Genomic DNA, 72,089 nt, shown 5'->3' on the forward strand with positions numbered 1-72,089 from the left:
TGTCAAGGAGCTACACCATGTGTGTTTCTAGTAATTTTTTACCACATCTTGTCAAGAAAGTCCTTTTGGGCCTTGCAGCACTGTCTGCTACTCAGCAGAGGAGCCCACCCATGAACCTAGCTATGCTGCCTGCTTATGTAAGAACTGTGTGCTACTCAGCAGAAGAGCCCAGCTGTGAAGCCAGCTACAGCACCTGTGGTTTGGACACTTCATTTTTGCACATTCTTTCTGGAATGCCGGTTAGGTCTAATTCCGGAATTCCGGTTGACCTGCACTTACTGAGAAATCCTGGTTCGTGTGGAAGAATTGGAATCCCGGATCCCCATCCCTAACGGGGTTCAGCGGGTTATCCACACGTGTAAGCGACACACCCTGGTCCTTTCAGTGTAGCACGCGTGCAGCCCCGGACATGTAATGGCATGACAGACCTGTTATTGCTCGATCTCGCGTGCTAGAGCCTTGCATGTCCCTCTGGGGGCATGCCGGAGTCTCGTTCACTAACGGAATTAAGCTGACAAATCGCTAGCAAAACTAAAAACAGCCATGCACCACCACCCACAGAATCGAGAAAGCTTGCAATCTGTCCATCTTTTCCGTTGCTGGCATGGTTGAAGTTTCCCGTGTGGAGTCCCATTAAGCCGCAGGCTCCACTCCTTGTGGTGGTGCCCTTCTGGACATTCCTTTCAGCTTTGCAAGGTGGACCTCTTTGCCACCAAAGAAAACAGGAAGGAAAAAACTTTCTGTTCCCTAAATCCCAGGGAAAATCCACTGGCCGTGGACGCCCTCCTAATAAAATGGGACTTCTCGCTGGCTTATGCTTTTCCACCTTTGAACCTTCTACCTCTGGTAGTGAGGAAGATCAGGGAAGACAGGGCAAGAGTCATATTGATTGCCCCCTTCTGGCCCAGAAGGACCTGGTTTGCATGGTTGAGGACCATGGCAGTAAGCGATCCCTGGGTACTGCCGAACCTTCCAGATCTCCTCTGCCAGGGGCCAGTCAACCACCCACAAGTAGCGGGACTCCGTTTGATGGCATGGTGTTTGAGAGGACACTATTGAGGGATAGAGGTTTCTCAAAAAATGTAATCGATACACTCCTAAAAAGTAGGAAACAAACCACCACAGGTATCTATGCTAGAACCTGGAGGCGATTCCTGTCCACCTTTGAGTTTAATATCAGGGATGGAATACCCGTAAAACAGATTCTAGAATTCTTCCAGAGGGGTCTCGAGTTGGGCCTTTCCACTAGTACATTGAAAGTACAGGTTTCAGCTTTAGGGGCCCTATTTGCATGCGACATTGTCGGTAACCATTGGGTGGCGAGATTCATTAAGGCAGTTGCCAGATCGAGACCCATACTCAAAGATAGGTGTATACCTTGGGACTTAAATTTAGTCCTGACAGCCATGACAGAAAAACCGTTTGAACCTCTGGATTCTGCTTCACTAAAAATGATATCACTTAAGACAGCCTTTTTGGTAGCAATAACATCTGCATGTAGAATAGGCGACGTACAGGCACTTTCCAGATTGCCCCCTTACACAGAATTCTTACAGGATAAAGTAATCCTAAGGCCAGATCCGGCATACCTTCCCAAGGTAGCATCTCATTTTCATAGGACACAAGAAATAGTTCTGCCTTCCTTCCTCCCTAATCCAACCAATCCTAAAGAACAAAAACTTAATGCTCTAGATGTTAAGAGATGCCTACTTAAATATTTAGCAGCCACGGATCCTTGGAGGAAGGAGAACGCATTATTTTTATCCTTCCAAGGTCCCAGGAAAGGGTGTAGAGTGTCAAAGCGCACGTTAGCGAGGTGGATTAGGGAGGCTATCTCTCTTACCTACACAGCAGGTGGCGGTCCGGCTCCACAGAACCTGAGGGCGCATTCCACTCGTGCCATGGCATCATCCTGGGCAGAGAGATCGGGAGTATCAATTGACCAGATATGTAAGGCGGCCACCTGGTCATCTCCTTCCACCTTTTTTAACCACTATCGGTTAGACATGGGTGCCTCCTCAGATCTCACCTTCGGGCTAAGGGTGCTGCAGGCTGTAGTCCCTCCCTAAATTAGCTTACATCTCTGTAATTCTCTCGTGGTGCTGTCATGGGAGTCCGAATAAAGTATTAAGTTACGTAACGGTATTTTTCGGAAGCCCATGACAGCACCCTTGTTCAAGTATAAGGGTGCACCCATTTAGAGGATTGTTTTTGCGAGTTCACCTTATGTGGGAGATGGTTTAAAGAATTGTAAATAGGATAGATAGGTTGTATATATTGTGTATATGCGGTGTACTAACCATGGTAGCCTCTCAAGCTCTGTAATCCAACTGATGCGTGGGAGAGGTGCCGCTCTTTTTGTATCTGTAGGTTTCCTGTTCCCGAAAGGCGGATTCCCTCTCTCGTGGTGCTGTCATGGGCTTCCGAAAAATACAGTTACCGGTACGTAACTTAATACTTTCAGCCTGCTAAATTGAGGTGTAATCTATAGTGGGCCTGAGATAATAGTTCAGCCTCCTAAAATCTCTAGGGAGCTTCCAATTCTCCCCAATACTATATAAACCTTGCACCTTGTTTTACAGTACCATATAGCTGGTGGTATTTTGGGTACATTTTCCCAAAAATGAGGACGTATGGTGGAAGAGGCCATGGAAGAGGTTGGGGGTTGCCAGCTGGTACTGATGGTGGTGGTGGTGGTGGTGCATCAGCTGGTAGTGGCAAAAGCACAATAACATCTAAGGCAGGAGGTGTTGAGCCAGCATCATTGTCTGGCTCCACAAGGCCTCGAAGGCTCCCTTTTCTGTGAGTAGGTAAACCGCTTTTAAAGCCGGAGCTTCAGGAACAAGTTTTGGCTTACATTGCTGACACAGCCTCCAGCTCTATCGCCTCCTCTTCTGAAGTTTCAAAAAATAAAAGCACTGCGTCGTCAGTGGAGGCTCCTGGTCAGGAACAACACCTTTCCTTGTGTCCTTCACCCCTACCAAAAGTGAAGGATGCGGCAGGCCACACTACGGATTACTCCATGGAGCTCGTTTCACATACCATGCATGGGTTATCAAGTCAAATCGTGAAATCCCCAGTCCAAGATCAATCTGAAATGGAGTGCACTGATGCACAGCCACTGCTAGATTTTTCTGTTGGTACATTCACTCAGTCAGAGCACTACATTGTCCTCGCAGTGTACTGAGCCACAATCTGACCCTGATGAAACTCAGGTGCCCCTTCCCACATACTATAACACCTTACACGGTGACACAGAGGGAGGTGCACATGAAATTGAAGAGGAGGTGATGGATAACCCAGTTGTTGACCCAGATTGGCATCCATTGGGGGAAGAGCATGCCGCTGCCAATAGCTCAGAAGAGGAGGAGCATCCGCAGCAGGCATAGACATCGCAACAGCTGTTATCTGGCAGGCCCGTAGCAGTCCAAAAATGGGTTACAAAAACCAAAAGAGTTGCAGGTAAGCTTGGCCAGACGGTCAAATTAGCACAGTGTGCAAGGCATCAAAATGTCTTCCATAGTAGGAAGAGTGCAGTGTGGCACTTTTTTGAACAAAATCCTAATGATCAGGCAAAGGTTATCTGTAAGAAGTGCGCAAAGACCTTTAGCCGAGTGAAAAATCAGAGAAATTTGAATACCAGTTGCATGCTTAGACATTTAACCACCATGCACTTGCAAGCGGGGACGGACGACCAAACCTCACGTACCACATGTGCACCTGCTCCGAATGAAGGTAGTCAGCAACGCTACATCGCTTTCCCCACTGTAAGCCCACTGGTTAGCACACCACCAGCAACAAATGTTGAGGTGTCGTCACAAGGCCAAAGCAGTCAGGGAATCACAATGTTATTGCTGCGAAAGACTGAATCTAGGCCATCAGCAAGACCACCAACACCATCACCACCACCAACCCTCTCTCAGTCCGCCATGTCCACTGCTAGTTCCACCATGTGCAGCTCTCAAGTCCAGCTCACCATACCAGAGACTCTGAGTAGGACAAGAAAGTACTCATCCTCTCATCCGCGTACACTGTGTTTGAACGCCCCCCATATTGCCAAACTAATCTCATTAGAGATGATGCCTTACCAGTTGGTTGAAAGCGAAGTTTTCCACGAGCTCATGGCCTACGCAGTACCACGCTATGACCTACCCAGTCGGCACTTCTTTTCTCGAAAAGCCATCCCAGCCCTCCACCTGCATGTGAAAGACCTCATTGTCCATGCACTCAAGCAATCAGTGAGTGGAAAGGTGCACCTCACAACAGATCCATTGTCCAGTAGGCATGGCAAGGGCCATTACATGTCCATCACTGTGCACTGGGTTAATGTGGTGGATACAGGGTCCATAGGGGACAGCGGTGGTGGGACAGTGCTGCCTACCCAACTTTATAGGAAACAGTTGGCTGTAGGCATTCGACCCTCCTCCTCCAGAAGCGAAAGCTCTTCCACAGAGTGCAGTCGCACTAGCACTCCATCTGCAGCTGCCAGTGTTGCACACGAGGTGTCCCACTATTGAACAGGTAGTGGTAAGCGTCAGCAGGCTGTGTTGAAGATGATGTGTTTGGGCGACAACAGACACACCGCGGAGGTACTGGCCGACTACTTGCAGTGACAAACTGAGTCATGGCTGGGCAGTCTACATCTTGAGGCAGGCAAGGTAGTTAGTGATAACGGCCGGAATTTTGTGGCAGCCATAGCCCTTTCAAAACTCAGACACATACCTTGCCTGGCTCACACCTTGAACCTGATGGTGCTCTGCTTCCACAATAATTATCCGGAGTTAACAGCCCTGCTACATAAGGTGCGAAGACTGTGCTCGCACATCCGCTGGTTGCCGGTACACTCCAGTCGTATGCTGAAGCTGCAGCGATTGCTCCACCTTCCCATGCACCGCCTAATTATCGACGTTGCAGCAAGGTGGAACTCCACCCTGCACATGGTTGAGAGGCTGTGCGAACAGAGGCAGGATGAAATGCATTTCTGTGAGGATACACGGGCATGCAGTTTGAGGACAGACATGGAGTTGTCCGGTGTGCAGTGGTCGAAGCTGAAAGACCTCTGTAAAGTCCTTCAGTGTTTTGAGGAATGCACATGGCTGGTAAGCGCAGACAACGCCATCATAAGCATGAGCATCCCACTTATGCGTCTGCTCATGCAAAGTTTGACGCACATTAAGGAGCAGGCTTCTGCAGCCGAGGAGGAAGAGGAGGAGGAAAGCCATGATAACAGTCAGCCATTGTCTGCTCTGGGAACTCTCCTGGATAAGGTGGAGGAGGAGGATGAGGATGGGGATGATTATTTAGGGGAGGAGGATGCTTCTCAAGGAGCAAGAGAAAATGTTGGTGTGGCAAGGTCAGGTACAGGGTTTGTGCGTGACTGGAGAGATGTGGATTTGCCAGAAAGTGCTCCTCCACCCAGCACTCGCAGTGTATCCTTGACACCTGGAACATTGGCCCACATGTGTGATTATGCCTTGCAGATCATAAAAAGGGACTCCCGCATTGCCAAAATGATGAACGATGACGACTACTGGTTGGCCAGCATCCTGGATCCACGCTATAAAGGCAAATTCCAAAACATCATGCCACAGGAGAACCTAGAGCTAATATTGGTTAACAAACAAGCAACTCTGGTATACCATTTGTTTGAGGCATTCCCAGCACACAGCAGCGGTGATGGTTCTCACACGAGCCGTAGGAGGCAACATGGAAGATGTGTTTGTGGTGCACACATCCGAAGTGGCGTTTTTAGACAGGGGTTTCATGACCGTGCTGTGGACTGATTTTTCAAGTACATCTCACACGACTGGTAATACTGCATCGATTGAAAGTGGCATGAGACAGCAGTTGTCAACTATGGTTACAACTACTTCTCCCATATTGATGTTCTCCCTCACAGGTCATTCCCCTTTGCCTATTGGGTCTGTAAACTGGACACCTGACCTGAATTGGCACAATATGCCATACAGGAGCTCGCTTGCCCTGCTGCTAGTGTGCTATCCGAAAGAGTCTTCAGTACTGCTGAATCAATCCTGACAGAGAAAAGGACCCATCTGTTGACCCAAAATGTTGATGATCTAACCTTCATTAAAATGTACCATGCATGGGTTTCAAAGGATTTTGTCCCACCTTCCCCTGCTGACACATAGGTTGCCATAAAAATGGCTCGCTTTTGTCCTCCTCTTCCTCGGACTTCTCCAATTTCTCCATTTGCAGCTGCTGAATGTCCAACATCAACATATGCAATTTTTAAACCTCCCTAACTGGGCTGCCTCCCCCCCAGGGCCGGGGTCACCATCTGGCGCACGCACCCGTGCGAGTGTCGTTGCCCTGGACAGGTGGGTGGGCCCACTCTTGGGCGACGGCACTGGCATAGGGTCCCTCATAGTACAATCCAGTGTCTCTGATGGTGGGGGTGCACACCCGCCGTCAGACACACCGGCGTACTATGAGGGGCCCTGTGTCAGTACCGCCGCCCACGAGTGGGCCCCCTGCTTGCTCAGGGCCCCAGTACTTGCAATACTTAACTCTCCCTGCTCCATCGCTGTGTAGTCTGGGCTGTTAAATCCTAAACTGGGACTGCCACTACAAATTTGATGAACAGATTGATGATGGTTAAGACGTAGCTATGCCCTGTCCTGCTGGTCTCTATCTTCAGATGATCAATGGCTTCCATTTGGTATGGATGTCGACACGCAATGAGATGCAGTGGTGGTTTATCATCAGCTTTCACAGTTTTCCTACTCACAGATGTGTGACATTCCTTCCCACATTTTTAAATGTGTCCTCTCATGCCAATCCAATAGAATCGCCTACGGCCTGTGGCTTCTGTCTTTTGCTCTCCAAAGTTACTTGACAGATCATGATAGTCAATGAGGACCATGTCTACATCTCTCCCTGTGATCACAATTTGATGGATATGAGTAACGGTGATGGGATCCACGGTACTGCGATACAGCAACCTTTTCTTCACAAAGAACTGTTTTCGCTGTCTCCACAGACAAAGTAATTGAGGGTCAGCATCACCTCTGAGAATTCTCCCGGGAGTTTTTCCTGTGATTAGTAATTCTAAAATTTCTGCAATCACTCTACTTTCCGTTTGTCCTTGTATCCATCTCGTTTCCTCTTGCGGAGAGTCTGGACTGTCTTACTGAGACTGAAATTTATATGAAGATTTAAAAATACCCCAACAGTGTATACTGGTGTACGCTTCGAATACATTACCCTTTTTCTACTTTTTAGATTCTTGTCTAATCCATACTGAGGCTGTGAGTGTCTTTGTCGGACTCCGGAAATAAACACAGAGATTTTTAATGTTTAAACTATGCTATATATACCTGTTATCCGGTGATGTGATACAGTACCCTTTCTCAACTTTCTACAATCTTGTCGAATCCATACTGGGCCTGAGACCGTCTGAGTATGCCTCCTGACTAGAGATGATCGGTGTTCGAGTCGAACTGTTTGCTGAGTTCAAATTCGAGCTGTTTTGGCCGGTATTTGAGCTGTTCGTCGAACTCGAACACTTTGCTTTAAATTCAGCTGTTCGAGGTTCCGTTCGAGAATGGTTTGTTCACCAAAAGCGTAACTTTATTTTCACATTAATAATGGTTTTCAATGTTAATTGACAGTTTCATGGCATAGTAGCGGTGTCTGGTAGCCAGCGGTGTAGTACACCTGTCAAGGAGCTACACCGTGTGTGTTTCTAGTAATTTTTTACCACATCTTGTCAAGAAAGTCCTTTTGGGCCTTGCAGCACTGTCTGCTACTCAGCAGAGGAGCCAACCCGTGAACCTAGCTATGCTGCCTGCTTATGTAAGAACTGTGTGCTACTCAGCAGAGGAGCCCAGCTGTGAAGCCAGCTACAGCACCTGTGGTTTGGACACTTCATTTTTGCACATTCTTTCTGGAATGCCGGTTAGGTCTAATTCCGGAATTCCGGTTGACCTGCACTTACTGAGAAATCGTGGTTCGTGTGGAAGAATTGGAATCCCAGATCCCCATCCCTAATGGAGTTCAGCGGGTTATCCACACGTGTAAGCGACACACGCTGGTCCTTTCAGTGTAGTGCGCGTGCAGCCCCGGACATGTAATGGCATGACAGACCTGTTATTGCTCGATCTCGCGTGCTAGAGCCTTGCGTGTCCCTCCGGGAGCATGCCGGAGTCTCGTTCGCTAACGGAATTAAGCTGACAAATCGCTAGCAAAACTAAAAACAGCCATGCACCACCACCCACAGAATCGAGAAAGCTTGCAATCTGTCCATCTTTTCCGTTGCTGGCATGGTTGAGGTTTCCCATGTGGAGTCCCATTAAGCCACAGGCTCCACTCCTTGTGGTGGTGCCCTTCTGGACATTCCTTTCAGCTTTGCAACCATACTGCCCCGTAAACCAAACACTTTGCCTTCATGGACGCTGTTCGGAGGGTCATGGGAATAACGCGCCCGATCGGCAGTTGGCCTAATTTATGGTGGGAAGTCCGATGGTATATGATTGTCTTCGATTTTTGAATTTCAGAATTTTTTTGTATTTTAGATTTTTATTCCATCCTTTCTTGACTGTATAAGGGCATGACATGCCTATATCTGTGTCCCTACAAACTCGGAGACCGGAATCCAGACCATGCGCTCCAGCTAGGAGTGAGCCTTAACTCTGCTCATCCCCCATCTCCCCTTCTCACATTCACACACTTCCCCTTTCCTTCACAGACTGCCCTAACTTTCCTCCTCCCGACCACAGAGAGCAGCTCCTCAGCAGTCAGGTTCAGTGCTCTCTCTGCTGGCCTGGAGTGGGAATTGTGTGTGTGTTGGTTTAACTGCTAGAGAGATCCTTCGTTGCTCCCAAGCATGACATCACACTCCCTAGGAGGAAGGTAATGCCAATGTGGCGACCGTTCTCCTGGGGGCGCCACAAGTGCACTGATGCCCAGCAACTGCTAGATGATTCTGCTGGTATATTGACCCAGACCACTACATTGCGCTTTCAGTCTACTGAGCCAGAATCTGACCCTGATGAAACTCAGGTTCCCCTTCCCGCATACTATGCCACCTTACACGGTGACAAAGAGGAAGGTGCAGATGAAAGTGCAGGTTCCTTGAGCAGGTGGGGGGGCATACTCATGGGCGACGGCACTGGCACAGGGCCCCTCATAGTACACAAAAGTGTCTCTGCCGGTGAGAGGGCCCACCCACCGTCAGACACACCACCGTACTATGAGGGGCACTGTGCCAGTGCCGTCGCCAACAAGTGGGCCCCCCTGTTTGCTCAGGATCACAGCACTTGCAAAGTTGTAATACTTACCTCTCCCTGCTCCACCGCCGTGACGTCTTCCGCATTTCCTGACAGTGACATTCTGGTCAGAGAGCATGATGGCATCACGTTTGTACGCCCTCTGCCTAAACAGTCCAAGTGCAGAGAGATGGAAGATGGAGACGACAAGGAGTCCAGAGTACAGGGATTCCCAAGTGAGGAGACTTATTTAATTGTTTTAAAGATTGGGAGCAATTTTTGGGGAGCACTATACTCTGGAGAATGATATATGGGGCCCACCATACACTGGAGCATTCCAAAGGTGGATATCAGACACTGGAGCAGCATTTACAGGGCCCATTATACACTGGAGCATTAGAAATGGGGCCCATTATATATGGAGCATTATTTGGGCCCATAAGACAGTGGAGCTTCATCCATGGGGAACAACATTTACTGTAGCATTATGTGGAGCTCATCATATACTGTATCAAACATTATATGGGACCATTGATTCTGTGTGAAGAAATATATGGGCCTCATTACTCTGTATGGTGCGGTGGCCATAATACTGTATGGAGTAATATACTGTCCATTTTTGGAGCTATTGGAGAATTTAAAATGGATATCAATCATGTGATGTAAGAAGTGAAGTATTTTTCATTGTACTATACTGCTATTTCTCTGCCGTATCAGAGGATCATGAATTGTGGCATGTGTTAAAGGAGCCCAGTGACACTCTTTGGCCCTGGGCCCATGAAAATCTGGAGCCAGCCCTACCCCCCACAACTTTAGCCAAATAACCCCCAGTTTTCAATGCCTAACTATTATTTTAAAGTAAATTAAGGTTGACAAGCTTAAGTAATAATAATGGATGTTTTTGGCATTAAAATGGGCACTGTAGGTGTGTTTCCTGCCCTCCACTCACTGCTGACTTTTCTCCCCCATTGACTTGCATTGGGTTTCGTGTTTCAGTCGGCCTTCGACTTTCCACGATAATCAGCCGATTTCGTTCGACATGACTTTTGCGAAAATCGGGTTTCATGAAACCTGACTCGACCCGAAAAAAGGCAAAGTCGCTCATCTCTAATTAACACTAAACAGGAGAAATTAAATGTGTCTCCTTGCAAACACTTTTTTGCAGTTCTCTGAACTCTGCCTGTCATATGGAAGCTGAAGCACTGAAAGGAATGTTTAAATGTGTCAGTTATAATCACACACAACTCTGCAGTGTGATCAGGAGAGCAGAGAGCAGCCTTTACTTATCACACTGGAAACACCCCTTTTATATAAAATAAGATCTGGAGTTAGAGTTATCTTCCAGGCAACATCCTCCCCATAAGAAAACTCAAACTGTATATAAACTGGTGTTCTTGCAGCGTGTAAGCATGTGTTCACACTAGCCATTGAACAGAAAAAAACAAAGACTGAAACATGATAAAATTTCCTGCAGTAAATAAATTGCATAGTGCATGAAAATAATATATGGTACATTGTTAACTTGTTTTTTGTTCGACACACAGCCAGGGGAGATCTCATCATCCTCTCCATGGAAGATATCATTTACATAAAGTGATAAAATATGATTTATCCACAACAAGGCATCTGATATGAGGAATACAAGTAGGACTTTTTCAGCATTCTATAGCCTGTATGCCCATATTAATAGTTTATATAGGTTAAATGTGGTGAATAGTCATGTACTCTGCACTCATATTTGTGGGAGTATTGTGCAAAAAGTCATCATATGTACTCTGCAACCATATCAGTGGGAGTACTGTGCCAAAAAACCGTTGTGTGTACTCTGCACACCCGCCTTTGACAACAGTGTGTCTGTGAGATGCTGTGTGTACTGGGCACCTATATCTGTGGAAGTACTATGCCAAAATGCTACTGCATGTACTTCTGCACCATTGTCTGTAGGAGTATGGTGCTTTTAAGCCGCTGTTTTTACTCTATAACTACTGACTGTGGGAGTACTGTGACAAAAAGCTGCTGTGAGTACTCTGTACCCCCACCTGTAAAAGTACTGTGTCTTTAAGCCCCTATGTGTATTCCGCACCCCCTCCTGTAGGAGCACTGTGCCAAAAAGTCACTTTGTGTACGTTGCAACCCCTCCTGTGGGATTACTGTTCCAAAAAGCCTCTGTGTACTTTGCAGCCATGTCTGTACCAAAAGTGTCAATAAAAATGCAATCTACTCTGCAGTTATCTCTTTATAATTTGTAGACCAAAATTTTTTTTACCCTGTAGCCGTCTGTTTGCCATTTGTAAGCCAAAAAAATAATTTTAATGTACCATTGTGTCTATACATGTAGTGAGGTAGAAAAATCAATCTACTCTGCAGCTTTCTCTTTGCCATTTGTAGGCCGAATTTTTTTTTTACTGAAATGCTACTATTTGAGTAGTGTGGTAAAAAAACAATTCTACTCTGCAGTTGTATCTTTGCCATTTTTGGTCCAAAAACGTTATTGTACTCTGCAGCCATAGCTTTGCCATTTGTAGGCCAAACAAATCTATCACAGTGTGGAGGGTGAACCGGTTTTTACTATATAATTTGATACCGTTGTGTCTATACAGTATCGTGGAAAAAATTATTGTACTCTGCAGCCATCTTCTGCCATTTGTAGGCCAAACAAATAATTTTAATGTTCCTCTGTATCTATGCAAGTAGCGTGGCAAAGAGAGTATGTGACAGCATCACCACCACCACCAGTGTCCCTGATCATCTCCACATTGTCCCATGGAAGTGTCCAGCTTTCCATCCCCCAAACCCTTGAGAAAAAGAGGAGACACCTCCCTTAAAACTCACAAGATATAATCATGAATTACATCCTTTCCAAATTACTGACCTTTGAAATGCAGCCATTCTGACTGGTGGAGATGTATAGTTTAAAAAAATGATGGCAGAGGCTGCCTTGCAGTATGCTCTTTCCAGCTGCCACTACTTTCCCAGGTGTGCCATCCCTGCCCTGCAAACCTGCTATGTACAAAATAAGATGTGCACTGTGCAATGCCATTAGTGGCAAGGTCCACATAACCATTGATACATGGACCAGTAGGCATGGCAAGTGAAGTTACATCAACCTATCTGACCACTGAGTAAATGTAGTGGCAACTGGGACAGAGGTAGAAGGCATTCAGTTTGCCTGCTTTTCCTACTCCACTTCCTCCTTTGCTTACTCATCCGGTCACACTGGTATCTGAACCACCAGGGGGAAATGACAGAAGGCTGTTCTTATACTCATCTGTTTGGGGGACAAATCCCACAATGCACAAGGACTATGAATGGGGATCATATAGCAGACAGATGAGTGCTATGTGCTGGTGCATTCAAGCTTGGCCTGGTAGTGGCGCTAATGGGCAAAATTTTGTAGCAGCTCTGGGCCTAGCCAGTTTAATTCACACTTATTGCTTCCCACATGCGCTGAAATTTATAATGCAAAGCTTCCTGAACAACTACCCACAAGCTGCTTCTGAAAGTACAGGCAGTGTTTGCATGCTGCCAGTGCAGCAGTGTCACTTCTGCCTCACTGCTCACTGCCTCGTATCCAATGTACTAACAGGGCAGAACTCCACCTTGCATATTTTGGAGAGACTGTATGAGCAGCAGCAGGCAATAGTGGAATTTCATCTGCAACAAGCACGAGTGAGTGTGTCTGCAGAACAGCACCACTGCACCACCAATGAGTGGACCTCCATGAAAAACATATGTGCTGTGTTGCGCTGATTTGAATGTTCCACTAAAATGGTCATCGTTGATGATGCCATCATCAGTAGAGTTGAGCGATACCGTCCGATACTTCAAAGTATCGGATCGGAATGGATCGGCCGATCTTAAAAAAAAGTATCGGTATCGCCGATTCCGATACCGGAAGTCCCATTCAAGTCTATGGGACTTCCGGTATCGGAATAAGAAAAATCCTGTTTTTCCCTTGTACAGCCTCTCTGGGGTCTGTACGGGCCTTTCGGGGGGCTGTGCCGGCCTGCCAGGGGGTCTGTGCAGGCTCCGGTGGTCTGTGCCGGCCTGCCGGGGGGCTGTGCAGGCTCCGGTGGGCTGTGCCGGCCTGCCGGGGGGCTGTGCCGGCCTGCCGGGGGGCTGTGCAGGCTCCGGGGGGCTGTGCCGGCCTGCCGGGGGGCTGTGCAGGCTTCGGGGGTCTGTGCAGGCATCGTCCGATGGGACTACAAGTCCCATCGGGCGATGCCTGCTACCATGACAGTGATTGACACATTAGCCAATGATGGGACAGTAGTAGTCCCATCATCCGGCTAATGTGTTGAATGTAAAAAAAAAAAAAAAATAAAAAATTAAATGCTACATACATACAACATGCATGCTACATACATGCTACATTCATACTACATACTACATACATGCTACATTCATACTACATATATACTACATGCAACATACATACTACATATATACTACATGCATGCAACATGCATACTACATATATACTACATGCAACATACATACTTCATATATACTACATGCAACATACATACTACATATATACTACATGCATGCAACATGCATACTACATATATACTACATGCTACATACATACTACATATATACTACATACATACTGCATGCTACATACATACTACATGCTACATACATACCACATACATACTACATACATACTACATGCTACATATATACTACATATATACTACATGCTACATACATACTACATATATGCTACATACATACTACATACATACTACATGCTACATACATACTACATATATACTACATACATACTACATACATACTACATGCATGCTACATACATACTACATGCTACATACATACCACATACATACTACATACATACTACATGCTACATACATACTACATATATACTACATGCATGCTACATACATACTGCATGCTACATGCATGCTACATACATACTACATACATACTACATGCTACATACATACCACATATATACTACATACATACTACATACAATACATTCATACAATACATACATAGACATACAGTACATATAACATAGAGTAACATACTTACCAATACTTGTCACATTGTTCCCCGAAGCCATTGTCTTTTACGGAATAAATATTAACATAACAAACCACAAAAATACTCACCCACGATCCGAAGCAGTCCACGAGTGTGTCCCACGACGATCTTGGGTAGAGAACTGCAGCATCAGCTGTTGCTGCCGTTCTCTACGGGCTGCAGGAATCCAATGATGGAAGGTAGGTATCCTTCCGCACTGTATTCCTCCGCCACTTAAAAAAAAAAAAGTCCCTAGTCTCACTTTATGCCATTGCTGTGTGGGAATTTCCCACGCAGCAATGGCATAAAGTGAGACTAGGGAATTTTTTTTTTTTAAGTGGCGGAGGAATACAGTGCGGAAGGATACCTACCTTCCGTCATTGGATTCCTGCAGCCCGTAGAGAACGGCAGCAACAGCTGATGCTGCAGTTCTCTACCCAAGATCGTCGTGGGACACACTCGTGGACTGCTTCGGATCGTGGGTGAGTATTTTTGTGGTTTGTTATGTTAATATTTATTCCGTAAAAGACAATGGCTTCGGGGAACAATGTGACAAGTATTGGTAAGTATGTTACTCTATGTTATATGTACTGTATGTCTATGTATGTATTGTATGAATGTATTGTATGTAGTATGTATGTAGTATATATGTGGTATGTATGTAGCATGTAGTATGTATGTAGTATGTATGTAGCATGCATGTAGCATGCAGTATGTATGTAGCATGCATGTAGTATATATGTAGCATGTAGTATGTATGTAGTATGTATGTGGTATGTATGTAGCATGTAGTATGTATGTAGCATGCATGTAGTATGTATGTAGTATGTATGTAGTATATATGTAGTATGTATGTAGCATGTAGTATGTATGTAGCATGCATGTAGTATATATGTAGTATGTATGTAGCATGTAGTATGTATGTAGCATGCATGTAGTATATATGTAGTATGTATGTAGCATGTAGTATGTATGTAGCATGCATGTAGTATATATGTAGTATGTATGTAGCATGTAGTATGTATGTAGCATGCATGTAGTATATATGTAGTATGTATGTATGTAGTATGTATGTAGTATGTATGTGGTATGTATGTAGCATGTAGTATGTATGTAGCATGCATGTAGTATATATGTGTTATGTATGTAGTATGTATGTGGTATATATGTGGTATGTATGTGGTATGTATGTAGTATGTATGTAGTATGTATGTAGTATGTATGTGGTATGTATGTAGTATGTATGTAGCATGTAGTATGTATGTAGCATGCATGTAGTATGTATGTAGTATTTTTTTTTTTTTTTTAACATTTAACACATTAGCCGGATGATGGGACTACTACTGTCCCATCATTGGCTAATGTGTCAATCACTGTCATGGTAGCAGGCATAGCCCGATGGGACTTGTAGTCCCATCGGACGATGCTTGCACAGACCCCCGGACATCAGCACAGCCCCCCGGCAGGCCAGCACAGCCCCCCGGCAGGCCGGTACAGACCCCCACAGGGTGCACAGACCACCGGCAGGCCGGCACAGCCCCCCGGCAGGCCGGTACAGACCCCCACAGGGTGCACAGACCACCGGCAGGCCGGTACAGACCCCGGGCAGTCCACACAGCCCCCGGCAGGCCGGCACAGCCCCCCGGCAGGCCGGCAGAGACCCCCGGAAGGCCCGAAATGACGGCGCATCATGATGCGCACACACCGCGCATCATGATGACGTCAGGCTGTCAATCAACTTTGAACTTCCGATTCCGATGCCGACTTCCGATATTGAAAAAATATCGGAAGTCGGTATCGGAATTCCGATACAGCAAGTATCGGCCGATACCCGATACTTGCGGTATCGGAATGCTCAACACTAATCATCAGCGTTACTATACCATTTATATATCTACTAGAAAAAACAATTGAGGACATGATGGAAGAGGTGGTTGATTACACAGAAGGAAGAAAAGCAGGAGGATAAGGGCCAATTCACACCGTTATCGTGCTCGTCATCCACAAATGGCTCAGAGAGTGGGTTACTGTACCATATGTATAGCCATGAGACAGTTTGGGAGGATGATGATGAGGAGGAGGAACAACAACCATGTTCACAGATGGGTGGCACTCAGAGAAGCTCATGGGCACCACTGGAGCATGGCTGGGGGGATACAGAGTAACCAGACAATACATCTCCTACCGAGGAGCTGTGTTTGCTTGGCAGCCTGGCTCACATGAGCCAATACATGCTGCTGTGCCTGCACAACAACTTTTGAGCTTCCTGTATTGGTACTAGTGAAGATTACTGGGTGGCCTTCTGGATCCAGCTACAAGGACAACATATCATAATTACTTTTGTCACTGGAGTGGGATCATAAAATGCCTGAATACAAGCACACGCTGGTAGTAAAACTACTGATGGCTTTCCCACCTGACAGTGGCGTCTCAGTGGAAGAATAGGGCAAAGATGGGGGGAGGAAGCAGCCAATGCACCTGGGGCACTGCTTCTTCTTCAGAAGGCATGGTTAGCATGGCCAAAATTTGGCAAAACTTTATGAGCACCCCACAACATCCAGCACCACCATCTGATACAGTCCAAATTAGCAGAAACCAGCATTACAACAAAATGATGGAAGGATGCCTGTCCACTCATCTTTACTGATGGATCTGCCCCATTTAACTTTTGCGTCTCCTAAATGGACACATGGCCTGAGCTTGTCCTTTGCTTTGATGGTGCTGGCCTGCCCTGAAGCAAGTGTACTGTCAGAATGTGTATTTAGCATGACAGGGGGTGTGATCACAGACAGACAAATTCAACTGTCTACATCCAAAGTGGGGAAGCAAACATTCCTTAAAGTGAACCAGATATGTATCCCACAAGATTTGTCTATACCTTTGAATGACTAGAAAACTATACCAGCCGCACACAGCTAGTCTTCAACTCTATTTGTCATTAGTTTCATTTGGGTGCTTTCTCCCCTAACCACCCCAAAAAAAAACTGTGTTGGCTGCGTCCTCCTTAACATCTTCCACTTATACCATCACATCAACCTCCGCCACCTACTCCTCCAGTTGGACCTCCCCCCACTCCAGTTGTAGCTTGACAGTTCATTTTCAGTCAATTCTATGTTCTTTTAAGATAGTTCCTTAAAAAAATGAAAAGAAAAAAATGCCAAAAAAGGAAAAACATTATTAGATTATTTCTCCCTTGCCTCTTCCAACTTTAATGCCACTTCCACTGCTTGCTCCAATTGGACCTACGCATCCGGGTACTAGATTGCTAGTTTTAGTTTTGCTAATTCTTTGCTGTTTTAAGTCAGTTACAGAAACAAATTAAAAAAAACTGAAAAACCATACAAAAGAATAAAAAAAGTTGGGTTACTCCTCCCTTGCCTTTTCCACCTGTACTTCTGCTTCCATTTCCACTACTTGAACCTATGCTTCCTGGTTCTAGATTTCTAGTTTTAGTTTTTTTTCTTTAATTCTAGGTAATTTTAAGTCAGTTCCATAAAAAAACACTGAAAAAAAATACAAAAAACACTGTTGCATTTCTACTCCTTTGTCTTTTCGAGCTATACCATCACGTCCTCCTCTTCCTCCTTTTGAACCTATGCTTCCAGGTTCTAGATTTCTAGTTTTAGATTTTTTTATTCTAGGTTGTTTTAAGTCAGTTCCATAAAGAAAAATACAAAACAATAGTGTTGAATTACTTCTTCCTTGTCTTTTCCACTTATACTGCCACGTTCATATCTTCCTCCACGTGTACCTATGCCTCATGGTTGTAGATTGATAATTTTGGATTTGATAATTATAGGTTGTTTTCAGTTAGTTCCATAAAAAAGTATAAAAAAAGTGTTGGTTTAAGTCAGTTCCATTAAAAAAACACTGAAAAAAATAAAAAAAAATAAAAAAAACAGTGTTGTATTGCTCCTCCTTTGTCTTTTTTTAGTTATACTGACACGTCCCCTCCTCTTCCTCATGTTGAACTTACGCTTTCTGGTTCTAGATTGCTAGTTTTAGATTTGTTAATTCTAGGTTGTTTTAAGTCAGCTCCATAAAGACAAATAAAACATAGTATTGGATTACTTCTTCCTTGCCTTTTCCACTTATAACGGGACATCCATATCTTCCTCCACTTGCACTTACATCTCATTGTTCTAGATAATTTTGGTTTTGTCAATTAAAAGTTGTTTTAGGCCAGTTCCCCAAAAATATAAAGAAACAGTGTTGGTTTACTCCTTTCTTACCTTTTCTATATTGTCACATCCATCTCTTCTTTCACTTGGACCTATGCCTCCTGGTTCTAGATTGTTAGTTTTAGTTTTGTTAATTATAGCTTGTTTTAAGTTAGTTCCATTAAAAAAAAAACTAAAAAACATTGAATTTTTAAAAAAAATACAAAAAATACAAAAAACTGTGCTGGATTATTCATTCCTTGCCTTTTTCACCTAGAGTGCCTTGCAAAAGTATTCGCCCCCCTGGAACTTTTCAACCTTTTCCAACATATCATGCTTCAAACATAAAGATATCAAATGTAAATTTTTGATGAAGAATCAACAACAAGTGGGACACAATTGTGAAGTTGAGCGAAATTTATTGGTTATTTTAAATTTTTGTGGAAATACAAAAACTGAAAAGTGGGGCGTGCAATATTATCCGGTCCCTTTACTTTTAGTGCAGCAAACTCACTCCAGAAGTTCATTGTGGATCTCTGAATGATTCAATGTTTTCCTAAATGACTTATGATGATAAATATAATCCACCTATGTGTAATCAAGTCTCCGTATAAATGCACCTGCTCTGTGATAGTCTCAGGGTTTTTTTTGATTCACAGAGAGCATCATGAAGACCAAGGAACACATCAGGCAGGTCTGTGATACTGTTGTGCAGAGGTTTAAAGCTGGATTTGGATTGAAAATTATTTCCATAACTTTAAACATCCCATGGAGCACTGTGCAAGCGATCATATTGAAATGGAAAGAGTATCATACCACTGCAAATCTATCAAGACCCGGCCGTCCCTCTAAACCTTCCTCTCAAACAAGCAGAAGATTGATCAGAGATGCAGTCAAGAGGCCCATGATCACTCTGGATGAACTGCAGAGATCTACAGCTGAGGTGGGACAGTCTGTCCATAGGACAACAATCAGTCGTACACTGTACAAATCTGGCCTTTATGGAAGAGTGGCAAAAAGAAAGCTATTTCTCAAAGATATCCATAAAAATTGTTGCTTAAAGTTTGCAACAAGCCACCTGGGAGACACATCAAACATGTGGAAGAAGGTGCTCTGGTCAGATGAAACCAAAATCGAACTTTTTGACAACAATGCCAAACGATATGTTTGGCGTAAAGGCAACACAGCTCATCACCCTGAGCACACCATCCCCACTGTCAAACATGGTGGTGGCAGCATCATTGTTTGGGGCTGCATTTCTTCAGCAGGGACAGGGAAGATGATTCAAATTGATGGGAAGATGGATGGAGCCAAATACAGGACCATTCTTGAAGAAAACCTGTTGGAATCTGCAAAAGATCTGAGACTGAGATGGAGATTTGTCTTCCAACAAGACAATGATCCCAAACATAAAGCAAAATCTACAATGGAATGGTTCACAAAAAACGTATCCAGGTGTTAGAATGGCCAAGTCAAGGTCAGGACCTGAATCCAATCGAGAATCTGTGGAAAGAGCTAAAAACTGCTGTTCACAAATGATCTTCATCCAACCTCACTGAGCTCGAGCTATTTGCCAAGGAAGAATGGGCAAGAATTTCAGTCTCTCGATGTACAAAACTGATAGAGACATACCCCAAGTGACTTGCAGCTGTAATCGCAGCAAAAGGTGGCGCAACAAAGTATTAAGTTAAAGGGACTGAATAATATTGCATGCCCCACTTTTCAGTTTTTTTATTTCCACAAAAATTTAAAATAACGAATACATTTTGCTCAACTTCACAATCGTGTCCCACTTGTTGTTGATTCTTCACCAAAAATTTACATTAGGTAACTTTATGTTTGAAGCATAATATGTGGGAAAAGGTTGAAAAGTTCCAGGGGGCTGAATACTTTTACAAGGCACTGTATACCACTTTATTTACCTCTTACTCCACCTGGACCTATACCTCCTGGTTCTAGATTGCTAGCTTTGTTAATTCCAGGTTGTTATAAGTCAATTCCATTAAAAAAAATGAAAAAGAAAAACAATGAAAAACAATATAAAGAATATGCAAAAAACAGTGCCTTTTCCACCTCTAACATCGTGTCCACCTCTTCCAACACTTGGACCTTCATCTCCAGGTTCTAGATTGCTTGCTAGCTATATTTTTACTAATTTAGGTTGTTTTAAGTCAGTTCCTTAAAAAAACACTGAAAAAAATGAAAAAAAATAAGAAAATGCAAAAAATACAAAAAACTGCTGGATGATTCCTTCCTTGTCTTTTTCACCTATATCACTTTATTTACCTCTTCCTCCACCTGGACCTATGCCTCCTGGTTCTAGATTGCTAGCTTTGCTAATTCTAGGTTGTTTTAGGTCAATTCCATTAAAAAAATGAAAAAGAAAAACACTGAAAAACAATATAAAGAATATGCAAAAAACAGTGCCTTTTCCACCTCTACCATCATGTCTACCTCTTCCACCACTTGGACCTTCATCTCCAGGTTCTAGATTGCTAGCTATATTTTTACAAATTTATATTGTTTTAAGTCAGCTACTTAAAAAACACTGAAAAAAATAAAAAAAATAAAAAAACGCAAAAGAACAGTGTTGCCTTTTCCTCCTATACCGTTATGTCCACCTCTTCCTCCACTTGGACATATGTCTCCTAGATCGAGAATGCTATTTTTAGATTTCTTAATTCTAGGTTGCTGTCAGTTCCATAAAAAAATCATCTGCAGAAAATTAGTGTTCATTCAGGTCACATATATCTCTTCAAGAGTCCATAACATGATAGCTTCCTTCCATGCATACATTAACAGATTCATGTTTTCTAAGCTAGTGTGTAATCATAAATTAAAAATGCAAGGAAATTTAACTAATTTAATGATTGATGTTTCACTGCACCATCCGATAGTGGTAGGGGACTTTACTGTACGCTATTGGAGCTGTTATTTCCACTGATACCAGCCCCAGATTTGCTCTCCAATAGATGCTCATTAAAGGATTTAACTAATCATTACAATTACAGAGCCTCTAAATTGTTATGGATAACTGTTTTGTCTTGCAACATCAATGCTGACTCAGTTGACTATTGATTAATTTGCTTGACGGCTGCCTTTCCTGGATGTGGTACCCATTTATCAGTCTGCCTCTCCAGATTCAAACCCTGATTCACTGTACTCCAAAGAAACCAGCAAGTAACTGAGCCAGTATGCCACGGGGTGTGGTCTGAAGGGACAGTGTATCGCTCTGCAGGCAGGTCCAGAAGCAGCAGGAGGAGAGAAATCACCCCTTACATGGTGAGAGTGTGGTGAATGGTCTCCAAAGGACACCACAGCTGCCCTGCCTCAACAACCAACACACTCAAGGCAATGCACAGGGTCACTGGGGACAGGGGCGAGGGTGTGGGGGTTCATGCAACACCTGTCATGCTTTCCATAAAAATTAACATAATTGGTTTTGCTGCACCTGACCCCTCTGGAAGAATAAAGTTGCAAAATGCGTATCGGGGTGGGGGAGATGCCATCTGCATCCTGTCTTACCTGGTCTACTCCGTTGATGTCATACTTACTTTTCATGTATGACTTTGTTGACACATGTGGATCACTTGTATACATTTCTTACCAACCTGGTTATTATTTCCTCTTAGATCTGAATTACTCATGATAGGATTAACCTTGTACATATTTTCCCTAGACTAATGAGGCATTCTGCTACATTTCACTGGCGCTACATATCCCATGAGAAGGTAGTATTGACTATCAGTACAAATGGCTATAGTGGAAGGTTTGTTCATTCCTTGATTTTGTGATATATCATTTATTTGTATAATCGTCTATAGCTTTGCCAATCTCCACTTTATTTGGTATGATCAGCTGGATACATTTTCAGTCTAACTGTACATTGTTCTATCGTGCTGTTCTTCTGTCTATATAGCAGTGTCGTAATATTGATGCAATGGTGTCCCCCTGACTGAACATTCTGTTACATTCTTTTACTCTCAATTTTTTTTTATCTTTCTATGTTTTCAATAAAGAGTTAATAGGTTTTTATTAAATGGTTCTCTTTTTTCCTCTAGATATTGGCCTTTGGTCCAGAATATGGGTTTATAGTCTTGTTAGAAATTCCATTGTTCCATAATTAAAAACTAATATTCATAATAACCATACTGATCTACACTACATATGGATAGCCATACTAATCTACAGAATAAAGTGAATAAATAAATAATAAGTAGATAAAGTATTAAAATATTAGAAAGCTTCACATCAGTCAATTAAGGGTTTGGAAGTTTATGCTTTATAATCAGAAATTTTGCTGTGCTATCTGTTAGCAAAATAATAATAATAATAATAATACAGTTATTATTATTATTACTACTTTCTGCTAGCTCTCTACATGGTTTTTTTTTCAGCTTCTGCTGTTTGGAGGAAGATTCAGTGGTCTGATAAGTATAATTGTTTGTCTGCACTCAATATGCCTGCAACATTTCATGATCCCCAAATCTTTTATTTCTTAACATCTACTTACTACAGAAAACTTTGACTGATGCCCACAAGAGATGTCAATTGCTACTAAACTCACTCCGGTGATTTCAACTGTTCATCAGTTCGCTGAGCATGTCTGTAACTGAAGGATCATCAAATAAGGTTGCTGACAGTCATCCCAGTCAGGCAACCCACAGGAAATTCTGCTGGAAAGCATTTTTGTAACCTTTAGAGGCAATTCAAGAATTTTTCTAGGTTATGTTGAACTTCTTTTATTCTATGTCAGTTTGAAGACTCCTGGCATGAATGCATTTATTGGAAATGTAAATATACAATTGAACATTGCTCTCAGAACATGTTATTCTTATGATGAATGTAAAATTATACTTTTGCTTCTATTTGATAAAATTGCATTACCATAGTCAAAAATTGTGAATAATGCATGCAATTTGTGAGTGATGAAATCCCAAAACACATGAAAATCTTTTTATAACATAGGAACTTTCAATGTAAATTCAAACTTTTTTTTTCTTCCATGCTACTCATCTAAATATAATTAAAACATGATAAGATAACTCTTTTTTTCAAAAATCAATTGTGCATGCGAAGAGAATAAACTTTGTAATGTAATTTTGTAAAGTCTATTTTTCCACCTATCTTTACCATTTGCATATCTCCTCGTTAATGTAATGTTTGGCACCGTGGAGGAGAAACTTTGCATTCAGTGAAGAAGTAAAGTCTTGAGGACTTTAAGGCATGAATGTAATTGCTGAGAGATCACATTACATAAAAAGCATAGAGCCTGTTTACACATTCCTGACCAGTGTCACCTTATGAGGTAATGACTCCAGCACGCTTCTGATTCTGAGAATGTTTTTTTCATGAAACACTGTTCTTCATGTAAGTGGTAAGTTTTAATGAAAATTGCTTGTTTTTTTCCCTGAAAATATTGAAAACTTGACAAAAAATGTAAAAATTTTAAATTTTGAAACTTTTGATTTTTACACCCTTAAATCAAATAGTTTAACCATGCAGAATAAATAAATATCACTTACCACATGTCTAACTTACATTGACATCATATTTTAAATATAATCTTTTTTGTTAGGAAGTTAGAAGGGTTAAAATTAATCATCATTTTTTATTTTTTCCACCATAATTTGCGAAGCCAATTTTTTTAGGGATCACATCACATTGGAAGTGACTTTGAGGGGCCTATGTGACAGAAAATACTAAAAAGTTACACCCTTTTGAAAATTGCACCCCTCAAAGTGCTCAAAACCACATTCAAGAAGTTTATTAATCGTTCAGGTGCTTTGCAAAAATTAAAGCAGTGTGGAAAGAATAAATAAAAAATATACTTTATCTCACAAAAATTCTGTTGAGTACACACATACCCCATATGTGGTGGAAAATTACTATTTGGGAGCACGGCAGGTGCTTCACAGGTGATTCATAGAATTTTATAACTTTGAATTTTTCATTTTCAGAAGAATAAGAAAAGAAAATGGACCATATTGTGCAATTTGTACTCATTGAACTGGTAATTCTAATGTGGTGGAAATCTACTGCCGATAGATGCTACTGCATATGCACTGCCGACGCCATCTTTGTAGAGACAATATTTTTTATCCCTATAGCAAAATGGCACTGCCTGCACAGTAGCTTCTATCAGATCGCCGATAGATGGTACTGCAACCAGTAACATTTTTAGAAAGAATTTTTTTTCAGAATAAATCTATAAGACTGAATAATCAATTTAATGCACATAATACATGCAATCATGCCGCAGTGTAGGCACGGCCGCCTGCCTGTTGAATGTGATTTTTTTTTCCACTTCAAATAATAATCAGCATGTAAAATTGTGGGCAGGTCAGTGAGGGATCAGTGACCTGTCACAAGCCATCAGTATGAATAGCTAACCAAAGCATCACATAAAGACCCCCTCGCAGCCCGGCCCGAAGCACAAGAATCTCATTAACTCAAAACTTGAAAATAAAGATTAAACAACAAACACAAAATGGATTTCATCAGCCAAAGTATCATTTTAATCGGTATAACGGTGCCAACCTGACACTGTCTGTTGGTTACTGAGCACAATCCTGCTGACAGGTTCCCTCTAATGAATTCACTTCATTGAGATAAGTTAAAAAAGCCTCAAACAACTCCTTTGAACCTGACCAGACATATCTTAAAATTATCTTGATAAACCTCAGGAAGGGGTTATTCAGGGAAAAAAAAAACATATTTACTGGTCTGGAACAAATTAGCGAATGTGCAAGTCACTGGAGTAAAAATTGCTGTCCCTGTGCACTGTAAAATCCATATGAGTCTAATGATATCAATGTCATGAGTGTCGTGGATATTAAAGGAATGTAATATTCTTTATACAAGGACCTGTTGAAGAGCTATTTGGCGAGAAACTGCTGTCATCCACTATGCACTCTGTCCACTACAGCAACCTGCTGTTTTTACTTTTCAATATAGGGAAGAATTTTAAGGGATCATGAGTGCAATCTATTTCATTCTATCTCCTACATTTTCCATCAACTCAGTCTGCTGGGTGTGCACTCGGAGTTCCCTTCATTTGGTTCTATCTGTTACTCCTGCATTCAAAGATGAACATAGTGGTTGCATGTTAGATAGTTCCAACATGCATTCCCCACACACTTCTTATTCAGAGCATTCTTTCACCGGATTGGATAAGGTGGGGGGAGGTTATCTCCCATTGTTCTATCAAGTAGCCTCCATATTTTGTCCTGTAATGTTTGCAGAATAAACAGCATGGACTGATAAAATGGGTAATCAAAGTATTAACAAACATTGATTGTTCAATTAACCTGTGTCTTTGTCCTCCAAGATTATTTAGAAGAATAAATTTTAAGGGCTGATTCAATAGGTAATCAGTCGGCCTTCACCAAGTAAACAAGTCAATTTACAACAAGAATAAACGCTCAGACTTATATTAACAATACCTCATGCCCCTGAGCCTAATAAATAATACATCTGGTATAATTAAGAATAAATGAGGTTTCATCACAAGCACTATTTGACTTTTAAAGAGCTAAATTTGCTGAAATAGATAGCAAATGCAGCTTCGTGTTTGCCAAGCCCCTGATGTGCTTAAACAGTGGAAACACCCAACACGTAATTCCATTTTGGAAGCTACATCCCTCATGGAACTTACCTAGAGGTGTGATAAGCACCTTGAACCCACAGTTCCTTCACAGAACTTTATAATGTTGAGCTGTGAAAATAAGAAAATATATTTTCCCCACAAATTGGCCCTACATTTTATATTTTCTCAAGTTTAGCAGGCTTGACCCATGACTTGATCCACTGGAAGTGGCTCTGAGGTGCCAGAACAGCAGAACCTTCCTATGAGTCACCCCATCAAACAAACTACACCTCTCAGGGAATGCATCTGAGAGTGCAGTGATCATTTTGACATCACAGGTGTGTCATAAAATTTTATACCATTGGGCAGAGGAGAAATAATATTTACATTTTTATTACAAAAAAATTCAGCTTTTACCCCAGATTCTACATTTTCACACAGGAAATGGGTAATGTGGCACTCAAATTTGTCACACAATTTCTGTTGAGTATGGCAATGCCTCATATAGGTGTCATGATCCAGGTTGGATATGACAGAGAAAATGCACAAGTAACCTTTTTTTCTGTGAGCTGTTTTGCTCAGGGTTGGTTTTGCCCCCAGTGGCCATTAAGGGTTATTAAACAGTGGTGTCTTTTTGTTAGTTTCCCCCTGGTGGCCATTAGGGTCATTGCACTTTGGTTACTTTAGTTTTGTGCACTTAATTATTAAACAGGTGTGATTGCTCTATAGAAGAGTGTCAGGTGTGGTAATCACTGTTGGTGATAGTCCTCAGTTACAAGCAAGCCTGGGTGAAGGATGGAGCTGAAGGAGAGTCCAGAGGAGGGCTGGCATGGCTTGGTGGAGTTGCAGCTATGGTGTCAGCAAGGAGTTCTTGCATGGCTTGGTGGAGTGGCAGCCATGGTGCAGAGCTGCACTCATGATGCTGGACTCGGTTGCTGGAAAACTGGACTCAAGATGTTGGACTCTTTTGCTGGAAAGCTGGACTCACATGCTGGACTCTATTTCAGGACAGCTGCTTGCAGGTGGTGGACTCTGTTTGCTCCAAGGCTGCACTATTGTGTTGGACCCGGTTGGAGGAAAAGATGCATGCAGGTGGTGGGCTCTGTTGCTGGGAGCGTAAGCAACAGAGCAAAGCTAAGTGGTGCTTCCCTGTTTTGTCTCTTTTCCTTATGTGTGTTTTAGTGCAGTGGTGGGATTAGTTTCCGCACCGGCCATTACACTAGAAAGGGGTAGGAGGAGGGCGAGCTAGGGTTTAAAGGTATCCTGAGCGGCGCCCGGTGCGGAACCGGCCTAGGGAACGTTAGGAGTGTAGAGACACTGACTCAGGGGAGTGCAGGAGGTCTACACTTCCCACGTTCCCTATCGCAGGGCCTCCATTGTTATTGTTACCCAGGTTTTCCCTTTTATTGTTTAAATTCGCCTTACTGGAGGTGGGGTTTCCAGACATTCCAAAATTCGCCTGTTGGAGGCGGCGTATCCTGCTGCACGTTTTATTATTTAAATTCGCCCAACTGGAGGCGGTGTATCCAGGGTCACGCGTGTCCTCTAAATCTGCCCTGCTGGAGGCGCTGTGTCCAGCCACGCGTGACCATGACAATAGGACTGTTCAGCACTGCATAGCTGCACAGTAAAAATCAGGCGTCAATGTGCCCACCCAGAAGATGATGCACACCAGCCAATCACAGTAATGCCACTGCCAAGCTAGCTACGACATTACAATAATGCACAAGCAATCCCTGCATGCATATTGGCTGTGTAACAGGTGCCAAACATGAGGAGAGGGGACTTATGTTTGAAATTAAGCACGGCTTAATGCATGTCAACTAACAAGAACATTCGAGCACCCAGACACTCAGTGAAGTCAGAGTATCACCGAGCACGTTTGCTCATCCCCATATATTAATATACCTGAGATAGTACTTAATGTGATTTTAATATTTATTATACCTGATAAGTGTCATCTATTCACATTGCCCCATAAACAGCATTGCATAACTTTCAGCGATCTGAATTTCGATTGCTGTTCTATGTTGCTGAAGATATAACTTTTCTTGAAAGGTTATTCATATTATGCTAAAGGATAAATTCCAAGCTGCCTAGTACAAACCATCTCTGTTCACATATGATGGTACAATCAAGATTTTAAAAATGATCAACAACTTTAAGCTTAAGTCATTGGCTAATATTAGAATAAATGGCTGACACATCAAGAGTTATGGAAACAAATGGATCTTCTCTAAGGCCTCTTTCACACATCAGGTTTTCGCCGTCAGGCACGATCCGGCGCTTTTGACAGAAACCGGATCCGGCGAAATGCAATGCCGGATCGGGTTTCCCCGCCATTGACTTGCATTTGCGCCGGATCGCGCCGGATGGCTATGCGTTTCATCCGGTTTTCGCCGGATCCGGCAATGTGTCGCGATCCGGCGTCTGGAAAAAACGGTGACTGTAACGTTTTTTGTCTCCGGCGAAAAAGCCGGACACGCCAGATCCGGCGCGTCCGGCTTTTTCACACAATGAAAGCCTATGAGCGCCGCAATGCGCCGGATCCGGTTTCTTGGTCTGAGCATGCTCAGTAGCTCTGCCCACAAGACATATATAAAAGCAAGACAGTGGGACCCACAGCCACACCCAACATGCCACCCAAGACAGCAACCAGGCGCAGGAGAAGGCAGGAGACCACTGCAGCACCATCCGCACCACCACCACCCCAAATGGAGCAGCAAATAGAACATGCTGAGGAGGGGAGGCCAGCAGCAGATGAGAGACGGTAATTATCAAATAACCCATTCCTCCAAACTAGGGCTAATAAATATCAAGATATTCATTGGCCCTTTGTTTCTCTTTATTCAACAGCCACCCAATAGATGCAGCATCAGCAGCAACAATGGCAGCAGCTGGAACACCACCCACAGGCATGGAGTGTGGCCACCAGGAAGACAGCACATCATCTTCTGGGAGCCCTCCCTCGCATCGTCAGCGTTTGACGGTAAGTTTTTATTTCCAAAATCCATCTTCTCTGTAATATATGTCTATTCATTGCCTTTTATTTCAAAACAGGAATCACAAGATGAAGAGGAGCTCCCAGAAGAAGAAGGAAGGGGTGGACAGACACCTGGAGTGGGCTCACAATTGGTAAGTTTTTTGCATCAAACGCAGAAACACAACATCACACTACACACAACACATAGAAAACAATGTTCTGCAGACCACACACAGCAAACAAATGCCTACATCCAAAGACATAACATTTTTTGTTTTCTTCTCTAGTCTTCCCAATCTGGAGCTTGGCCAAGACGTCCTCGCAGTGCCTCCCAGGGTCGTCGGCGACAGCAACGCGGCGGTCACCAGCGTGTAAGTATAAATATTTTTGCTTTGTTTTTTTGCACTTTTTATTTCATTTCTTTTGTGGAGGCTAATTATGTTATTTTTGTCTTTTTCTTTAACAGCCTTCACAGCGTGCTCCCGACTCTGACGGTGAGGATGGAGGGATTGATGTGGACCGCCTCATCGATCTCGTCAGAGAAAGGGAGCCGCTCTGGAATATGGCTGACCGCAGCCACGCTGACCTAATCGTTACCCGACGACTCTGGGAGGAAATCTGTTCGCTCCTTGTTGGCCGCTGGGAGGACCTCGAAGCTCGGGCACAGATTAAAGAGCGTAAGTATATACAGTACCGGTTGCTTGATGTAAACCAGTGTTTCCCGAACTCCAGTCCTCGTGGTCCCCACGGATCATGTGTTCAGGATTTCTATTTACTATAGAAATCCTGAAAACATGACCCCTGGGGACCATGAGGACTGGAGTTTGGGAAACACTGATGTTGTATACTAACCACTCCTTTCTTGTTTCAGGGAACAGAATTGTGAATCGGTGGCGGTCTGTGAGAGATTGTTTCAAGAAGGAGTTCAATAAAGAGATGCGGGCCCCGAGTGGATCTGGAGGACGCAGGAGCAAGTACAAGTACGCAGAAGCCCTGTCGTTCCTCCGGGAAACAATGGTCACCAGAAGGTAAATATTACACACCACATGTGAAAAAAAATGTTATATGTAAATTTTTTTTTCAGCCAGGGCCATACCATGTCAGTATTTTAATTGGTTTTTTTTCTCTTTATTCCACAGCACGGTGAGCAGCACTCGGGAGCCGGCACGATTGGACCCTTCTGAGGTGATCCCTGGGAAGACCGGCACCGAGGGACACTTCGACCGCCCCGGTACATCTGCACCTTCCCAGCCTTCCCACACATTCGACCCATCTGTCCCATCCACCAGCACAGGAGCATCTTGGCCGCCTACATTACATGAAGCTGCTGGTGAGGAGATCGCTTTCCCTTTACCCCACCCTTCTGCCCCTGCCACCTCTAGTACACCTGCGGGTACTGGGCGGCAGCGGCAGAGGGGTCAGGAAAAGACTTATGCGCCAGAGTTCTTGCATCTGAATGCATCTTTCCAGAACTGTCTAAAAGTCTTGTCAGAGCAAATCTCCGCAGGCTATCAGCAGATCAACTCCACCATTCTGGAGGTGAAGACACTTCTGCAAACCATGCATTCAGAAGCAAGATCTTCGCCAAACCACACCTTTTTCAGGTCTGTTGTGGAGCGCATGGAAATGCTCTCTCCTGCCCAGCAGATGCATGTAATGCATTCATGCCACGCTGCTCTCCAGCAAGTTACCTCCCAACCTCCTCCTCCTCCCACCACAGTAGTTCCTCCACCTGCACCCCCTCCAGCCACTTTCCATCCTCCCCCTCCTATTACATCTACACCCCCTCCAGCCACTTTCCATCCTCCCCCTCCTATTACATCTACACCCCCTCCAGCCACTTTCCATCCTCCCCCTCCTATTACATACCATCCACCTCCAGCCACTTTCCATCCTCCCCCTCCTATTACATACCATCTACCTCCCCAGCACCATCCACCTCCCCAGCACCATCCACCTCCCCAGCACCATCCACCTCCCCAGCACCAGCAACCTCCCCAGCACCAGCAACCTCCCCAGCACCAGCAACCTCACCAGTACCAGCAACCTCCACAGTACCTGCAAACTCCCCAGTACCAGCAACCTCCCCAGTACCAGACATCTCCCCACTTCCAGCAACCTGCCCCGTACCAGACATCTCCCCACTTCCAGCAACCTGCCCCGTACCAGACATCTCCCCACTTCCAGCAACCTGCCCCGTACCAGACATCTCCCCACTTCCAGCAACCTGCCCCGTACCAAACTCCTTCCCCATACAACTTGCCATCAACATCATCTGCTCCTACAGTCCCTGCCCAACCCTCCACTCCACCACCCACCACCTCTTCTGCTTCCCACATGTCCACCCATTCTGTAGTTTTTTCCACACCTTCACCTCTAACTGTTCCTTCCCCACCACGATCCCAGTCCTCTCTCCACACTCCCAGTGTCGAAGTGTCCCGCAGCCCCTACAGCAGTGTTTCCACCACACACTACACAGAATTATAATGTGTGTATTTAAATAAAAATGACCAGTTTTATGGTTTCAGTTTTATAGTTTCAAAGTTTTATTAAACAAGTTTATTAAAATTTTAAAAAAGTTTACTAAAAAAAACATTTTTCAATAAAAGTTAAATTATTTTACACTGGTTGTCTGTCATTTCTTTCTGCGGCGAAAAAGGTTAAATACAGGGTATTTAAAAGGTGAAATGGTATTCAAAACTAGGTATATAACTGTGGGTAAATTTTAGCTTTTTGCCACAGTTGTGTTCCTGGTTGTGTTTGAAGCAAAGTATTTCACCTAAAAAGTTGTGTTTATTGTTGGTGATTTCCTAACAATGTACACAACTTTTGTTAAAAGGTGAAATACTTTGCATAAAACACAACCAGGTACACACCTGTGGCCTAAAGCTAAAAATAGAGACCATGACAAGATAGCCAACTTTGGTTGGCAAAGGTATATACTGTTGGTACAGAAGGTACACAAGTTTGGTTAGGGCACAAATCTTTCACACTCTGTCATCCTGCCAGTGTACTCTGCCTTGAGGTGACATAAAGTATAGTGCAAAATTGTCCCTCATTACTGAAACCGTCACAGAACTTCTAGTGGTAATGTCATGGTAATCTTGCAAGGTGGTTTCTTCAGAGGTGTCCTCAATGGAAATGGGTTCCTTGCAGATAACAAAATTGTGGAGTACCACGCACGCTTTGATCACCTCGTCCACAGTTTCTGTCATGAGGTTGATCGCAGTCAATAGGACCCGCCATTTGGCTGTCAGAATACCAAAGGTACATTCAACCATTCTTCTTGCTCTTGTGAGGCGGTAATTAAAAATGCGTTTTGGTCTTGTCAATCCTCTGCTAGAGTACGGTTTCAAAAGGTGTTCTGACAGCTGGAAGGCTTCATCCCCTACACAGACAAATGGCATAGGTGGACCAGATGTTTGCGGCAGCGGTCTAGGTGGTGGGAACTGGAAGGTGTTTCCATACAGTTTACGCCCCATGGCAGACAGTTTGAAAACTTGAGAGTCATTGGAGCGGCCATAGGCCCCAATATCAACCGCAATAAATTTGTATTCCGCGTCAGCGATGGCCATGAGGACAATTGAAAAATATTTCTTGTAATTGAAATATTCCGATCCCGATCCAGCTGGCTTTACAATGCGGATATGTTTCCCGTCCACAGCGCCCAAGCAGTTTGGAAACTGACATATCTGTTGAAACTTGTCAGCAATTTCAATCCACCTCTCTGTTGTGGGCTCTGGTAAAAACTCTTCAGCTAAGGAGTCCCACAGTGCATGGCATGTGTACTTCACAATTCCAGATATGGTGGAAATCCCGAGTCTGTACTGGAAATGCAGTGACGAAAGGGATTCTCCAGTTGCAAGAAATCTGTGGGGAATTAAAAAACAATCAACTAGTTTTAAATCACAGCATTACATACCAAAACTGACCTATAACACTTGGAGATACAAATTACCACCAACAAGATTGCAGTGAAAGTGTGCTCTGATGCGATCATATCCAATAAATGTGGCTTACCTTAAAGTCACCATCAGACGCTCTGCGGGTGAAACAGAGAAGCGGCAATAGGTGTCCGCTTTTCTTATGAGGTGTGCAATGCGCTCCACCAAGTAATCAAAATTCTCCATTTTCATCCTAACATATCCAAAAAATTTATCCGGGTTTCGTCGAAGGTCCATGCATAGTGTAGAATAGACCCCACGCGTCATTCTCTTGGCTGTGATGGGGTGGATCCACAAACGTCGTCTACGATGCCTGATGCGCTGCTGTCTCGCTCTCTCCTTCTCCAGAACAATCACCCTCAAACGATTTGCCTCCGCTGTAAAATCCGCCAAATTCTTCAAAATTTTTCCAATGACAACATCCATCTTCGCCAGTAACTTGCTCTTCTCTCCAACCTGCACTTTCTCCTCTACAACCTGTCAAAGAAGGGCTGTAGGAACATGCTATATATAGTTTTCCAGTAGCCAATCCCGTTCGGAAGGCCACAAGGGTCAATTTTAAAAACCGGATCCGGCGTAATCCGTCGAAAAACGGATAGAAAAACGGATGAACCGGATGAGACGGATCCGGTTTTGTCTGTCCAGAAAAAGACGGATCCGCCAGAAAACCGGATCCGTCACATCCGGTTTTACGAAACATTTGCCGGATCCGGCGTTCCGGCACGACGCCGGATCGCGCCTGACGCCGAAAACTTGATGTGTGAAAGTAGGCTAACTTGAGTAATAAGTTGGGTATAATCTTTTGAATATGAAGGTACATTTATTACAAAAAAGAAATCAATCGATTGTGAGAATGAATTTTCCAATGAGCTTCTACTTGTTATAATCGGACACCCACAAGGTTTATTCTGAACTCTATGAATTTTTTGCAACTGATAAAAAAATGCCCACTTGGAAAATGATTAGTTATAAAACATTCATCTTTCTGTTAATGATTTTGCATCTAAATACATCATTGAATAATTTATTAAAATTGGATTCATATTTAGCTTTAAGATAATCAGTAATCTCAACCTAACACTTTGCACCTGATAGAATCTTGTAATCCTCCTCTAAATAATCAGTGGTACTCTTTATGACAGCCCCTCCCCTTTATCTGGCCATCTTATAACCATATTCATTCAATCATTTGGAGGGTAGTGAAAGCTGTTTGCTCATCTGAAAACAATTTGTTTTGCCTTTGTCATGATCTCAGTGCGGGTTTGACTCGCACACCTGGGGTTAATGTCTGGAACCAGTGCTGATGACTGGCATTTCTGGAGTTAAAGGTTGTGATCCCAGTGCAGGCTTACCTGCACACCTGGGGCTATGATTGTGGCCTCTCCCTGGTTCTGGGAGAGGCTTCTTATAGCCTCAGGATGCTCCCAACCCCCGTCAGTTATACTTTCGCCCTTGGCATTGTGTGGTGACCCCTGAGTGTGTTAGTGCTGTGTTCTGGTTGCTTGATTCTCTGTGTAAGACTCGGTCTGTTCTCTGGATATTGCTTTGGATTCTGCTTGGTACCTTCTATGTCTGTTTGGTTTTGACTTCTGCTTGGCCCTGACTATCCGTTCTGTCTCATCCCTGGTACTTTACTGATATCTCTGTGTATGACCTCTATTTTGCCTGACTCTAAGTATTTCTGTATAGTGTCCTGCCATATCTGAAAGTAGGATGCTAAGCCCTGCCCCCTCGCAGTCACAAGACCGTAGGTCCTGTGACTGCTTGCTAAACTTCAGCATCCACAGGTCCTGTGTATCTGTACTTTCCGGATGTGCCTGACCCCGGGCCCCCCTCCAGTGTGGGTGAGTCCCTGCTCAGCGGAGGCTGCACGCCTGCGTTGACAGGATCCTGACAGCCTTATTTGTTTAGACTTGATGATACATAACTCTTTAGGCACTAACGAATAAAGTGTCCCTAGATAATGACCTCTATGGTGTTTGGGATAAAAATTGGAAACAGGTCTAACATCCTGATAAAGGTATTGATCTTAGTTGCTGTCATGAGTATGTTTAGTAGATGAATTATTATTTTGATCAAACAATGTCTCTATAAAGATTATTTCTGAACATTCAGTCAAATCCAAAAAGAGATGAAAATAATTTGGACATTGCCAAGGACAAAACAGTAAGCCCTTAGTTCAAAGATTACTTTCAGCTTCATTTAAGATGTACTGTAATTAGAAAGATTGAAGCTTTTATAGTTTGTAGACTTTCTTTGTGGGACTTTGACAATCCTCTATTATTTCTCTTTGTTTCCCTCTAATCTTTCTTTTAATTTTTGCGTGTTTGATGGTGCGTGTAACGGGGCAAAGTAGTGTATAATGGTGTTTTAAATTTGATTGAATAGGATGGAGAAGTCTTGAGTGTTGCAATTCTAAAAAATAAATGAGGGACGAGGTGATGGGGGGGACTCAAAGTTAAGTGAGTGTTTTGACCAAGGGTACTAATGAAATTATCATAGACCAAGAGTTTGCAGATAAGTGAGCTTTCTAATAGTTTATGCTTTTTCACATTGTGAGTACAGTATCCATATAAATAGGATCATCATACTTATAGAGGTAAATCGTATTTTTTATATACAGTGAAATATAAATGTTGCAATTTACTTGCCAGTAATTCTGACCAACCTAATCATAAATATGTATATGAAACTATTGAATTGACAAGCTTTTATACACCTGACAAAGTCTGGAATGCATTGTATAATCTGAATTTAATAAAGCTACCTGTATTTTTATGGTTGTTCTTCTTTCCTAAAAAATGCTCTTTGTGAACTTAACTGATGTCAAACAAGATGAAAACTTGGTTTGCATTATTCATACTGATCATACCTACGTCTACATGTCTATAGTTGTTAAAATTAATTTGAAATAGTTTGCAGCAACATCTTTTCGAGGATTTATGCTTTATATATTTATATCTGTAAGCGATCCAAATTGTGCCATTTGTAATTAATAGCCTTAGAGTAATTATGGAATGGTAATTAAGGTAATTATGTTGTCATTGTAAATACGGAGTTATTTCTCACTCTTATTTTCCTACTTTTCTTTCTAGTCACATATAAAATGGACAATTTTTTTTGCATGACGACAATGGTAAAGTTAATGATTTAAGCTATATTTCAGCAAATTTCTTGTGCCTATAGGTTATATTTTAAGGTGTTAATCTTTAACTTAGCTTTATCCTCTAGAGGGTGGCTATATTGAGAAGGCAATCCTTTTCCATATGTCCTGTTAGCACACGGCTACCCCTTCTATAAGCAAGAACAAAGTGTTAAGCCCCCTTCTCACATAGCGAGATCGCTAGCAATATCGCTAAAGTGTCACCGATTTTGTGACGCAACAACGATATCGCTAGCGATCTCACTACATGTGACACTTACCTGCGACTGCCCCCCCGCTGGATATTGCTGATCGCGCTTCAACGTCCTGGGCCATTTTGTCCTCGTTGGCGTACCGCTGGCGCCGACTAGCGATGCATGAACGCAGGCGGAAGTCGTCATCATCGCTGCTGTGTGACAGGTAAGAACGACTCCCGACGGCCTGCTGCATCGCTGTTGAGATCCGCCTGTTTAGCAGCTCACTAGCGACCATTTAGCGATGCACCAGCGATCCTTACCGGTTCGTATCATTGTCAGGATCACTGGTAAATGTAACAGGACCCTTAGTCTGGAGTAGCAGATCCTTGCCTTCACATTCAAGGATGGTCATTCATGATTACAGATGAGTTGACCGATCAGCAAAGCTTTGGTCTCGTATTCAAGTCAAATTTCCTGAAATTCATGGTTTTATGAGAATTTAAACATTTTGAGATTCGATTCGCAAAAAAAACCTTGTCCGACACCATTTCCCACACTGCTGAAGCATCAGAGAGCAGAAAAATTCAATTTGTGTTGTCACATGGGATTCACAATTATGCCATGCAGCTACAGCATCTTATGGATTATCATACCTTTTACAGTGGTGATCAGTACCTGGGTTATCAGAAATCAGTGGTTCTCAGTCTGTTTGTCAGTCTTCTTCTATCTCCAGAGCCACTCTTCTGTACAGTGTAAGCTTTGATAGTCAATGGGGTCCTTATGCTTTTCAGGGTTCTTTCTCTCCCTCTCTTTTTTTATCTGTAAAGTGTAAGATCTTATAGTCAGCAAGGTTCTATCTCTATCTCCTCTTCTCCACATGTATTTTCAGAGCAATTACAAGTTTTCCAGCAATGAAATTTTCCCAAATTTATTTGCCGCAAATCAAATTTTGGGGGAGAATTCGGCAAAGTCAGCAAATTAAAATCTCAAAAGATACATTCATCCTATTCACAATTAATATGTGAATCTATATTCCCCATTTTGTGTCTGCTACAGGCAAATTAATAGCCATAACTAAAGCCACTCTAAAAAATAAGTTCACTTTTCAACATCAATTAAATAGAGTTTTACAGTTTCCTGCACATCATTTTAAGAGAGAGACACATCAGATTTCTGCCAAGGAATTCCATCATATTTTAAACCTAAGTTCTTGTTCTTATTAGTGCACACTGAGGCAGACTCCTCCGCTGTCCTTAATGCCTTCAGGCCAAGGCTTGTTACAACTTTGAACCTTACAATGTCTAAGGGCAGAGAGGAATTGTTTAAAATATGATGTCTTCGCAGTTAAACCTTCTACAAATCATAGGCATGCCAGTGTTAATAATAAAATAAACATTACTCACTTTCCTCTGCTCCACTGCCAGCTCTCAACCACTTATTCTGCGAATTGTTTACCGGCTCCAATAGTGAGGTTACAGATTCAGTGTCTATGATCACTGCAACCAATAGCTGGGCTTAGCAGTGATGCCATGTTAGTCTAAAGCTGCTTAACCTATTGATTGGCTGTCGAAGTCACATGCACTGTAATTATAATGTCACCACTGCGACCTATAAACAAGCAACAGGACCCGTGGCTAAAGATGGTTATACTGATGTTATTATTTTTCACATTGGCACTCTAATGGTGTGAAGAAAGTTGAAAGGAGAAATTCCCTTTCATAACCAGACAATTTTTCTGCATTTTTACCGCTTTACCTTTCTGAAGCCACAATCTTTCATTTTTTAACTATCCCAACTAGAAATAAATAAAAAAGCTATTTTTGGAATTTTTCAAAATGTTTGTCTATAGAAGCACCAGACACAGGAAAAACTGCCAGAAAGTAAAAAATCTCAGGAAGAGCTTCTCTAGAGATGCTGGAATTCAGCAACTTTGCCATTCCAGGAAATCATCCATCAATTATGTGATCAAAAATCTAAAAAGACGCATTAGCTAAGAAAATACTTGTATTATCTACATAGAACTCATTGTCCTCTATGTTTCTACAAAATAGATGACAGAAGCGTTAATAAACCATTTCTGTCATCCCCTTTGTGGGAGAATGAATTGAATTAAAGGGGTTAGCCAGTTCTGGAAACATGTATCTTTACTTAAATGGATGTATTTGGGGCCAAAATTACATTTTGCAATTCGGTTTCATTACAAAATTAGTATGTTCTCCCCGTGTTTGCGTGGGTTTTCTCCAGGTACTCTGGTTTCCTCACACATTGCATACTGATAGGGAAATTAGATTGGGAGCCCCATTGGGGACAGTGTCAATAATGTCTATAAAGTGTTGCAGAATTAATGGCGCTATATAGATTAATACAATCTAATATATAAAGCTCAATGTGTGTATGTATGTATGTGTGTGTGTATGTATGTGTGTATGTCTGGGATAGGCATCAGCACCGTCGCAGCTGCAGCCACAAAATTTGGCACAGTCACACGTCTGGACCCCGAGAGTGTCCTAAGCTATGTTGTGAGGTGAAATTTTAACCCCGCGTGTTCCAATTCACCAAACAATTTTGCCCCTATCCACATAATGGGGAAAAAGTGTGTGTGTATCAAGCCTCGCCCCTCATTATGATGTCATAATGGTTGCCATGGCGACGCTGATGTCATCATAGGCTGCAGCCACAAAATTTGGCACAGTCACACGTCTTGACCCTGAGAGTGTCCTAAGCTATGCTGTGAGGCGAAATTTTAACCCTGCGCGTTCCAATTCACGAAACAATTTTGCCCCTATCTACATAATGGGGAAAAAGTGTGTGTGTATCAAGCCCCGCCGCTCATTATGATGTCATAATGGTTGACTATGGGATGGAGGATGTGTGATGGGTATATGGGCACTGGACTATGGGATGGAGGATATGTATGATGGGTATATGGGCACGGGACTATGGGATGGAGGATGGGTGATGGATATATGGGGACTGGACTATGGGATGGAGGATATGTATGACGGGTATATGGGCATGGGACTATGGGATGGCGGATATGGAGGATGGGTATATGGGCATGGGACTAAGAGATGAAGGATGTGTGATGGGTATATGGGCACTCGACTATGGGATGGCGAATATGTATGATGGGTATATGGGCATGGGACTATGGGATGGAGAATATGTATGATGGGTATATGGGCATGGGAATATGGGATGGAGGATGTGTGATGGGTATATGGGCAGTCGACTATGGGATGAAGGATATGTATGATCGGTATATGGGCACGGGCCTATGGGATGGTGGATATGTATGATGGATATATGGGCACGGGACTATGGGATGGAGGATAATTATAATTTGTTATAAATAACCACAGTTAGTTACTATGCCCGGGCAGCGCCGGGCTCTTCAGCTAGTAAATAAAAATAAATAAATAAATTGGGTTTCATTGCAAATTTTGCATCATCTGTATTTACAGGCTCTTTGTTTCCTTGCAAATTTAACTTTAATGTGGTCTGCGGCAATAAATCAGCTGAAAGAAAAGAAAGCTAAAAAGGAGTAGCACACTTTCCTTTTAGTGGAAAAGAAAGTAGGTCAGACACTGTATCCTGTTACAGCTTTACTCCCAAACTGACCGCACTTCTGTCCATAAAATGACTTCTGTACAAGGGAAATGGTGCAAAATTTGGAATGAAACAGAATTATTTTCTTTGGCCAAAAATGCATGCATTTAAGTAAAATATGCCCCTAAAGGAGAACAATCTTTTTAAGAATGTAGAAAAATTTGCGTGAGGTAATGAAAATAACTGATTATGTCTTGTGACATGGTGAGATTGCTGTATACAGATTTAGAAAAGCCACCACTGAACTCTACAAAAGAACCTTTACCAAACTCCTATCCTCCCCTTACGTTTTCTCGTTTTAATAAACCCCTGTCCCTGGCATAAGTTTGTAGCAAACTGTTCTTATCTTACTAACCCAGGGTAAGCCCTGATTCTCTGCTGCTGCTCATGTTCTCTGTTATTGGTTGCAGCATTGACATCACGTCAGTAGAGCGGCAGCCAATGACTCTACTAGTGCTAGTGACTCATGCCGTCAATTCAGGCAGAGCCTCTGAGCTCCAATATTGGATGAAGCACTATCGAAGTGACAATAATGGGTGTAGGGAGCAGCAGGGGAGATTCAGTGTTGGACCTTGGGTTTGTAAGAAAATAACAGTTTGTCTTTTTCCAGAAAACAAACTGCAGCCAGGATAAAGGGTTTTTCAAACCTGGAAAACCTTTACATTTTCAGTCATTCTTTAAATTTTGATATCGTTGTCAAATACTGACCTAATCTCTTCCCCCACTGCCAAGTGCCAATGCTCTTACTCTACAAGCAGCGAAGACAATGGAGGGGCTAGTAGCGACACTATTGCCCAGTTTGCCATTCATTAAAAAGAGAGTTATTCTCTGCTGCAGGATGGAGCCGATATCATACAGTCAAGATTTATGTATATCAGGGACATAGAAAAAATTGTCTGACATCACTAATTGTTGAATTCATGATTATTACATAGTAAAATGAGCACATAAAACTACACATAAAGAAGAATGATCAGGCTCTATGAATAATGGGACAGAATAATACTAGTACTGAAGAAATTAAGGTAAGGCACCCCTAATGGCCACCCCCTACGAGGCATCTAAAGTAAAGAATTAATGTAAAGTTCATATTATCCAAAAGCAATTCAAACAAAATATGTGTGAATAGCATAGTGACTGCAAAAAGTGGGGATTCAAATTATAATTCCAACATAAATCTGAATTAAAAGAAATAAACAAGGATGAGTTGGCCAAAAAAGTCAGAGGTGTATTGCCACACACCACGGCTTCCTCGTGGGACTAATTTATTTATCTGCATCCTTATATTTTCTGTAAAAAGTATGATATTGTTGTAATGTGCAATGTGTTTGTTTGCTGATTCTTTAGGTTATTCGCAAATCCGGCATTCTCGGTATTGTTACATCTTTTCACAAGTGTTATAGTCTTCTTTATGGCTAGATAGCTAAATTGCCAGACAACAATGTCATAGTAAAGTGTCAGATAGATGTTAAAGGGCTGAGTCCTAATGTAAGACTTGTACACTGACATAACGTTTTTCATAAGACAGAATAAATCATTAGACCCTGTGCAGTGCAAGGGAAATATAACCACAGTTCTAGACATGTTTTATTTTCACATAAAGAACATTTCGAGCAGCTGCTGGAACAGAGAAGTCAATCCATAAGGTTTTTGAACATTATGAGGAGCATCATAAACAGTGCCGTAATAATACACAGATCATTATATTAGCAAATGTGTGTGGGATGTCTCTTATTTCAACGATACTTTGTTTGCATTCAAAGAACTTTAAAGATGGCTTTGCTACCTTCATGTCAGCTTTTCATGCATACCCTTGTTAAAGCGATAATGAGAAAATTCCGGAACTAGTGTTTTATGCTTGAATGCATTATTCCAGTAACAGCATCCATTTTATAAATAGCATAAATGGCTGTCAAATGACTGACGAGAAGTAAAATACTTAACGGTGCTTCACAGATTCACATATAAGTAAATGTAGATATCGGTTTCTCAAATGTTGCAGTCAAAAGTTTATATGGCATCCCAAGATGATATTGCAAGTTTTGTAAATATATCATTAGTATTGTTGATAAAAGAATAGGTAAAAGTAAAAATGGTACAAACTACAAATAAAGCAAATACGTAGTGTCTTTCCTGGTGTGATGCAATCCACATTGGTTTTTTGAGACACATTTTTAACCCTAATTTCAGGCATTGAGGTAATTAAAATAGTGGCTGTTAATTCAACCACTACAGTATAGGCAATATGATGGGAGTGCATGCGGCACTGAATTGATTCCCGTTATTAGGGTGCTTTCACATAGTGCTTTCCTGCATGATCATAGTCCCATCTGGTCATATGTGCAAACTCCCCCGGATTCAGGTGTATGCACAGACAGGGCCATAGAATATAATGGTGCCAAGAGAGTCAAATTATGCTCTTATGTTCATCATTTTCTGGCATATATTCCTAGTGGAGGTGAATACTCAGATGCAGGAATCTCCACCTCCATTACTTGTATAAGCCTGAAACAATGATGCACGTCAGAGCACATATTTACTCTGTCAACACCAATAGTCTATGTCTCCATCGGTTCAAAGACCTAAATCACGTTTTATGGGTGGTTCGGACATAAGCCACGACAAGACTACTGAGAGAAGGGAAAAGCACAATGTAAGAGTGACCTTACATAGTCATATCTAGTACCTCCATGATTACAAAGTAATATTGCTTTAATTCAGATATGCTGTTAGGTTATAAAAGTGGTTGCTGCAATTTTGTATCAGATGGTTTTTCATGTCAATGATAGTATTCCTGTAATACCTCTTGTTGTTTTAGGTAAGAGTCTGATATCAATGGTCGGATAGGTTATGGGTTATTTTCTAATATCCCTGTATGTAGAGAATAGTTTAGAGGTTTACATTACAACCCATATTGCTGTGGTATTGCTAATGATAAAAGCGATTACCTGTTTATGTATATGATAACGTTTTGTGTAAATGTACCCACCAATAGAAGCATATAGCCTCAGTTAGAGTTATACAGTTCCCATTGAACTTACTATGTATTCAGGATATTATTAGCTGCATCAAAAAAATAAATGACAAATCCATCTCGGATCAATTTGTCAATACATCCAAAATACACACCATTAACACCTTCACAACTTGCGCCATACTAGTACGCCGCATACCGTGTCCCTTCCTTTGATGTGGGCTTTGGCACTGAGTTTTGAACAGCTGACACATGCACGTAACAGTCACGGGTGGAATCGCAATCAACCTGTAGGGAGGAGAACTCCCGTAGAGTGTCTGGACCGGAACCGAGGGGACCGCCATCTAGTTTCCGGAAGGAACAGTACCCGGGGGGCAATGAAGGAGAGCGGACGACTGAAGGTGACAGGGCAGCAGGGGGCGGGGCAAGGGTAAAAGGAGCAGAGTTCAGTTGGCAGAAAGGCAGACAGGAGACAAGGACCGTGGAAGGTAGAGAAAGCCTGCTTAACAGACGTTGATCAGTGGGGAGGCCTTCAGGGGTCTGTGGAGGGTAAGCGATGAACTCACCGACTAGAGACTTGTGCTTTACCCCGACCCGGGGCCGCTCTCCACCCATGGTCGGCTGTAGCCAGTACCGTTGTCCCTGCTCCGTTGCGGCTGGTCCGCTACCCCTAGCCTCCGCTGTCACTTCACGCCAGTCCGCTGCAGCATCCTGTGTACTGCCTCCCTGCCTCAGTCCGCGGCTGCGGCCTCTTCATCACCGGCCACAGTGGGTGCCATCTCGCCGCAGTCGGCAGTTGAGGCCTACTCCTTGCATACAGGGGAACCCTTGGCATAGTTCCAATCCGCTCATGAGGCCTGCCAGCTTCAGGATTACTCCAGGGCCTGTTGTGCCCCCAGCTCCAGGATTACTCCAGGGCCTGTTGTGACCCAACAGCAAAGATCCTTCAGGGCCTGTTGTGCCCCAACACCAATGTCTCCTGTGTGCTGAAACGCCCAAAAGATCACGACCGGTCTTCACCAGCTGGGCCCAGCGGTTGTGACGTCAAAGCAGCCACAACAGCGACATCAAAACAGCCGCATCAGCGAACTCGAAGCAGACACGTCAGTGACACCGAAGGACGTCCAGAAGGATAAGTTGACTTTAGGAAAAAGGACCCATAGTTGGCCGTTACGTGGCCCATAATAGCCGGCCTTACCGGGTTAGTCGCATTCTCGATAAGAAAAGTGTATTTATTGTTGTTGAGTCCCTGCGTGGACAATTGGTGTTATCCCTTTTTGGTTGCTCAGCATAGCCCCCAGTGGCTCCAGGTCATAAACGTTGCTTTGCATAACAACACTCGTGTCTCGTCACTGCATCCTGAGAACCTGTTGGTACCCTACACACCTGTGGCTGTTAACCTTTAAGTGTGATTGCACCAGAAGCGCATCACTAATCCCACCCATCAGTGACCCCATCACATGATCATGAGTCACCGATGGGTGGGCATGACAACAAGAGTTCTCCAGCAGACCTCTATGGTTGTCATTCCCAGGTTGCTATGAGCGCCGCTCGGTGGTCGGCGCTCATAGCAAGTGAGTAGTTCTGCTACACACAGGTGATCGGATCATCACCTGTGTGTAGCAGAGCAGATCAGACAACTGCAGCTTCTAGTCTCCCATGGAGACTATTGAAGCATGCAAAAAGTAAAAAAAAGTTTTTAAAATTATTAAAAAGTGAAAAAAATATAAAAGTTCAAATCACCCCCCATTCAAAATAAAATGAATAAAAAAATTAAAATATACTCATATTTGGTATCAACTCATTCAGAATCTATCAGGCTATAAAAAGAACTAACAAGATCGGTAAATGGCACAGTGAAAAATAAGCAAAAACATTAGAATTATGTTTTTTGGTCTCTGCATCATTGCATTAAAATGCAATATTGGGCAATAAAAGATCATATCAACACTAAAATGGTACCATTAAAAACATTATCTCGTCATGTAAAAAATAAGCCCTCACCCAGCTCCAGATCACGAAAAATGGAGATGCTGTGGGTCTCGGAAAATGATGCAATTTTTTGTTAACAAACTGTGGATTTGTTTTCACCTTTTAAATAAAACAACCTATACATGTTTGGTATCTACAAACTTGTAATGACCTGGAGAATCATAATGGCAGGTCAGTTTTAGCATTTAGTGAACATGGTAAAAAAATCCAAAAAACACTTATGGAATTGCACTTTTTTAGCAATTTTACCACACTTGGAATTTTTTTCCCATTTACGAGTACATGACATGGTAAAACCAATGGTGTCGTTCTAAAGTACAACTCGTTCCGCAAAAAAATGCACCCATATTGATGGAAAAATAAAAAAGTTATGGTTCTGGGAAGAAGGGGAGTGAAAAACAGAAATGCAAAAACAAAAAAGGGCTACAGAGTGAAGGGGTTAACGCACGACTCCAGCATTTTTTTTTATTTCAGTGCTGCAATAGTACCATTAATCTAAGTTCCCTCCCCTTAGTCTTATACTCACCAGTTACCATCTTCATCTGTTCTCGGCACCGCTCTGGTTAGTCTTCTGCAGGTTGTGAATTGTCAGATCGTTATAGTATTTTCAGGGGAAAATGGAAGTCATAACTCAATGTAAGTCTATGAGAGTCAGAACCAGGTCAGAACAAAGCTCTCATAGACTTACAGTGAAAGCTTGTGACCGTTACCTCTGACTTTTGGTTAGTCAGAAGATGTCACCAAGACTGGAGCAACATCTGGAAGATCTGAAGAAGGAAGCTGTTAAGTACAATACTATGGTCAGGGTCCTTACATTAGTGGTACCACTCCAGCGCTGAAATAAAAAAAAAATGCTGGAGTGGTGCTTTGCAACTTTTCATTGTTCTAAATATTGTTCATGCCCGAAACCAAACAAATGTCAAGATGGAATGTTGCAAAAGCATTCCAGAGAAATGCTATAAGTATGAGCCATGTTGGTGTATCATTTCCAAATCCAGTTTCACAGGTAAGAAAACTTTTCTGTGGAATTTATTATACATTAGTCTGAAAGTATTTTGTGATTTTACATTGGATTGCAGGTAAATGTTATGCATTAACATTAACTTGATTGCAAGACCTCCAGTAGAAACAAAATACATAAAAAATATCATTTGAAAATCCAAATTCACAGGAAAAAACAGTCTGATAAGTTTTTTAAACATGGCAGCGTTCCATAGTTTTCCTTAGGACTGCAAGTAAATATAGCGCATTTTCTTGATAGCAATAACTACAGTATGAGGTTTCAGAGAGTGAAAAGACAAATTCAGCTCTACTTCTTCATCTATACTATTCAGCTGTCATCCCTGCTGTCATAACCTTACTACGTACAGCGATAATGTCATTGTTTTTACTGTGAGGGAAGATTTGATAACATATTATGATTATGTTTGTATCAGATTGAATCTTTTTCATTGTATTAAGTATTGTTCTATTATTCAGATCAGACTTCATTGTTGACTCTAACCTTTTTGTCATGTGCTATGTCTTTATTTTTAGAGGAAAAATTTCACCTTGTGAAATAACACATTGCAAAATTTACTTGTATCTACTTAGAGTTTATTGTAATATCTTAGGCTGGCCAAACACAGGAGCCTACCAATTTCTGCAACACCCTTGCAACCATTTTATATGTATGAAACCCCCTTATTCTCCAAGGATGGCAAATATCAGGGGAGAGAATGAGCGAGCAACTGGACTTGCCATGCCCAATCATATTATTCTCAAGGGAGGATGAGTTACTGTCAGGTGCGTCTGCTAGCAGCATTCTCATTTCTGCTTATTCAGCACATAAATACACGGCATGTGGGGCCATGCTGCTGAACAGGAATCGTGGAGTAAAAGCAAACCCACGCATATCGCCATTGATGTCAGTGGTGATACGCATGGGGTTGCTTTTCCTCCATGATTCCTGTTCGCCAGCATGGCCCCACCTGCATTGTCTTTATCGCTACACTAGCAGGTTTGATGTCCAATAGCTTCCCATGGATGCACAGCCTTTTGCATTATCTGCTGTGCATCTTTGCAATTTCTTGTTGCAGTCCCATTCATCAAATTTATTAATTTCTTTGTTTTTCATGCAGCATGCACTTTACACTCATGTTCCCGTATTGCTAAACTCTATTCAAAAAGGAGAACAATAGGAGTGTTTTTTTAGATAGAAAACATTAAAAACTGACATACATGCAGTATAAAGTGCAAATTAAGGACACCAAATAGGTGGCCTACAGGACTGGATAGTTTGTAATTGTCACTTATAACAATATACGTTATTAGGCAAGAATCCTAAGAAAAGAAACATGACATGTGCAGTGGCCACCACCATCTTAGAGAAGGGCATTGAAGTGATTGGCTGGCTTTGTGTGGCATCACAGGGGCTATAAAAGGCAGTGACCGCCAACCGCCATCTTACTTCTGCCGATCTTAGAACAGGAAGAGGTGCTGCTGCTGATGCTGAATAGGGAGAGCGTTAGGCAGGGAAGAAGAAAGAAAAAATAGCTTCTGCTGCTAGCGCTTTTCACTGCACAGTTAGTGTGCAGTGAAAGTGGAGGATTTTAGTTGTGTGCAGCAGCGCTGGTGGTCATTAAGCTGCCTTTTAAGGCTACCTGATAGCTGCATTGGTGTGTGCACACTGCTGTTCAAACTGCTTTTTTCAAAGCACTCCGACTGTTATTATTTTGTTCTGCTCATTTACCGAGTGTTCATTTTTTCACACACCGTATAGCGGTGTACGCTCCTCACACAGTACCGTGTACCAGTTGGGATCACGGACAAATACAAGCTATCTGTGTTTGTGAAAAACAAGCCGAGGCGATTTGCAAGTTTTCCAGACCTACACCGTATAGAGCTGTCAGCTTTGCAAACAGTTTAGTATATGTGCTGTTTGATCACGGTCCAAACTATACAGAGACAGCGTGTGTCACTCCGTATAAACATAGCCTGAGATTTACAATCTTTCATACAGACACCGTATAGCGGTGTACGCTCCTCACACAGTACCGTGTACCGGCTGGGATCACGGACAAATACAAGCTATCTATATGTCTCTGGAAAAACAAGCCGAGGCGATTTGCCAGTTTTCCAGACCTACACCGTATAGAGCTGTCGGCTTTGCAAACAGTTTAGTGTATGTGTTGTTTGATTACGGTCCAAACTGTACAGAGACAGAGTGTGTGTGACACTCTTTAAATGCATATACGGAGATTGTTAGTTCCACAAAAAACGTATCCAGCTGTACACTTCTGATACAGCACCGCATATCTGCTTGGTGTATTACGGTCAAATACATACTGGGAGAGCGTCTGTGACTAACAAAAAATATAAGTAGATTTATTTTTTTTAATACACCTTACACAACTGGACGCTCCTCATACAGTACCATCTCTCTGCTGGTATTTTGGGTACATTTTCCCAAACATGAGGAAGTATGGTGGAAGAGGCCGCGGACGTGGGCAGGGGGGTGCGGCTGGCACTGATGGTGGTGGTGCATCGGCTGGTTCTGGCAAAAAGCACAATAGCAGCTAAGGCAGGATGTGTTGAGCCTGCGTCATCGCCTGGCCAAAGAAGACCTGTAAGGTTACCTTTTCTTGGAGTAGGTTAACCGCTTTGCCAAAACAGCCACCAGCTCTATTGCCTCCTCTTCTGAACGTTCCAAACCTGCAAGCATGGAGTTGGTCCAGGGTTCTGGTCAGTTAAAACACCTTTCCTTGTGTCCTTCACCCCCACCAAAAGTGAAGGATGTGACAGCTGTCACTTCAGATTACTCTATGGAGCTCTTTTCACATACCATGCCTGGGTTATTCAGTCAAATCCTGAATTCCCCAGTCCAAGATGAATTTGACTTGGAGTGCACTGATGCACAGCCATTGCTAGATGATTCTGCTGGTACATTCACCCAGAGCTCTACATTACCCTCGCACTCTACTGAGCCAGAATCTGACCCTGACGAAACTCAGATGCCCCTTCCCGCATACTACACCATCTTAGGTCTCATTCACACATCATTATTTTTGATCAGTATTTCATCAGTATTTGTATGCCAAAACCGTGAGTGTATCCAAAACACAGAATAGGTGTCAGTCTTTCAATTATAGTTTTTCTCTGTAAGGTCCACTCCTGGTTTTGGCATACACTGATGAAAAATACTGACCAAATACTGACGTGTGAATGAGGTCTTACACGGTGACACAGAGGAAGGTAAAGAGGAAGGTGCAGATGACTTTGAAGAGGAGGTGATGGATGACCCAGTTCTTGACCCAGATTGGCATCCATTGGGGGAGGAGGGTGGCGCTGGCAATAGTTCAGATAAGGAGAAGGATCCGCAGCAGGCATTGACATCGCAGCAGCGGTTATCTGGCAGGCACGTAGCTGTCCAAAAACGTGGACCAAAAAATAAAAGAGTTGCAGGACAGCTTGGCCAGACGGTCAAGTTAGCAGAGCGTGCAAGCCCAGAAAATGTCTACCATAGTAGGAAGAGTGCAGTGTGGCACTTCTTTGTCCAAAATCCTACTGATGAGGCAAAGGTTACCTGTAAGAAGTGCGGAAGGACCTTTAGCCGAGGTAAACAACTCAGAAATTTGAATACCAGTTGCATGCTTAGACATTTAGCCAACATGCACTTGCAAATGTGGACGGACTACAAAACGTCAGGTAGCACATGTGCACCTGCTATGACTAAAGGTAGCCAGCAACGCTCCATCACTTCCCCCACTGTAACACCACTGTTAAGCATACCACTAGCACAAAATGTTGAGGTGTCATCCCAAGGCCAAAGCACTCAGGGAATCACAATGGTTTTGCAACACAACACTGAATCTAGGCCATCAACTCCAATAACATCACCAACCCCCTCTCACTCCATCCGGTCCACCGCTAGTTCCCCCATATGCAGCTCTCCAGTACAGCTCACCCTACCAGACACTCTGAGTAGGACAAGAAAGTACTGATCCACTCATCCACATACACTGTGTTTGAACGCCTACATTGCCAAACTAAACTCGTTTGGGATGATGCCCTATTGTTTGGTTGAAAGCGAAGCTTTCTGCGAGCTCATGGCCTAAGCAGTCCCACGCTATGACCTACCCAGTCGGCACTTCTTTTCTCAAAAAGCCATCCCAGCCCTCCACCTGCATGTGAAAGACCGCATTGTTCATGCCCTCAAGCAATCAGTGAGTGGAAAGGTGCACCTCACAACAGATGCATGGTCCAGTAGGCATTGCCAGGGTCGTTATGTGTCCATCACTGCGCACTGGGCTAATGTGGTGGATGCAGGCTCCACAGGGCACAGCGTCGGTGGAACAGTGCTGCCTAGCCCATGATATAGATAACAGTTCCCTGTAGGCTTTCGAGCCTCCTCCTCCTCCTTCTTTATAAGCGAAAGCTCATCCACAGAGAGCAGTCGCACGAGCACTCCATCCACAGCTGGTAGTGTTGCACACGAGGTGTCCCACTATCAAACAGCTAGTGGTAAGCGACAGCAGGCTGTGTTAAAGATGATGTGCTTGGGCGACAATAGACACACCGCAGAGGTACTGGCCGACTACTTGCAGCAACAAACTGAGTCATGGCTGGGTAGTCTACATCTTGAGCCAGGCTGCAGCGATCGCTCCACCTCCCCAAGCACCATCTAATTATAGACGTTGCAGCAAGGTGGAACTCCACCCTGCACATGGTTGAGAGGCTGTGCGAACAGAGGCAGGCTGTAATGCATTTGTGGGAGGATACACGGGCAGGCAGTTTGAGAGCAGACATGGAATTGTCGGGTGTGCAGTGGTCAAAGCTGAAAGACCTCTGTAAAGTCCTTCAGTGTTTTGAGGAATGCACACGGCTGGTAAGCGCTGATGACGCCATCATTAGCATGAGCATCCCACTTATGCGTCTGCTCATGCAAAGTTTGATGCACAATAAGGAACAGGCATCTGCAGCGGAGGAGGAACAGGAGGAGGAGGAGGAGGGAAGCCTTGCTGACAGTCAGCTACTGTCTGGTCAGGGAACTGTCCTGGACCAGGTGGAGGAAGAAGAGGAGGAGGAGGAGGAGGATGAGGGGGATGATTATTTTGGGCAGGAGGATGCTTCTCATGGGGCAAGAGAAAATGTTGGCATTCCAAGTTCAGGTACAGGGTTTGTGCGTGACTGTAGGGATCTGGATTTTCCAGAAAGTGATCCTCCACCCAGCAGTGGCAGTGCATTATTGACACCTGGAACATTGGCCCACATGTGCGATAATGCCTTGCAGATCCTAAAAAGGGACCCCCACTTTGCCAAAATGATGAAGGATGGCAACTACTGGCTGGCCAGCATCCTTGATCCATGCTACAAAGGCAAATTATACAACATCATGCCACAAGAGAACCTAGAGATTATATTGGCTAACAAACAAGCAACTCTGGTAAACCGTTTGTTTGAGGCTTTCCCAGCACACAACAGTGTTGCTGTTTCTCCCACGAGCCGTAGTGGGCACAATGGAAGAGGTGTTCGTGATGCACACAGCTGAAGTGGCATTGGAGATAGGGGTTTCATGACCATGTTGTGGACTGATTTCTCAAGTACCACTCACATGACAGCTAATACTGCATCGATTAAAAGTGACAGGAGACAGCAGTTGTCAACTATGGTAGCAAACTACTTATCCTCCCATATCAATGTTCTCCCTCACAGGTCATTCCCCTTTGACTATTGGGCCTCTAAACTGGACACCTGGCCTGAATTGGCACAATATGCCTTACAGGATCTCGCTTGCCCTGCTGCTTGTGTGTTATCTGAAAGAGTCTTCAGTGCTTCTGGATCAATCCTGACAGAAAAAAGGACCCATCTATCGACCAAAAATGTTGATGATCTAACCTTCATTAAAATGAACCATGCATGGATTTCCAAGGATTTTGTCCCACCTTCCCCTGATGACACCTAAGTTGCCAGAAACCTGCCTCGCTTTTGTTCTCCTCTTCCTCTGACTTGCCCAATTCTGCCATTTACAGCTGCTGAATGTCCAGCCTACACATCAACATATGCCATTTTTTAAACCTCCCTAACTGGGCTGCCCCCCCAAGGGCTGGGGTCAACACTTGGCGCACCCGGGCAAGTGACGTTGCTCTGAACAGGTGGATGGGCCCACTGATGGCCGACTGCACTGGCACAGGGCCCCTCATAGTGCAACACAGTGTCTCTGATGGTGGGAGGCCCACTCGCCGTCAGACACACCAGCGTACTATGAGGGGCCCTGTGCCAGTACCGTCACCCACGAGTGTGCCCCCCCTGCTTGGTCATGGCCACAGCACTTGCAAGTTGCAATACTTATCTCTCTGTGCTCCACCGCTGTGTAGTCTGGGCAGTTAAATCCTTCACAGGGACAGCCAATAGAAATTTGGTGTATTGATCGATGATGGTTAGATGTAGCTATGGCCTGTCCTGCTGGCCTCTACCTTCAGATGATCATTGGCTACCACTAGAGTTGAGCGACTTTTGGTTTTTTAGGGTCGAGTTTCGTTTCATGAAACCCGACTTTTCCAAAAGTCGGGTCGAGCAAGATCGTCCGATTATAGGGAAAAGTCGGGGTCGTCCCGAAACACGAAACCCAATGTAAGTCAATGGGGAATAAAAGTCGGCAGTGAGAGGAGGACAGGAAACACACCTACAGTGCCCATTTGAATGCCAAAAGCATCAATTCTTCTTACTTAAGCTTGTCAACCTTAATTAACTTCATAATACAAGTTACGCACTGAAAAATGGGGGTTATTTGGCTAAAGTTGTGGGGGGGTAGGGCTGGCTCCAGGTTTTCATGTGCCCTGGGCGAAAGAGCGCCCCTTTAACACATACCACAACTCATCATGCTCCGATACGGCAGAGAAATAGCGGTATAGTACAATGAAAAATACTTCACTTTTTACATCTCATGACGAGGCCCATCTATTTCTCCATACAGAATCATTGGTCCCATATAATGTTTGAAACAGTATATGATGAGCTCCACATAATGCTACAGTATATGTTGGTCCCCATGGATGAAGCTCCACTGTCTTATGGGCCCAAATAATGCTCCAAACATAATGGGCCCCATTTCTAATGCTCTAGTTTATAATGGGCCCTGTAAATGCTGCTCCAGTGTCTGATGTCCACCTTTGGAATGTTCCAGTGTATGGTGGGCCCCATCTATCATTCTCCAGAGTATAGTGCTCCCCAAAAATTGCTGTGCCAACATTGAAAACAATCAAATAAGTCTCCTCGCTTGGGAATCCCTGTACTAGTCTGGACTCCTCGTCGTCCCCAACTTCCATCTCACTGCACAGTATTTCAACCTTGCAAGTGCTGTGATCCTGAGCAAGCAGGGGGGGCCCACTCGTTGGCGACGGCACTGGCACAGGGCCCCTGATAGTACGGTGGTGTGTCTGATGGCGGGTGGGCCGAACCTGCACTTTCATCTGCAGCTTCCTCTTTGTCACCGTGTAAGATGGAACTGTATATGGGAAGGGTAACCTGAGTTTCATCAGGGTCAGATTCAGGCCGTGTAGCGTGCGAGGGGAATGTAGTGGTCTGGGTCAATGTACCAGCAGATTCATCGAGCAGTGGCTGGGCATCAGTGCACTTGTGTCGCCCCCAGGAGTACGGTCGCCACAGTGGCATTACCTTCCTCCTAGGGAGTGTGATGTCATGCTTGGGAGCAACAAAGGATCTCTCTAGCAGGTTAAATGATTGGGCGGCGTTATTCCCATGAGTCATGACCCTCCAAACAGCGTTCATGAAGGTGTAAGTGTTTGTTTTACGTGGGCAGTATGGTTGCAAAGCTGAACCTTAAAGGAATGTCCAGAAGGGCACCACCAGGAGTGGAGCCTACGGTTTAATTCGACTCCACTTGGGAAACCTCAACCATGCCAGCTACAGAAAAGATGCACACATTGCAAGCTTAATTCCGTTAACGAACGAGACTCCGTCATGCCCCGCGGTCCAAGTCCAGCTTACTAGTGTCTGTCATGCCCTTACATGTCTGTGGCTGCATGTGCGCTACACTGAAAAGGCCAGCGTTTGTCGCTTTACAGATGCAGATAACCCGCTGAACAACGTTAGTGATGGGGATCTGTGATTACAATTATTACCCGCGAACGATGATTTCCCAGTAAGTGCAGGTCAACCGCAGTTCCGGAATTAGGCCTAACCGTCATTCCTGAAAAAATTAAAAACTTACGTGTGCAAACCACAGGTGCTGTAGCTTGCTTAACAGCTCGCCAGCCGTTCTCACGCCCAGTATGGATTACACGTGATTGCACAAAGGTGAGAAAGGGTACCGTATCCCCAGATAACATGTATGGATAGCGTACACATTCAAAATATATGTCTATACATCAGGAGGCAGGCTCAGATGGTGTTAGGCCCAGTATGGATTGCACGTGATTGCACAAAGGTTAGAAAGGGTACCGTATCCCCAGATAACATGTATGGATAGCGTACACATTCAAAATATATGTCTATACATCAGGAGGCAGGCTCAGACGGTGTTAGGCCCAGTATGGATTGCACGTGATTGCACAAAGGTTAGAAAGGATACCGTATCCCCAGATAACATGTATGGATAGCGTACACATTCAAAATATATGTCTATACATCAGGAGGCAGGCTCAGACGGTGTTAGGCCCAGTATGGATTGCACGTGATTGCACAAAGGTTAGAAAGGGTACCGTATCCCCAGATAACATGTATGGATAGCGTACACATTCAAAATATATGTCTATACATCAGGAGGCAGGCTCAGACGGTGTTAGGCCCAGTATGGATTGCACATGATTGCACAAAGGTTAGAAAGGGTACCGTATCCCCGGATAACATGTATGGATAGCATAGTGTACACATTCAAAATATATGTCTATACACCAGGAGGCAGGCTCAGACGGTGTTAGGCCCAGTATGGATTGCACGTGATTGCACAAAGGTTAGAAAGGGTACTGTATCCCCAGATAACATGTATGGATAGCGTACACATTCAAAATATATGTCTATACATCAGGAGGCAGGCTCAGACGGTGTTAGGCCCAGTATGGATTGCACATGATTGCACAAAGGTTAGAAAGGGTACCGTATCCCCGGATAACATGTATGAATAGCATACACATTCAAAATATATGTCTATACATCAGGAGGCAGGCTCAGACGGTGTTAGGCCCAGTATGGATTGCACGTGATTACACAAAGGTTAGAAAGGGTACAGTATCCCCAGATAACATGTATGGATAGCGTACACATTCAAAATATATGTCTATACATCAGGAGGTAGGCTCAGACGGTGTCAGGCACAGTATGGATTTGACGGCCCAGATTACACAGCGGAGGAGCAGGGAGAGGTAAAGATTGCAAATGCTGGGGCCCTGCCCAAGCAAGGGGGGCCCACTCGTGGGCGTCGGAACTGGCATTGGGCCCCTCATAGTACAGCGGTGTGTCTGACGGCGGGTGTGCACCACCACCGTCAGAGACACTTGATTGCACTATGAGGGACCCTGTGCCAGTGCCAGCGCCCAAGAGTCTGCCTACCCACCTGTCCAGGGCAACGGCACTCGCACGGTGTCGTGCGCTAGGTGGTGACCCCGGCCATGGGGGGGGAGGCAGCACAGTTAGGGAGTTTTAGAAAGTGGCACATGTTGATGTTGGACATTCAGCTGATGCAAAAGGCGAAATAGGTGAAGTCCCAGGAAGAGGTGGACCAAAGCAAGCCATTTTTCTGTCACCCTATGTGTCATCAGGGGAAGGTGGGACAAAATCCTTGGAAACCCATGCATGGTTCATTTTAATGAAGGTTAGATCATCCACATTTTGGGTTGACAGACGGGTCCTTTTTTCTGTCAGGATTGATCCAGCTGCACTGAAGACTCTTTCCGATAGCACACTTGTAGCTGGGCAAGCGAGCTCCTGTAAGGCATATTGGGCCAATTCAGGACAGGTGTCCAGTTTAGCGGCCCAATAGTCAAAGGGGAATGACCTGTGTGGGAGAACATCGATATGGGAGGAAAAGTAATTTGTAACCATACTTGACAACTGCTGTCTCCTGTCACTTTCCATCGATGCAGTATTACCAGTTGTGTGAGCGGTATTTGAAAAATCAGTCCACAACATTGTCATGAAACCCCTGTCTCCAACGCCACTTCTGCTGTGTGCACCATGAACACCTCTGCCAAGCTGCCCCCGGCCCGTATGGCTCGTGTGAGAACCATCACCGCTGCTGTGTGCTGGGAATGCCTCAAGCAACCGATTTACCAGAGTTGCTTGTTTATTAGCCAATATTAGGTCAAGGTTCTCCTGTGGCATGATGTTTTGTAATTTGCCTTTATAGCGTGGATCCAGGATGCTGGCCAACCAGTAGTCATCATCGTTCATCATTTTGGCAATGCGGGGGTCCCTTTTTAGGATCTGCAAGGCATAATCTGACATGTGGGCCAATGTTCCCGGTGTCAATGATGCACTGCGAGTGCTGGTTGGAGGAGCACTTTCTGGCAAATCCACATCCCTCCAGTCACGCACAAACCCTGTACCAGACCTTGCCACGCCAACATTTTCACTTGCCCCACGAGATGCATCCTCCTCCCCTAAGTAATCATCCCCATCATCATCCTCCTCCTCCTCTTCTTCCTCCACCTCGTCCAGGAGAGGTCCCTGAGCAGACAATGGCTGAATGTCATCAAGGATTCCCTCCTCCTCTTCCTCCTCATCAACATTGGCTGCAGACGCCTGCTCCTTAAGGTGCGTCAAAGTTTGCATGAGCAGACGCATAAGTGGGATGCTCATGCTTAGGATGGCGTCGTCTGCGCTTACCAGCCGTGTGCATTCCTCAAAACACTGAAGGACTTTACAGAGGTCTTTCAGCTTCGACCACTGCACACCTGTCAACTCCATGTCTGCTCTCAAAGTGCCTGGCCGTGTATCCTCCCACAAATGCATTATGGCCTGCCTCTGCTCGCACAGCCACTCCACCATGTGCAGGGTGGAGATCCACCTTGTTGCAATGTCGATAATGAGGCGGTGGTTGGGAAGGTGGAGCAATCGCTGCAGCTTCTGCATACGAACGGAGTGTACAGGCGACCGGCGGATGTGCGCGCACAGTCTTCGCACCTTCTGGAGCAGGGCTGTTAACTCCGGATAATTTTTGAGGAAGCAATGCACCACCAGGTTCAAGGTGTGAGCCAAGCAAGGTATGTGGCTGAGTTTTGAAAGGGCTATGGCTGCCACAAAATTACGGCCGTTATCACTAACTACCTTGCCTGCCTCAAGATGTACACTGCCCAGCCATGACTCAGTTTGTCGCTTCAAGTACTCGGCCAGTACCTCGGCGGTGTGTCTGTTGCCCAAACACATCATCTGCAACACAGCCTGCTGACGCTTTCCACTAGCTGCTCGATAGGGGGACACATCGTGTGCAACAGTGGCAGCTGCAGATGGAGTGCTCGTACGACTGCGCTCTGTGGACTAGCTTTCGCTTCTGGAGGAGGAGGAGGGTCGAACGCCTACAGCCAACTGTTTTCTATACCGTGGGCTAGGCAGCACTGTCCCACCACCGCTGTCCCCTGTGGACCCTGCATCCACCACATTAACCCAGTGCGCAGTGATGGACACGTAACGGCCCTGGCCATGCCGACTGGACCATGCATCAGTTGTGAGGTGCACCTTTCCACTCACTGACTGCTTGAGTGCATGGACAATGCGGTCTTTCACATGATGGTGGAGGGCTGGGATGGCTTTGCGAGAGAAGAAGTGGCGACTGGGTAGGTCATAGCGTGGTACTGCATAGGCCATGAGTTCGCGGAAAGCTGCGCTTTCCACCAACCGAAAGGGCATCATCTCAAACGAGATTAGTTTGGCAATGTGGGCGTTCAAACCCAGTGTACGCGGATGAGAGACTGAGTACTTTCTTGACCTACTCATAGTGTCTGGGAGGGTGAGCTGGACTTGAGAGCTGCATATGGTGGAAGTAGCGGTGGACAGGGCGGACTGAGAGAGGGTTGATGATGGTGATGGAGTTGTTGTTCTTTCTGATGGCCTAGAATCAGTCTTTCGTTGATATAACAGTGGGATTCCCTGACTGCTGTGGCATTGCAACGACACCTCAACATTTGCTGCTGTGCTAACCGGTGGGCTTACAGTGGGGGAAACAATGTAGCGTTGCTGACTACCTTCGTTGTGATCAGTTGCACATGTGGCACTTGAGGTTTGGTGTTGTGTCCACGCTTGCAAGTGCATGCTGGTTAAATGTCTAAGCATGCAACTGGTATTCAAATTTTTCAGATTTTTCCCTCGGCTAAAGGTCTTTGCGCACTTCTTACAGATAACCTTGGCCTGATCATGAGGATTTTGTTCAAAAAAGTGCCACACTGCACTCTTCCTACTTTGGCAGACATTTTGCGGCCTAGCACGCTGTGATCTTTTGACCCTCTGGACAAGCTGTCCATCAACTCTTTTGATGTTTGGAACCTGTCTTTGGAGTGCTCCGGGCCTGCCAGATAACAGCTGTTGCAATGTCGATGTCTGCTGTGGATGCTCCTCATCTGAGCTATTGGAAGCAGCACCCTCTTCCCCCAATGGATGCCAATCTGGGTCAACAACTGGGTCATCCATCACCTCCTCTTCTATGTCATGTGCACCTTCCTCTGTGTCACCGTGTATGGTGGTATAGTGTGCGGGAAGGGGCACCTGAGTCTCATCAGGGTCAGAATCTGGCTCTGTACACTGCGAGGACAATGTAGTGCTCTGAGTGAATGTACCAGCAGAATCATCAATCAGCGGCTGTGCATCAGTGCACTCCATGTCAGATTCATCTTGGCCTGGGTAATTCACCATTTCACTTGATAATCCAGGCATGGTATGTGAAAACAGCTCCATGGAGTAATCAGTAGTATGACCTGCGTCATCCTTCAATCTTGGTTGGGGTGAAGGACACAAGGAAAGGTGTGGTTCATGAACATGAGCCTCTAATGATGACTCAGTGCTTTTACTTTTTACAACTGAAGAAGAGGAGGCGATAGAGCTGGAGGCTGAGTCAGCAATGTAAGACAAAACTTTTTCCTGATGCTCTGCCTTTAAAAGCGGTTTGCCAACTCCTAGAAAACTAAGCGTTCGAGGCCTTATGTAGCCAGACGATGACGCAGGCTCAACACCTCCTGCATTCGGTCCTATTTTGCTCTTGCCACTACCATCAGATCCACCACCAACACCATCATTACCAGCTGCCAACCCCCGCCCAATTCCACGGCCTCTTCCACCAGCCTTCCTCATTTTTGGTAGAAATGTAGACAAAATCCAACAAACTATATAGTAATGTAAAACAAGGTACAAGGTGTCTATAGGACAGGGTAGATTTTGAATTTCTGCAGACACTTGTGGACACTGGACACTTTTGGATTGTGTGAGGCCCACTGAGTATCTGAGCGCTCTGTCACAGGCTCGATGGCAGAGCTGTGACCAAAGTGACTAGAGGATAAGGGAGATTTTTAATTTCTGCACACACTTGTGGACACTGGACACTTATGGATTGTGTGAGGCCCACTGAGTATCTGAGCGCTCTGTCACAGGCTCGATGGCAGAGCTGTGACCAAAGTGACTAGAGGATAAGGGAGATTTTTAATTTCTGCACACACTTGTGGACACTGGACACTTATGGATTGTGTGAGGCCCACTGAATATCTGAGCGCTATGTCACAGGCAGAAATTGGCTAGTGTATCACAAACTACAAGGTGTATGTAGAATTGGGCAGAATTGGAATCTCCCTAGAGTGCAGGTCTGTAAGAACGGAACATGTCCTCGACTTAATCTCACAGAGTGACTCACTGATAGCTTCACTGTGGCTGTGATAACAGCCGTTACACGGTACTGTGTGAGGAGCGTACACCGCTGTATGGTGTGAAAAAATGCACGCTCAGTACCTCAGCAGGACAAAAAAAAAATTGTGATTGCTTTTAAAAAAGCAGTTTGTGGAGCAGTGGGTAAACAGCAATGCAGGAATGTCAGGAAGCCTTAGAAGGCAGCCCAACAACCAACACCACTGATACACCACTATATAGCCTCCCCTTGCACTGCACAGTGACTGGTGTGTTGTACAGGCAAAATCGCTAGCAGCAGAAGCAGTTTTTTTTTCTTCTTCTCAGCAGGACAAAAAAAAAATTGGGATTGCTTTTAAAAAAGCAGTTTGCGGAGCAGTGGGTAAACAGCAATGCAGGAATGTCAGGAAGCCTTAGGCCGGGGTCACACTGGCGAGGAATACGGGAGAGTGAGAGGCGCTAAAAGCACACATTAGACACGGACCAATGATTCCCTATGGGGTCCCTCGCACCAGCCGTATATTTCTCCTCATTATCCTACGCTCTGTGCCACTCACAGCATGCTGCGATTGTCAGCGTACTACGGCCGTAATAGGCCAATGCAAGTCTATGGGTGCGCAAAAAATACAGATTACACACGGACCACACATGTGACTTGCGAGAAATACGCACCAGGTGTCTTTTAGCAAAGCCGGCAATTCAGTGCACGATACAGTAAACTCACACTGACAGGTTTAATAAAGAAATGAAAGTATAGATATAGACACATAGAATACATATATATACAGTATATATATATACACATGCATTCTATGTGTCTATATCTATTCTTTCATTTCTTTATTAAAACTGTCATAGGGCTCCATTATATGTCCATTTTGCAAGGCGGCGAGAAAATCTCACCATACGGATGCCATACGGATTACATATGGATGCTGACATGCGCAAAATACGCGACCACACCTTGATTACGGATGACATGCGGAGCACTATTTAGGGGTCTGTCATCCGTATTACGCATGTAAAATACTGACCGTATTTTGCGCAGGTTAGTGTGACTCCAGCCTTAGAAGGCAGCCCAACAACCAACACCACTGAAACACCACTATATAGCCTCCCCTTGCACTGCACAGTGACTGGTGTGTTGTACAGGCAAAATCGCTAGCAGCAGAAGCAGTTTTTTTTTCTTCTTCTCAGCAGGACAAAAAAAAAATTGTGATTGCTTTTAAAAAAGCAGTTTGTGGAGCAGTGGGTAAACAGCAATGCAGGAATGTCAGGAAGCCTTAGAAGGCAGCCCAACAACCAACACCACTGATACACCACTATATAGCCTCCCCTTGCACTGCACAGTGACTGGTGTGTTGTACAGGCAAAATCGCTAGCAGCAGAAGCAGTTTTTTTTTCTACTCAGCAGGACAAAAAAAAAATTGGGATTGCTTTTAAAAAAGCAGTTTGCGGAGCAGTGGGTAAACAGCAATGCAGGAATGTCAGGAAGCCTTAGAAGGCAGCCCAACAACCAACACCACTGATACACCACAATATAGCCTCCCCTTGCACTGCACACACAGTGACTGGTGTGTTGTACAGGCAAAATCGCTAGCAGCAGAAGCAGTTTTTGGTGTCTTCTTCCCTGCCTTAGGCCTCTTTCACACATCAGGTTTTCTGCTTCAGGCGCGATCCGGCGCTTTTGACTAAAACCGGATCCGTCGAAATGCAATGCCGGATCCGGTTTCCCCCCATTGACTTGCATTAGAGCCGGATCGAGCCGGATGGCCATGCGTTTCATCCGATTTTCGCCGGATCCGGCAATGTGACGCGATCCGGCGTCTGGAAAAAACGGTGACTGTAACGTTTTTTGTATCCGTCGAAAAAGCCGGACACGCCGGATCCGGCGTGTCCGGCTTTTTCATACAATGAAAGCCTATGAGCGCCGCAATGCGCCGGATCCGGTTTCTTTGGTCTGAGCATGCTCAGTAGCTCTGCCCACAGGACATATATAAAAGCAAGACAATGGGACCCTCAGCCACACCCAACATGCCACCCAAGCCAAGAACCAGGAGCAGGAGAAGGCAGCAGACATCTGCAGCAGCAGCACCATCAACACCACCCCAAATGGAGCAGCATGCTGAACAACGGGAGGGGAGTCCAGCAGCAGATGAGAGACGGTAATTATCAAATCCCCCATTCCTCCAAACTAGGGCTATGGAATATCAAGATATTCATTGGCCCTTTGTTTCTCTTTATTCAACAGCCGCCCAATAGATGCAGCAGCAGCAGCAGCAATGGCAGCAGCAGAAACACCACCCACAGGCATGGAGTGTGGCCACCAGGAAGACAGCACATCATCTTCTGGGAGCCCTCCCTCGCATCGTCAGCGTTTGACGGTAAGTTTTTATTTCCAAAATCCATCATCTCTGTAATATATGTGTATTCATTGCCTTTTATTTCAAAACAGGAATCACAAGATGAAGAGGAGCTCCCAGAAGAAGAAGGAAGGGGTGGACAGACACGTGGAGTGGGCTCACAATTGGTAAGTTTTTTGCATCAAACGCAGAAACACAACATCACACTACACACAACACATAGAAAACAATGTTCTGCAGACCACACACAGCAAACAAATGCCTACATCCAAAGACATAACATTTTTTGTTTTCTTCTCTAGTCTTCCCAATCTGGTGCTCAGCCAAGAGGTCCTCGCAGTGCCTCCCAGGGTCGTCGGCGACAGCAACGCGGCGGTCACCAGCGTGTAAGTATAAATATTTTTGCTTTGTTTTTTTTGCACTTTTTATTTCATTTCTTTTGTGGAGGCTAATTATGTTATTTTTGTCTTTTTCTTTAACAGCCTTCACAGCGTGCTCCCGACTCTGACGGTGAGGATGGAGGGATTGATGTGGACCGCCTCATCGATCTCGTCAGAGAAAGGGAGCCGCTCTGGAATATGGCTGACCGACGCCACGCTGACCTGATCGTTACCCGACGACTCTGGGAGGAAATCTGTTCGCTCCTTGTGGACCGCTGGGAGGACCTCGAAGCTCGGGCCCAGATTAAAGAGCGTAAGTATATACAGTACCGGTTGCTTGATTTAAACCAGTGTTTCCCGAACTCCAGTCCTCGTGGTCCCCACGGATCATGTGTTCAGGATTTCTATTTACTTTGGAAATCCTGAAAACATGACCCCTGGGGACCATGAGGACTGGAGTTTGGGAAACACTGATGTTGTATACTAACCACTTTGTCCTTTCTCGTTTCAGGGGAGAGAATTGTGAAGTGGTGGCGGTCTGTGAGGGATCGTTTCAAGAAGGAGTTCAATAAAGAGATGCGGGCCCCGAGTGGATCTGGAGGACGCAGGAGCAAGTACAAGTACGCACGAGCCCTGTCGTTCCTCCGGGAGACAATGCTCACCAGAAGGTAAATATTACACACCACATGTGACAAAAAAATGTTTAGATGTAACTTTCTTTTTTTCAGCCAGGGCCATACCATGTCACTATTTTAATTGTTTTTTTTTCTCTTTATTCCACAGCACGGTGAGCAGCACTCGGGAGCCTGCACGATTGGACCCTTCTGAGGCGATCCCTGAGGAGACCGGCACCGAGGGACACTTCGACCGCCCCGGTACATCTGCACCTTCCCAGCCTTCCCACACATTCGACCCATCTGTCCCATCCACCAGCACAGGAGCATCGTGGCCGCCTACATTACATGAAGCTGCTGGTGAGGAGATCGCTTTCCCTTTACCCCACCCTTCTGCCCCTGCCACCTCTAGTACACCTGCGGGTACTGGGCGGCAGCGGCAGAGGGGTCAGGAAAAGACTTATGCGCCAGAGTTCTTGCATCTGAATGCATCTTTCCAGAACTGTCTAAAAGTCTTGTCAGAGCAAATCTCCGCAGGCTATCAGCAGATCAACTCCAGCATTCTGGAGGTGAAGACACTTCTGCAAACCATGCATTCAGAAGCAAGATCTTCGCCAAACCACACCTTTTGCAGGTCTGTTGTGGAGCGCATGGAAACGCTCTCTCCTGCCCAGCAGATGCATGTAATGCATTCTTGCCACGCTGCTCTCCAGCAAGTTACCTCCCAACCTCCTCCTCCCACCACAGTAGTTCCTCCACCTGCACCCCCTCCAGCCACTTTCCATCCTCCCCCTCCTATTACATCTACACCCCCTCCAGCCACTTTCCATCCTCCCCCTCCTATTACATCTACTCCCCCTCCAGCCACTTTCCATCCTCCCCCTCCTATTACATACCATCCACCTCCCCAGCACCGTCCACCTCCCCAGCACCATCCACCTCCCCAGCACCAGCAACCTCCCCAGTACCAGCAACCTCCCCAGTACCAGCAACCTCCCCAGTACCAGCAACCTCCCCAGTACCTGCAAACTCCCCAGTACCAGCAACCTCCCCCGTACCAGACATCTCCCCACTTCCAGCAACCTGCCCTGTACCAGACATCTCCCCACTTCCAGCAACCTGCCCCGTACCAGACATCTCCCCACTTCCAGCAACCTGCCCCGTACCAAACTCCTTCCCCATACAACTTGCCATCAACATCATCTGCTCCTACAGTCCCTGCCCAACCCTACACTCCACCACCCACCACCTCTTCTGCTTCCCACATGTCCACCCATTCTGTAGTTTTTTCCACACCTTCACCTCTTACTGTTCCTTCCCCACCACGATCCCAGTCCTCTCTCCACACTCCCAGTGTCGAAGTGTCCCGCAGCCCCTACAGCAGTATTTCCACCACACACTACACAGATTTATAATGTGTGTATTTAAATAAAAATGACCAGTTTTATGGTTTCAAAGCTTTATTAAACAAGTTTATTAAAATTTTAAAAAAGTTTACTAAAAAAAACATTTTTCAATAAAAGTTAAATTATTTTACACTGGTTGTCTGTCATTTCTTTCTGCGGTATAAAAGGTTAAATACAGGGTATTTAAAAGGTGAAATGGTATTCAAAACTAGGTATATAACTGTGGGTAAATTTTAGCTTTTTGCCACAGTTGTGTTCCTGGTTGTGTTTGAAGCAAAGTATTTCACCTAAAAAGTTGTGTTTTTATTGTTGGTGATTTCATAACAATGTACACAACTTTTGTTAAAAGGTGAAATACTTTGCATAAAACACAACCAGGTACACACCTGTGGCCTAAAGCTAAAAATAGAGACCATGACAAGATAGCCAACTTTGGTTGGCAAAGGTATATACTGTTGGTACAGAAGGTACACAAGTTTGGTTGGGCACAAATCTTTCACACTCTGTCATCCTGCCAGTGTACTCTGCCTTGAGGTGACATAAAGTATAGTGCAAAATTGTCCCTCATTACTGAAACCGTCACAGAACTTCTAGTGGTAATGTCATGGTAATCTTGCAAGGTGGTTTCTTCAGAGGTGTCCTCAATGGAAATGGGTTCCTTGCAGATAACAAAATTGTGGAGTACCACGCACGCTTTGATCACCTCGTCCACAGTTTCTGTCTTGAGGTTGATCGCAGTCAATAGGACCCGCCATTTGGCTGTCAGAATACCAAAGGTACATTCAACCATTCTTCTTGCTCTTGTGAGGCGGTAATTAAAAATGTGTTTTGGTCTTGTCAATCCTCTGCTAGAGTACGGTTTCAAAAGGTGTTCTGACAGCTGGAAGGCTTCATCCCCTACACAGACAAATGGCATAGGTGGACCAGATGTTTGCGGCAGTGGTCTAGGTGGTGGGAACTGGAAGGTGTTTCCATACAGTTTACGCCCCATGGCAGACAGTTTGAAAACTTGAGAGTCATTGGAGCGGCCATAGGCCCCAATATCAACCGCAATAAATTTGTATTCCGCGTCAGCGATGGCCATGAGGACAATTGAAAAATATTTCTTGTAATTGAAATATTCCGATCCCGATCCAGCTGGCTTTACAATGCGGATATGTTTCCCGTCCACAGCGCCCAAGCAGTTGGGAAACTGACATATCTGTTGAAACTTGTCAGCAATTTCAATCCACCTCTCTGTTGTGGGCTCTGGTAAAAACTCTTCAGCTAAGGAGTCCCACAGTGCACGGCATGTGTACTTCACTATTCCAGATATGGTGGAAATCCCGAGTCTGTACTGGAAATGCAGTGACGAAAGGGATTCTCCAGTTGCAAGAAATCTGTGGGGAATTAAAAAACAATAAATTAGTTTTAAATCACAGCATTACATACCAAAACTGAGCTATAACACTTGGAGATACAAACTACCACCAACAAGATTGCAGTGAAAGTGTGCTCTGATGCGATCACATCCAATAAATGTGGCTTACCTTAAAGTCACCATCAGACGCTCTGTGGGTGAAACAGAGAAGCGGCAATAGGTGTCCGCTTTTCTTATGAGGTGTGCAATGCGCTCCACCAAGTAATCAAAATTCTCCATTTTCATCCTAACATATCCAAAAAATGTATCCGTGTTTCGTCGAAGGTCCATGCAGAGTGTAGAATAGACCCCAGGCGTCATTCTCTTGGCTGTGATGGGGTGGCTCCACAAACGTCGTCTATGATGCCTGATGCGCTGCTATCTCGCTCTCTCCTTCTCCAGAACAATCACCCTCAAACGATTCGCCTCCGCTATAAAATCCGCCAAATTCTTCAAAATATTTCCAATGACAACATCCATCTTCGCCAGTAACTTGCTCTTCTCTCCAACCTGCACTTTCTCCTCTACAACCTGTCAAAGAAGGGCTGTAGGAACATGCTATATATAGTTTTCCAGTAGCCAATCCCGTTCGGAAGGCCACAAGGGTCAATTTTAAAAACGGGATCCGGCGTAATCCGTCGAAAAACGGATAGAAAAACGGATGAACCGGATGAGACGGATCCGGTTTTGTCTGTCAAGAAAAAGACGGATCCGGCAGAAAACCGGATCCGTCACATCCGGTTTTACGAAACATTTGCCGGATCCGGCGTTCCGGCACGACGCCGGATCGCGCCTGACGCCGAAAACCTGAAGTGTGAAAGTAGCCTTACGCTCTCCCTACAAAATCAGCAGCAGCTCTCTCTATTCTGAGATCAGCATGAGTAACATGGCGGTCGGCGTGCACGCCCTTTTATACCCCCTGTGACGCCCACCAAAGCAAGCCAATCACTTGCATGCCCTTCTGAAAGATGGTGGTGACCCGTGCCTATGTCATCACGTTGCCCACAGTGTCCGTGGATCCTGATTGGCTGAAAAAGAGCGCAAAACAAACTTTTGAAACGCGACTTTGGTGCGTAAGTCGCCGACCTCGTGGCCGACCTCATCCTAGGGTCGGGTTTCGTTTCATGAAACCCGACTTTGCCAAAAGTCGGCGACTTTTGAATTTTTTCGACCCGTTTCGCTCAACTCTAGCTACCACTTGTAATGGACATCAACTGACAATCGGATGCAGTGGTGCTTTATGATCAGTAGAGTTGAGCGAAACGGGTCGAAAAAATTCAAAAGTCGCCGACTTTTGGCAAAGTCGGGTTTCATGAAACGAAACCCGACCCTAGGATGAGGTCGGCCACGAGGTCGGCGACTTACGCACCAAAGTCGCGTTTCAAAAGTTTGTTTTGCGCTCTTTTTCAGCCAATCAGGATCCACGGACACTGTGGGCAACGTGATGACATAGGCACGGGTCACCACCATCTTTCAGAAGGGCATGCAAGTGATTGGCTTGCTATGGTGGGCGTCACAGGGGGTATAAAAGGGCGTGCACGCCGACCGCCATCTTACTTCTGCCGATCTCAGTATAGGGAGAGGTTGCTGCTGATTCTGTAGGGAGAGCGTTAGGCAGGGAAGAAGACCAAAAAACTGCTTCTGCTGCTAGCGATTTGGCCTGCACAACACACCAGTCACTGTGTGTGCAGTGCAAGGGGAGGCTATATAGTGGTGTATCAGTGGTGTTGGTTGTTGGGCTGCCTTCTAAGGCTTCCTGACAGGCTGGCATTGCTGTTTACCCACTGCTCCGCAAACTGCTTTTTTAAAAGCAATCCAATCTCCCTTATCCTCTAGTCACTTAGGTCACAGCTGTGCCATCGAGCCTGTCACATAGCGCTCAGATATCAGTGGGCCTCACACAATCCAAAAGTGTCCAGTGTCCAAAAGTGTGTGCAGAGATTCAAAATCTCACTTATCCTCTAGTCACTTAGGTCACAGCTGTGCCATCGAGCCTGTCACATAGCGCTCAGATATTCATTGGGCCTCACACAATCCAAAAGTGTCCAGTGTCCAAAAGTGTGTGCAGAGATTCAAAATCTCACTTATCCTCTAGTCACTTAGGTCACAGCTGTGCCATCAAGCCTGTCACATAGCGCTCAGATATCAGTGGGCCTCACACAATCCAAAAGTGTCCAGTGTCCAAAAGTGTGTGCAGAGATTCAAAATCTCACTTATCCTCTAGTCACTTAGGTCACAGCTGTGCCATCGAGCCTGTCACATAGCGCTCAGATATCAGTGGGCCTCACACAATCCAAAAGTGTCCAGTGTCCAAAAGTGTGTGCAGAGATTCAAAATCTCACTTATCCTCTAGTCACTTAGGTCACAGCTGTGCCATCAAGCCTGTCACATAGCGCTCAGATATCAGTGGGCCTCACACAATCCAAAAGTGTCCAGTGTCCAAAAGTGTGTGCAGAGATTCAAAATCTCACTTATCCTCTAGTCACTTAGGTCACAGCTGTGCCATCGAGCCTGTCACATAGCGCTCAGATATCAGTGGGCCTCACACAATCCAAAAGTGTCCAGTGTCCAAAAGTGTGTGCAGAGATTCAAAATCTCACTTATCCTCTAGTCACTTAGGTCACAGCTGTGCCATCGAGCCTGTCACATAGCGCTCAGATATTCATTGGGCCTCACACAATCCAAAAGTGTCCAGTGTCCAAAAGTGTGTGCAGAGATTCAAAATCTCACTTATCCTCTAGTCACTTAGGTCACAGCTGTGCAATCAAGCCTGTCACATAGCGCTCAGATATCAGTGGGCCTCACACAATCCAAAAGTGTCCAGTGTCCAAAAGTGTGTGCAGAGATTCAAAATCTCACTTATCCTCTAGTCACTTAGGTCACAGGTATGCCATCTAGCCTGTCACATAGCGCTCAGATATCAGTGGGCCTCACACAATCCAAAAGTGTCCAGTGTCCAAAAGTGTGTGCAGAGATTCAAAATCTCACTTATCCTCTAGTCACTTAGGTCACAGCTGTGCCATCGAGCCTGTCACATAGCACTCAGATATCAGTGGGCCTCACACAATCCAAAAGTGTCCAGTGTCCAAAAGTGTGTGCAGAGATTCAAAATCTCACTTATCCTCTAGTCACTTAGGTCACAGCTGTGCCATCAAGCCTGTCACATAGCGCTCAGATATCAGTGGGCCTCACACAATCCAAAAGTGTCCAGTGTCCAAAAGTGTGTGCAGAGATTCAAAATCTCACTTATCCTCTAGTCACTTAGGTCACAGCTGTGCCATCGAGCCTGTCACATAGCGCTCAGATATTCATTGGGCCTCACACAATCCAAAAGTGTCCAGTGTCCAAAAGTGTGTGCAGAGATTCAAAATCTCACTTATCCTCTAGTCACTTAGGTCACAGCTGTGCTATCAAGCCTGTCACATAGCGCTCAGATATCAGTGGGCCTCACACAATCCAAAAGTGTCCAGTGTCCAAAAGTGTGTGCAGAGATTCAAAATCTCACTTATCCTCTAGTCACTTAGGTCACAGCTGTGCCATCGAGCCTGTCACATAGCGCTCAGATATCAGTGGGCCTCACACAATCCAAAAGTGTCCAGTGTCCAAAAGTGTGTGCAGAGATTCAAAATCTCACTTATCCTCTAGTCACTTAGGTCACAGCTGTGCCATCGAGCCTGTCACATAGCGCTCAGATATTCATTGGGCCTCACACAATCCAAAAGTGTCCAGTGTCCAAAAGTGTGTGCAGAAATTCAAAATCTCCCCTGTCCTATAGACACCTTGAACCTTGTTTTACATACTATATAGTTTGTTGTATTTTGTCTACATTTCTTCCAAAAATGAGGAAGGCTGGTGGAAGAGGCCGTGGAATTGGGCGGGGTTTGGCAGCTGGTAATGATAGTGTTGGTTGTGGATCTGATGGTAGTGGCAAGAGCAAAATAGGACCGAATGCAGGAGGTGTTGAGCCTGCGTAATCGTCTGGCTACATAAGGCCTCGAACGCTTAGTTTTCCTGGAGTTGGCAAACCGCTTTTAAAGCCAGAGCATCAGGAAAAAGTTTTGTCTTACATTGCTGACTCAGCCTCCAGCTCTATCGCCTCCTCTTCTTCAGTTGTAAAAAGTAAAAGCACTGAGTCGTCATTGGAGGCTCATGTTCATGAACCACACCTTTCCTTGTGTCCTTCACCCCAACCAAGATTGAAGGATGACGCAGGCCATACTACTGATTACTCCATGGAGCTGTTTTCACATACCATGCCTGGATTATCAAGTGAAATGGTGAATTACCCAGGCCAAGATGAATCTGACATGGAGTGCACTGATGCACAGCCGCTGATGGATGATTCTGCTGGTACATTCACTCAGAGCACTACAGTGTCCTCGCAGTGTACAGAGCCAGATTCTGACCCTGATGAGACTCAGGTGCCCCTTCCCACACACTATACCACCATACACGGTGACACAGAGGAAGGTGCACATGACATAGAAGAGGAGGTGATGGATGACCCAGTTGTTGACCCAGATTGGCATCCATTGGGGGAAGAGGGTGCTGCTTCCAATAGCTCAGATGAGGAGCATCCACAGAAGACATCGACATCGCAACAGCTGTTATCTGGCAGGCCCGTAGCACTCCAAAGACAGGTTCCAAACATCAAAAGAGTTGCTGGACAGCTTGTCCAGAGGGTCAAAAGATCACAGCGTGCTAGGCCGCAAAATGTCTGCCAAAGTAGGAAGAGTGCAGTGTGGCACTTTTTTGAACAAAATCCTCATGATCAGGCCAAGGTTATCTGTAAGAAGTGCGCAAAGACCTTTAGCCGAGGGAAAAATCTGAAAAATTTGAATACCAGTTGCATGCTTAGACATTTAACCAGCATGCACTTGCAAGCGTGGACACAACACCAAACCTCAAGTGCCACATGTGCAACTGATCACAACGAAGGTAGTCATCAACGCTACATTGTTTCCCCCACTGTAAGCCCACCGGTTAGCACAGCAGCAAATGTTGAGGTGTCGTTGCAAGGCCACAGCAGTCAGGGAATCCCACTGTTATATCAACGAAAGACTGATTCTAGGCCATCAGAAAGAACACCAACTCCATCACCATCATCAACCCTCTCTCAGTCCGCCCTGTCCACCGCTACTTCCACCATATGCAGCTCTCAAGTCCAGCTCACCCTCCCAGACACTATGAGTAGGTCAAGAAAGTACTCAGTCTCTCATCCGCGTACACTGGGTTTGAACGCCCACATTGCCAAACTAATCTCGTTTGAGATGATGCCCTTTCGGTTGGTGGAAAGCACAGCTTTCCACGAACTCATGGCCTATGCAGTACCACGCTATGACCTACCCAGTCGCCACTTCTTCTCTCGCAAAGCCATCCCAGCCCTCCACCATCATGTGAAAGACCGCATTGTCCATGCACTCAAGCAGTCAGTGAGCGGAAAGGTGCACCTCACAACTGATGCATGGTCCAGTCGGCATGGCCAGGGCCGTTACGTGTCCATCACTGCGCACTGGGTTAATGTGGTGGATGCAGGGTCCACAGGGGACAGCGATGGTGGGACAGTGCTGCCTAGCCCACGGTATAGGAAAGAGTTGGCTGTAGGCGTTCCACCCTCCTCCTCCTCCTCCTCCTCCTCCAGAAGCGAAAGCTCGTCCACAGAGCGCAGTCGTACAAGCACTCCATCTGCAGCTGCCACTGTTGCACACGTTGTGTCCCCCTATCGAGCAGCTAGTGGAAAGCGTCAGCAGGCTGTGTTGCAGATGATGTGTTTGGGCGACAGACATACCGCCGAGGTGCTGGCCGAGTACTTGAAGCGACAAACTGAGTCATGGCTGGGCAGTGTACATCTTGAGGCAGGCAAGGTAGTTAGTGATAACGGCCGTAATTTTGTGGCAGCCATAGCCCTTTCAAAACTCAGCCACATACCTTGCTTGTCTCACACCTTGAACCTGGTGGTGCAGTGCTTCCTCAAAAATTATCCGGAGTTAACAGCCCTGCTCCAGAAGGTGCGAAGACTGTGCGCGCACATCCGCCGGTCGCCTGTACACTCCGTTCGTATGCAGAAGCTGCAGCGATTGCTCCACCTTCCCAACCACCGCCTCATTATCGACATTGCAACAAGTTGGAACTCCACCCTGCACATGGTGGAGCGGCTGTGCGAGCAGAGGCAGGCCATAATGCATTTGTGGGAGGATACACGGCCAGGCACTTTGAGAGCAGACATGGAGTTGACA

This window comes from Dendrobates tinctorius, unplaced genomic scaffold (genome assembly GCF_039654945.1).
Source record: "Dendrobates tinctorius isolate UK_male_01 unplaced genomic scaffold, ASM3965494v1 ptg000039l, whole genome shotgun sequence".
NCBI lineage: Eukaryota > Metazoa > Chordata > Amphibia > Anura > Dendrobatidae > Dendrobates > Dendrobates tinctorius.